The sequence below is a fragment of the Anabrus simplex genome, chromosome 1 (genome assembly GCF_040414725.1).
Source record: "Anabrus simplex isolate iqAnaSimp1 chromosome 1, ASM4041472v1, whole genome shotgun sequence".
NCBI lineage: Eukaryota > Metazoa > Arthropoda > Insecta > Orthoptera > Tettigoniidae > Anabrus > Anabrus simplex.
The window spans coordinates 72230809-72302897 of record NC_090265.1 but is presented as its reverse complement, the minus strand read 5'-3'; positions in this window follow the sequence as shown (position 1 = coordinate 72302897).

Below are 72089 nucleotides of genomic sequence, written 5' to 3'. Positions count from 1 at the left end.
TTTCCGTGGTTTTCCAGATAAATGCTGGGGTTGTACTTTAATTAAGGTCACGGTCGCTTCCTTCCAACTCCTAGTTCTGTCCTGTCCCACCGTCGCCATATGACCTGGCTGTGTTTGTGCGACGTGAATTGTTTGTTGCACGAGGAAGCCAAATTCATGACTTCATTCTGTGCTGTTACACAAAATAACGTATTCATCATGATAATTGGCGATATTTGGGTGTGAAATGAGACAAATCTTACGCATAAAGCTTACAAAAGTGACGCCTGTAAACGTAGAACGCTATGTCGGATCTCTCTTTTCCAAGTGTCGTGATGCAATAAGAAACTCATTAGTGGGGTAGCAACACACGTTCCGACAGCCAGACGGTAGACGCTAATTATTTTTAAATGCACTTCGCAGCCGTTAATACCCTAGTCTTGAAGTAAATCATCAGACGGGGACAAAAAACAAGTGAGGGAACAAATTTCTGCTAACGAGTGCAGCGACTGCTTGCATGCACTGGCTGGTAGCTCTTTCCATTCATACTGCGCAGTGGAGTATTCCTCGCTGGAATTGCTCACAGACAGACTCGTAAAAATGTAAATATTCTATAGCACCGTTGATGTGTTACTGCGATATTATGCTGCGATATTATATTGTGATGGCCGAGCGGCATTGCCACTGGTTCCTAAGCAAGGCAGCTACGGTTCATTACCCAGCTAAACACGTTGGATTCCTAAAATTAATCAAGTCCAAGTGTATTGGATTCATGTAAAACTGAATGAACTATGGTTATGATCACGATAACATATCACTTATATTCCAATTTTACTTTATTCACACAGCATTGTATATGAACTGTACATGCAATCATTATCGTCTATAATAAATATACACTAGTGTTGATTCTACTTATGCCAGGCTCCTCACTTTCATATTGGGTAGGAAACCCCCAGAAAGTCTTTCACCTTTCACGTCTTTTTGAGCCGGTTTTTTTTTTTGTTGCCGCTCTATGTATTTTCCTAGGACTCAGGCCTCTTCCTCTTTAATAATAATAATAATAATAATAATAATAATAATAATAATAATAATAATAATAATAATAATAATAATAATAATAATAATGAAATGGCGTATGGGTTTTTGTGCCGGCAGTGTCCAAGGACATGTTCGGCTTGCCAGGTGCAGGTCTTTTCATTTGACTCCCGTAGGAGACCTGCGTGTCTTGATAAGGTGGAAATGATGATGAAGACAACACATACACCCAGCCCCCGTGCCAGCAAAATTAACTACTGATGGGTTAAAATTCCCGACGCTGCCAGGAATCGAACCCAGGACCCCGGTGACCAAAGGTCAGCACGCTAACCAATTAGCCATGGAGCCGGACATAATAATAATAATTAATAATAAAGATGGAATTGGCAGAAATGAGAATGTTAAGATTGATAAGTGGAGTTACAAGAAAGGATAGAGTAAGGAATGATTACATCAGAGGATCAGTGAAAGTGGGACCATAGGAAAGAAGGTTCAAAAATGTAAGCTAAGATGGTATGGAGATGTGCAGAGAAGAGGGGAGGACTACGTAGGGGAAAAGAAATGGAAACCTGGGAATTGAAGGGTCAAGGGAGAGAGAAAGAGACGAAAAATAAGATGAAAAGACAAGGTAGAATGGGATCTAAGAGGAAAAGTTTGGAAGAGGGAAGAAGCATTGGATAGACATTTATGGAAGAGAAGAATCCACCAAAGCAACGCTGACCCTACGTGATGTGGGAAAAGCCTGAGATAAGGGAGAAGAACAACACCAAGAAGAAGAAGAATTTATAATAATAATAATAATAATAATAATAATAATAATAATAATAATAATATATTTCTACCTATTAGCCTCATTTCTTCATACGGAGAGGACGATGAGGTGAGATTAATTTATATGGCACGATTTTCTATGACCGGATGTGCTTCCTGATACCAAACTCAGTTCAGGAGCCAATGAAGATGAAATGAATGATGGTGATGAATTACAATGGGTAAGGAGATAGAAGGAATCGGCTGTGGCCTATGAATAGAAACTTTCCCGACATTTGCCTGGAAGTGAACATTGGAAACCACGGAAAACCATTCTCAGAACAGCCGATGGTGGTGTTCGAACCCAGTAGTCCCCCGAATGCGTTAACACACGCGTCCCCACCTCTGGGTAATAATAATAATAATAATAATAATAATAATAATAATAATAATAATAATAATAATAATAATAATAATAATAATAATAATTTGGTACCTATCCATGTCTTAGGTGTTTAGATGTTTGTCCTTCACCAATGCTTCCAGGGACCAAATTCCCTGGACTGTGGAAATTATAGTGAACAGTAAACAGCCGCCTCAATATTATACGCTGATTTTATCCAGTGAACGCTTTGTAACAATTTGTTTATTATCGTCCCAATGGAAACAGTTAAGCCGGCTCACAACTACGAGATCATCGTTATCTGATCTCGCATCATTTTAAAATCAGGTTAAGTAAAGTAGAATTTCTTTTTCCGCCGCTTTCCACATCCTGGTGGAGTCGTGGGAGCGACCTCTGTCGCACACGTGGCCGGATGCCCTTCCTGAAACCAAGTCCATGTGGAGGGATGTACTGAACTTTCACATGTTACTGTGGCGGTTGTCAGTGTAGTGTGAGTAAGTTGTGTAAATAAAGTGAGGAACGTATTACAAAACATACAAAAAACGCGTGATCGAGCGATAAGAAATCCCCGGCTCAGGTAGGATCAGAACCTAGGACTCTGAACCGAAGGCCAAACCCCCGGCAGGTGGGGGACGCACATGTAGAATACACCCACGGTATCCCCTGACTGTCGTAAGAGACGACTAAAAGGGGCGACCAAGGGATAATTGAATTAGAACCATGAAACTACTCTTGATTCTTACCATCATGCGGGGAACACCATGGGTTGCATGTACTTGCGAGTAGTATCACTAAATTGGTACGAAATAGGTTTGTGATTAGTTGCAGTAAAAAGCCTGGCCTGGTGGATTCCAGTACCCGTGCGTTGTACCCATGTGGGCAACACCGTTGGTCTGGGCGTAGCCTGTGAGTTGTACCGCTATATGAGCGGCACCGTGGGTCAGCGTTGCCTGTGATTGGTACCCACTATGTGAGGAACACCACGGGAATACCGGCGCCCGTGACTAGTACACCTAGGTGAGGAACCTTACCGGTTTGCGTTGGCTATGAGTGGCGCCATTGTGTGAGAAACACCATAGGTCTGCGTTCCCTGTACGAATTGCAATACTTGTGAGTAGTACCATCTTGTGTGGACCACCGTGAGTCTTCGCTACTTTTGATCAGTACTCCAAAATGACAAATACCATGATTCTACTTTACTCGCGACATGTATTATTCTGTAGGGCCTTAGACGTGAATTTAGCACCCCTTCAGACATCAAGCATCATTGTGCTTTATAAATGTTCCCTTGGTCAGTAATACTCTAATTAACTACCTTCTTTTTGAGTCTGATCCACTGTTTTTTTTTTTTTTTTTTTTGTAGGGTTCATGTCTATCCATTCGTTCTTCATGACATTTTTATTTTATTTTGGTCAGTGGATGAATTTGAATTTTTTGTTATTTCATTTCGTACCATCAGGGGCCGATGACCTCGATGTTAGGCCCCTTTAAACAACAAGCATCATCATCATCATCATCATCATCGAAGGAAAATACGCTGGCCATAGAGCCATGGAGCCGTATTAGATAGTATATAACATTCCCTCTCAACATTTATTAACAGGTTTTTGCAAATTTGTTAAGGGACACTAAAATTAAATTAATATATAATATATAGTATTATATATAGACTTTATTTAGTTCTTCTTCCGGGTTGAAACACGTCGTCGTTTTCTGTACATCCCTTATAGTTTGCCAGCGTTTCGAATACATTGCAGTATTCTTTGTCGAAGCAACAGGAACACCCTGCTCCCAGGCAGCAATCATACTAGAAGAAGGTCTAAATAATTCTACACACACTGGAAGCTTCACTTCTAAAATTTATAGACATTATTTCCACAAAATAATGTTTAAGATTCCTGATCGAGTTGGTGAATTTCTCGTTATAAAACTCGTTTCAGAATCTTGATTTTGTCTTTTATTGATAAACATATTAACTTGACTTCCCTCCCACTACATTAACGGTTTTCCGAAATGTACCGGAATTTTGTCGTGCAGGAGTTCTTTGAAGTAGTGAAAAATCCACTGACACGTGACTGACATATCTGAGTTCTTTCTAATACCACCGGACTGAGTCAAGATCGAAGCTGCTACATGGATTCAGGTCAGCCCTTCTACCTCCAGAGATACTCAGGTGGGTGGGATGTTTCTCGTTCGTATACCTATGTCTTGGTCCCATTTCTTGATAATCTAACGGAGGATGAGGCGAGACGAATTTATATGCCATGTTTTTACGGCCGGGTGCTCTTCCTGACGCGATATTCAGTTGAGGAGCAAACGAAGATAAAATGATCATGGAGAAGGAAACTGGGTGAAGAAATCGCCTGTGGCCTATGAGTAGGAATGGTCCCTACATTTGCCTGGAAGGGAAAATGGAAAACCAGATAAAACGTTTTTTACGTCGCACCGCACAAATAGGTCTTACGGTGACGATGGGATAGGAAAGGGCCAGGAGTAAGAAGGAAAATACCGTGGCCTTAATTAAGGTACACGCATTTGCTTGGTGTGAAAGTGGGAAACCGCAAAAACTATCTTCAGGCAACCGGGAGTGGGGATAAAAAATTCTCAGGACATTTGACGGTGGGGTTCGAACCAGTACGTCTCCCGAATACAGAGCTTGGCTCCATAGCACTACCGCACTAACAAGCACGGCCAAAATTTCTCTTTTATCAAAATTATCCCACTTTTGACGTATGGAACCTCAACAGATCCACAATCAGCTATCACAAGTAGTCCAATTTTCAACTGCCCATTCCTTCCCACTCCTAGCCCTTTCCTACCCATTTTCGCCATAAGACCTATCTGTGACTATGCGACGTAAAGCAGACTGTAAAAATGTTTACGCATCATTTAGAGTAAAATACTCGTAAAAATCAACTCAATGTTGAAAACATCCTAGGGATATGAGCTACGATTTTTTTTTTTTTTTTTTTTTTTGCAATTTGCTTTACGTCGCACTGACAGAGATAGGACTTATGTGGCGACGATGGGACAGGAGAGGGCTAGGAGTGGGAAGGAAGTGGCCGTGGTCTTAATTAAGGTACAGCCCCAGCATTTTCCTGGTGTGAAAATGGGAAACCACGAAAAACCGTCTTCAGGGCTGCCGACAGTGGGGTTCGAACCTACTATCTCCCGAATACTGCTACGAATTTTTGGTAAATAAAATATAATAAAGTATGATAATATTATATTCCTTATTTATTCCTTTTCTTAACCATCGTTATAAGGTCAATTGGATTACAAATGTCCCTTTTCCTGTCACTAGGAGCGCTAATGTGAGTCAATGCATTGTTTCGCTTAAGCCTTTATAACTACATTCGGCGTGGACATTTTTTCTAAATTCACAAAGCATCTGAGGATATTGAACAAAGGAACATTTACAGAAAAGGTTATGTAAATAACCTAATTTGGCTTAGATTTGAATCAAAAGGAAAACAAGTAAAGGAACAAGCGATGTTAGGCTGTTTCTCCGGAACTGCATTTAGGCCGGGTATGATTTTCCAAATTTGGTTTTTAGTTTGATAGAACAATTCAAGACTCACAATTTGAAATATTCCCGGGCCCTTTAACTCTTCAACTTTTGGCTCAATTGAACAAAATGCTTAATTTTACGTTTTTGTAGTATGGGGACTTTGTCGGCTAAGAAACGTTTTCAACAATAGAAATACAACTTTAACCTTACATAAGCAAACGGGTGATTTAGAAGGCTGTGCAGAAACTGAAGCAACCCCATAGAGACGAGCAATGACTTCTGAAAATCAGAAACGGCATTTCAAACAGATTTTTTAAACAGTATTCCATTCTCACTCTCTACATTCACTTTGTGTAAAAATTCCTACCATTTCCTTGATCGTTAGTTTTGATTGTTAAAAAATGTAGAGCATTTTGGAAAAACTATATAAAATGAATTGCCCATTCAATTCCTTGACAGATTAATCAGCGTCGAAGACTTCGATTCAAATGTTCGATTCCCAGCGAGTTTGAAAAATTCAGTAGCGTTTGGTTAATCCCTGTGACTCGCGGACTGGGCGATTGTGTTTGTTACAACACACGCCTCTTCTATACGCATAACGTACCACACTAACAAACTTCACAGAAACACGCAATAGTGAACACAATTCTCCACATAGCTTAGTTGTCAGGAAGGTTGTATGTATGTTCAGTCTTCAGCCCTAAGGCTGGTTGGATCCTCAACAGCTCTGCCATCAGCTGTCATAGATGGCCTAGGCATCACTGAAGAGGCTTACTAGGGAAATGAGGAGTGAGGAAGGATATAAAACAGGGCCACGTTCACATATAGGACACTGCTCGAACCCGCGATCCCATCAATGTGTGGGAAAAGCGGTGGAAGAATACGAAGTATAACAAACATAATAAATTGTCGATCACGTAATTTCAGACATTCTAAGACTTCACCTGACAGAGGTTTTCGTTCTTGACACACGTTCCTGTTATAAAGTTATGTTTCAACTATATGTTAATGCTTCTAAAACCAAAAAGATGATGTTTTCTTAACAGTCAATACGAGCAAATATTACAATGAAAGGTCATATAGTAGAGCAAGTGTCTTCCTTCAAATACTTGGACACCATTCTGAACGACCAATGTGATTCCAAACGAGAAATAAAATATAAAATTGTGCAGGCCAGGAAACAATTCACTACCATGAAGAAATTCTTTGTAAGGCCAGATCTCAGTCTGCACCTAATATACACATGATGCGGTGCTACGATATTCCCTATTCTCCTACATGGATGAGAAAGCTGGACCCTGGATCCAAGCACTGAAATATACTGCTCTCTCTTGCGCATATCTTGGATATTGAAAATCTAAAATGTCGAAGTCCTTCATCGGATTAAAAAAGTTACTTTTTATAAAACAAAGGAAAACACAGTACTTAGGGCATGTTATAAGGGGCGAGCGGTATCAATGATTATAGCTAATTAAGCCTATTGAAGGAAAGATACAAGGGAAACATTTTGTTGGCAGGCGGAGAAATTCATGACTAAATGACGTTCGAAGATGGCAAAGATGTACATCAGAAGAAGCTTTCCATGTTGCGTTGTCAAGATCGTCAACCTCCGCATGGAGACGGCGTCTTAAGAAGAAGGTGGGTTACTTCAACTCCTTCGAGTTGCGCGGCGGAATTTAGCAAAACTCTAGTTCAGTACATTAAAACAAACACCGAATTAGGCCGAATAATTTAAAAATTTTAGTTGTCACAACTTCAGGAATACAGGGATATGATTTTGAAAATTTAACATTGGTGGTACGTGACGTTCGAATTTCCCTTAACCTAATTCAGCAGAACACCTGCCCTGAAAAGACAGACACACCTCCCCCATTGGTCGAAGTACAAAACACAGTACCTAACAACAGTTTAAAAGCACGAGCGAAAATCGCTCCTACATTTCTTGTACGAATTTGTCTGCAAATATTTTGTAGTTTATTCGTGTTGACATACAAATTCTAAAAATCAACCTTTGAAATACTGAAGGAAGTTTAATAGACAATATTTCAAACATTTTGTGAACCTATAAAAATATATACCTGCTGTAGTTTAGTGAACAGGATCGCCTTTACAACCAAAAGTGTGTGTGATTGTAGTTTCTCAAAATGTTTGAAAAAATTATAATTCGAATATTATACTATATTAACGGCTATTTTTATTTGTATATTGTCACAAATAACCCTCAAAATATTTGCATACCTATTCGTACAATAAATATAAGACCAGGAGTTCATCGACTGAGTTTCGCTAGTGGTCCTAAACTGTTGTTAGCCGCGCTCAGTGGCTCAGACGGTCGAGGCGCTGGTCTTCTGACCCCAACTTGCCAGGTTCGATCCTGGCTCAGTCCGGTGGTATTTGATGGTGCTCACATACGTCATCCTCGTGTAGGTAGATTTGCTGGAACGTAAAAGAACTCCCATGGGACTAAATCCCGGCACCTCGGCGTCTCCAACAACCGTAAAAGTAGTTACCGGGACGTGAAGCCAATAACATTCTTATTATTAAACTTTTGTTATGTACTATAAGACACAAATTTTCCGAGTACAAAACAGAGCACCTGACCTCGAGTTTCAGAAGCCAACAATAAGTAGACTAAGAGTTTCCAATGGGCGTTTCCGGTACTTCTCCGTGGAATAATACATAACTTGTGTGTACATCATCTCTTGGATAATAGATTCAGTCATTATCTACGTGAACATAACACAGGAATGTAGCACCAGTCACCCACCACCTACTTCTTCTAAGCTCTCTTTCTGCATTAGCTACAAAGTAGTTTCCTGACGTGGAATACATTTCATATTATTATTATTATTATTTTGTCCAACTCGTTGGCTGAATGGTCAGCGTACTGGTCTTCGGTTCAGCAGGTCCCGGGTTAGATTCCCGGCCGGGTCGGGGATTTTAGCCTTAATTGGTTAATTCCAATGGCTCGGGGGCTGGGGCCGTGTGGCGTATTCAACATTAGAAATCATCCTAGGTAGGGCCCTAATCTTCACAGACATGCAGGTCGCCTAATAGGCCGTCTACTAAAAAAAGTCCTGCACCAAGCCTTATCGGAGGCCATACGTCATTGTTATTATTATTATTATTATTATTATTATTATTATTATTATTATTATTATTATTATTATTATTATTATTATTATTATTATTATTTATTTCTGTTTCTTCTGTTCCAGGCTCTTCCCTTTCTCGCAGTTCTTTCGACTTGCAATCTTTCCAAATTTTGAATCATGGTCCGAAATGTTTTCCTGTCCAGCATCTCAACTTCCTGGATGTTGGAATTCTCTAGATCTTTATGAACTTCCTTAGTTCATGCCGTCGTTGTCTTTTTGTTTCACAGGTAGTCGAATAACTTTTTGGTTAGTCTGGTTTTTCATTCTGTACAACTGCCCGAGAAATGATAACCTCCTCTTTTTTCATGGTCTCTGAAATGTTCTCCTTATTTTTTATAGAATTCATAGTTATTCAGAAGTTTCCAGCAGATTTCAGTCTGGATTGGGCCCAAGATTTTCCGCAGTATTCTCCTTTCTAGGATCTCCAGCTTCTCCAACTTGTAATTCATTGAGAGACATCCGCTGGCATACAGTCGTTCTGTGTTTACTACAGTGCTTTAATGCCTATTTTGGAATTCCATGACAGGCAATTCTTGTTGTAAGTGTTTTCAGTTAGTCTATAAGCTCTCTCCGTATTTTAGATACGATCACCTGCAGCAACTTTCTCTAGTCCATTCTCTTTTATGATTTTACCGAGGCACTTGAATTTTTAACCGTTTGAATCCGTCCAATCTCTGTTTGAAGTAATTGTGGTCCATGTTTGTCCTTCATCATGAACTTGTTATTTTCTTTCGAGATTCTAAATCCCGTCTTACTAGCGATCAATTCTAGGAGGTTTATCTGTATGGCCGCTTCCTCTAGGTTTTCTGAAAGCATCGCAAAATCATCAGCGAAAGCCAAGCAGTTGATTTTGATTCCTCCGGATTTTCTTCCTAAGCAGATCGGGGTTATCCCTTGACTTTCAAGTTCGTAATTCTTCTCCAGGACATAATTGAATAGTTGTGGTGATAATCCATCACCCTGTCTAACACCTGTCATAATTTCAAATGATTGAGGTAATTCTCCCATGAATTTCACCTTAGAAGTTGTTCCTGTTCAAGGTTCTCTGTTAATGTTTGCCAGTTTGGTTTTGATCCGAAATTCTCTCATGATCTTATCTAGGATCTCTCCATCCAACGAGTTAAAGGCTTAAAGGCTTTTATGAATAAATGAATGAATCCGCTGTATTATTATTATTATTATTATTATTATTATTATTATTATTATTATTATTTTAATATTACTATTATTTTCTTTCCCTAAAATCAGGTTCATTATATTGAAATTTACTGATCGTAAATTCAGTAGTTATTTGCCTTCTGGATCTCAAACTATTGTTATTTATTCCTTTACCCAATTGTATTTTTCACATTCGGATGTTGAGAAAGTGTCTGGTAGGCTTATTTCTCTCTCTCTCTCTCTCTCTCTCTCTCTCTCTCTCTCTCTCTCTCTCGCTATTCCACGTACTTGCCATTGTTAACGCATGATAATTTTTTTTCCAGAATACGTAAATAAATATTTAGAAAATCCTTAACGACTGGGTATGTACTGTGCAATTGCTTTTCAAACAGGAATAAAGCAAATACTTAAATGTTTACGACACTCGTAAATAGGATGAGTTATGATGCAGAAGGAAGAGAAAGGTATTCCAGCGTGAACATCTAATATGCTTCTGTCCTTGCTAACCACGAAGGCAACGTAAATCACGCTATATCCGAGAATCTTACGAAGATTTTTCTTTACCAACAAGAAGTAGATTTTAATAGCGAAAACAAGTGTTTAAGGGTATAATGAACTTGATAGTTCAGAAGCAGGCTTCCTCTAGGGATGACCGTTCGAATCCTGATCGATGCCCGGGTTAACTGAAGTGCCATCAAGAAGGGCATCCGGTCCTATTGCCTCGGCCACAACCTGTATTGAGTCAGAGGGACTCCAAAGAATGTGCAAATACCAGCGATAAGCTGAAGAAAATGTATGTGCTTCCTCTTATTATTATTATTATTGTTACGGGGTTCCCGTGGTTCGCATGGGGATAAGAAGCACGTGGGTTGCTTTTGACAGGTACAATATTTTACAAGAGTACGATTTGCTCCAAGGTGGTATACTACTCAGGAGTCTGAGCTCCGATAAACCATAGTCTAGACTGCAAGGGGCAGCCAGTTTCGTTTGATACACATGAATTACACTAGGAAACAGTTACCGAATAAACAGGGGGCATAACTACCCATACTACATGGCCTTAATGGAAAAAGAAAATGGCTGCACATAATCAGCCATAAACGAAATGCAAGGAGTCGAAACACGTGCACTCCTTAAATAAATTATATAGAATGGCCCAAAAATACAGAGTCTAATCCTGCACTATAAGCTGTGACTAAAGGAGGAACATTTAAGGCCGGGACAAGTTTTACGATATTTTGAAGTTTTAGAAACTTTAGTCACCCAATGCAAGGTTGAATGGGAAACAACAGAGAGTAAACACTATTTGTTCCCTTACATTACATATTACCCAGTAGGGAACAGAACCAGAGACCTCAGACTTGCCGAAAATTCTACACTAAAACCACAAGTTTACAACAATTACATCAAAAGCAAAGATGTTGAAAACTTCCCCTCAAATTACCCTCAGGAGCTACCTCATGTCCAGGTAAATTCTGCCTTTACTTTGTGCCGCTGGATCTTCCTCACACAGGCTTCGCCGCTGCCTCCTAGGTCATGTTGCACTCCCAAGCACTGGAGCAATTCAGAGAAGGCGGCCCTAAAATGCCCTGCTTTTATAGTTCCATAAGGGAAAGCTTCCTGAATTCTTTGCTGATAGGCTAGATTCCTGTACACATCCCCGGTTTTAGTTGTCTAGAGAACATATTTCCGAGTATCTGAAAGGCAGATAACAATTAAGGAGGAACCAGCTGAAGTGTTGACAACTTCGGCAAATTAAAACAAAATCCTCGGAACCAGGTTTATCAACTACAACACAAACATTACTCTATCAAGAAGTTACAGATCGATGGTCTAGCCATCAACGGTAGAAGACAAAATCTTTGGAAGTTTACAAGTTCATGTGCGGTTTCAATGGCCGTGGAATGCATACCACTAGTACAATTATTATTATTATTATTATTATTATTATTATTATTATTATTATTATTATTATTATTATTATAAAATACGAAAGGAAAACTTTACATATGAGATTGCTCAGCATTTCCCATTGTTCGGAAGTAATTGGCACCACAGTAGCAGAGGTATTCTGTAATTAGTTGTAATGTACACAGTAAAATATTTCCTCCTTCTTACGCATTGTATTTCAAACTAGAAATTTCTGTTAATATTCAACACGTTTTTTCGCCTGGTTATTCACGTCCTCATTCCTGTCTGAAACCAATCAACCCGGATTCGAATATCGGCCGTTCTGATGGAGAGCAAGGATGTAAGCGTCGCGGAAAATAATGCTCACTATAATAATAATAATAATAATAATAATAATAATAATAATAATAATAATAATAATAACATATATTTTTGATTAACGTCCCTTCAGTTGACAAGGATTTTGAGAGGCGCCAAAGTGTCAAATTTTTATCTCGCTTGAGATCTTTTACATGTTGGAACCTAGAGATAACGACAGTGGTAGATTTTAATCACCCTTAAATCCTTCTCAGAGGGGATCTTGGTAACTAAAGGAAAACTACTGAGGGACTGACCCATTGAGGTCAATAAGATTGACTGTGGGTTTCGTGTAATATTCGAATGATTCCAGTATAAAACGTGCGAAGGTAATTGTTTGTAGCTCTCCATACTCTTATATGAACTCATATATGACCTATGTGTTGTCTTGACAGTTTCGGGTAAACACTAAAAGTTTTTTCATGATCAGCAATGGTCCACACTCGTGATGGTTCATTAAGCATAACTTGGCACGAACAGGCAAGAGACTCATGGCTCATTCCTGTCGCCACCGTGCACAATCACAGCCCACCTTCCTATTGTCATCAGCAGGTTATTCTGGACATCTTGGTGCCGCACCTCATGCCCCATTTCGATACAGTTGTAAATTGCTTGGAGATAAGTGAAATATCTTTTCATACCATACATTTTGACAGCCCTACCACCAAGAGTAGTTTCTTTACACAGCAAGCAATAGTTTCTAGTTTAACGAGGAAAGTTCAATAAGTTCCCCGGCTGAATGAGACGTTAAGTTCAGCAGTAAACATTGCTTATTGTATTAATTTTCTCTGCTTATAACGGTAATTAGAAATTTATATGAGTATGTTGCCCGCCTCTGTGATGTAGTGGTTAGTGTGATTACCTGCCACTCCCGGAGGATCGGGTTCAATTCCAGGCTCTGCCACGAAATATGAAACGTGGTATGAGAGCTGGAACGGAGTCATCCGAGTAGAGGAGGGTTCAATTCCCAACTGAACCATCCTCGAAGTGGTCTTCCGTGATTTCCCAATTCTCCTCCGCGCAAATGCCGGGATGGTGCCTATTTTAAAGCCATAGACCGCTTCCTGCCCTCTTCCTTGCCTATCCCTCCCATTCTTCCCATCTGTGCACAAGGCCCTTGTTAAACATAGCGCCTGAGGCCACCTACGCGAAGTACTGGTCCTCCTCAAAAATTGTATCCCAACCCAAAAATCTCACACACCAGGACACTATCCTTGAGGCGATAGAGGTGGGATCCCTCGCTGCGTCCTGGAGAAAAACCAACCCTGGAAGTTAAAAGGATGATGAAATAAAAAAATAATTCGCGTAAGCACAAATAAATACGGCAATAAAGGTACTGAATGTACGGCTCCATGGCTAAATGGTTAGCGTGCTGGCCTTTGGTCTCAGGTGTCTCCGATTCGATTTCTGGCTATTTACTGAATTTTTACCATAATTGATTCTATCGTGGATCACTCTGATTGAATGTGAAGGTGCTCACATACGCCCGCCTCGCATCGGTAGATTTACTGGCACGTAAATGAACTCCTGCAGGACAAAATAAAGTCACCTCGGCATCTCCGATTACTGTTAAAATCAATAACATTATTATATGTTCCGTGGTTTCCCATTTCACAGGAAGATGCTGGCAGCTGTACCATAATAAAGGCCGTGGTTATACCTAAAATGTTTTTCACTTTATAATTCAAATGGGGGGTAGATTATCTAAACGACAGGAAGAACAAAATGTTTTTGCGTCTAGCATTGTACCTTCCATATATTCAGACATATCATTTTCTTACTTCGACCCACTATGCATTCTTTCTTGGTTTGTATTTTGAATGCAAACAATGTAATAATATCCCCTTTGAGTGATTTTTAATTTCATCCCTGGAATTTACTTCAATCCTAGGCTAAAATATCATGCTTAACGAATATCCATTAGCGACCTCGTCCTAACTAAGCATTTTGAAGATTCTTGACAATTTTAGTACTGACGGTATGTAGTCGTGATCTTCATAGCTATTTCTGTCTTCAGCCGTTTTTACGCCATAGTGCAAAGGCAGTGGCGCCAGAAACGTCTAGCTAATAGAACAAGTTCCAGCAACATTAAGCCATGTCACACAGTTGACATGTTTCTTCTGCTATGTAGACAGACAAATAAACTAGCGGTGCCGTCAAAGACTTCTGTGTTTACAAACTTTCAGCAGAGGTTTAGAAGAGAAACATGGCATGAGAAATTTTTACCAAACACAGATTTTACATAAAAATGAGTAAGATCCTGTTTGCCCCCGATGAACTCATAAGCCTTTACGAGAAGACAGAACAAGTTCTTGCTACTTCTCACGTGCCATTCCAGTACCTTTACAGTGCATACCAATTCTGATCACCTTATATTGTACTGGCTGCAGTCGTTGACGGGACAGCATGTGCAAAGTTATCTAACTCCCCAGCTACATTCCGCCAATATTGAGACATGTTGATTTATACGAGACGCAGTAGTCATCCCATTGGGGATAAGTGACAAGCCAAATCACATCACAAAAATGGTCAATGTAACGTTATTCTTGATCAGTTTTATGACCTCTCGATATTGTAGGCATTCATATTTAGTTTACTTCCAACTCTGGGGTATTAAGTAGAGCATCTAGTGCAGGGCCTCTCAGGGTGCATGCACTGTGCACAGTGCAAAAGACGACTTCGCTTGGTTGACCAGAGTGCATACCCCCCCAACTCGATTTGGAGCAATAGTTACTTCTCTCTCTATCCCCATGCCTGTCTCGCTAGCTGAGCCTGTCTCCCTCTTCTTCACTTGCTCCATAGCGCTCCAAATCCGAGCCGAATTGAGCCGAGCTTTGCCGAGTAGCCCAGAGACGAAGCGTTAGTCCGAGCCGAGCCGAGTGGGACCGATGCACTGTGCACAGGAACTCTGCACCTCAGTTTTCACGCATGAGATGTTGTGCGTTTGAGAGTCCCTCATCTAGTGTAAGGATTCCTTCTTTTACGAGTCCCTCTTGTTTTATTCTTTAAGCGGTCGACCTTTTACGATATTTCTCATTTCGTTACATAATCATCTTAACAATTCTCCCTGTCGATACGGGCAGATGACCTTACACCTTAAGACAATCATGACAAAAACCATCGCCAGTTAATACAATTAAGCAATACTTCCATGTTAGCAATACTCGGCATTTGTATGGATTAAGATACAAAAGTCTAAATTTATGAATTTTATTATCATTGCCGGTACGGTAAAACTGTATAAGACATAAATGATCGTAAATTTAATTCTGTATAACTTCAGTTATGTAGTACTTATCGATAGGACCTCTAATAACATAAATATTTGAGAATTAAATTTTAGGCCTTCCTCTCTAAACTTCCATTTTACTCGGCGTGAATAAAATTTTTAATAGCCTAAATTGTAGTGACTCATTCCCCGAGTTTACATACCAAATTTCATTACATTCTCTTAAGCCATTTTCTCATGATGCTCGCATATACATACACACTGCACCCGATCTGATGGGCGCAATACATACAGCCAGACAGACAGAGATGACGGAAATTTAAACGTTGCTTTCCTTGTTACTGCGGACAATTATTTTTCAACTCTGAACATTGTACAGAAGAAACTGTTATTTCATATGTAGATGACTGGCAATGTGGGCCTACTATGCTTGGGATTTGTCCATTGCAGTTATTAGCATATTATACACAAACAAAGCAAGCTAGGAATTTTACGCGACTATTAAGTTGGAGAATCCGTGGCTAAGGCGGCAGCACGCCGGCCTCTCACAGCTCGGTTCCGTGGTTCAAATCCCGGTCACTCCATGTGAGACTTGTGCTGGAAAAAGCGGAGGCGGGACAGGTTTTTCTCCGGATACTCCGGTTTTCTCTGTCATCTTTCATTCCAGCAACACTCTCCAATATCATTTCATTTCAATTATCATTCATTGATCATTGCCCCAGAGGAGTGCGACAGCCTTCTACAGCCGGCACAATTCCTATCCTCGTCGCTAGATAGGGCTTCATTTATTCCATTCCTGACCCGGTCAAATGACAGGAAACAGGCTGTGGATTTTAATTCATTAATATTAAGTTACACACAACGGGACCTGTAGTCCTGGGTAGAAAAGAAATCAATACGACGTTGCTTAACTCTCACTCTATCCCCGCCATTCGGGAACAACCCAAGCATTTCCCAATCCCACCTTGAGACAGCACTAGGTAGAGTGCCGGTATGTACTAGACGTTGAATTATTTTTTCCATTGATCCAAACCAAATCAAAATGCAGCATTGCCTGATGCGTTCGTGTACTGAAAAATTACATTCAAGACATAGCCAATATCCGTGGATACTATGAACGGAGTAATTCCCAAAAACTACTAGGGCTGTAACAGCACTTTGTCGATCAGTAGTAAGAGCAGTAATGAACAACTCACACCCTACCTTTTATAGTATACCGCATTAAATTGATAAATCACATTTTTAATTATTTATTCTTTTGCTTATTTCTAGCCTGGCGCAACCCTTGTAAGGCAAACCCTCCGATGAGGGTGGGCGTTACCTGTCGTGTACAGCAAACAGCGCGTTATTGTGGAGGAGGGTTGTGTTGTACGTGGAGTGTGAGTTGCAGGGATGTTTTGGACAGCACACAGGCCCAGTGACAATGAAATTAGCTATTTAAGGTTAAAATCTCTGACCCAGCCGAGAATCTAAGTCGGGTCCCTGTGAACGGAAGAGCATTACCCTGACCATTCAGCTATCGGACCGGCCATACATCCGATAACCTGTTAGTATATAACTATTAATGTTAAATTTTTATTACGCTTTCTCTGGACCTGTCCAAGGTATTAAAACGAAATTTTAATAGGATATAGATTCATATCTAATGCATGTACTGATCTATGTTTTGTTTGTACCTTTATTAGGAATCCAGATAGAGATTTATAAATAATATTCTTAATAACCTATTTTAATTTATTTATTTTAAAACGTATTTAGTCCGTCTTTGTGGTGCAGTGGCTAGTGTGATTTGCTGCCACCCCCGGAGAGCCGGGCTCGAGTCCCTATTCTGCCACTAAATTTTAAAAGAGGTACGAGGGCTGGAACTCAGTACACTCAGCCTCTGGAGGTCAGCTGAGTAGAAAGGATTTAGATTCCAACCTCAGCCATCCTCGAAGTCGTTTTCCGTGGTTTCCCACTTCTCCTCCAGGCAAATACCGGGATGGTACCTCATTTAAGGCCACGGCCGCTTCCTTCCCTCTCCCTTCTCTATCCATTCCAAACTTTCCATCCCCTCACAACTCCCCTGTTCTGCATAGCAGGTGAGGCCACCTAGGCGAAGTACTTGTCCTTCTACGTTGTATCCCCCGACTCAAAGTCTCACGCTACACGACACTGCCATTGAAGTGGTAGAGGTGGGATCCCTCGCTGAGTCCGGGGGAAAATCCAACCCCGGTTGGTAAAATGATTAAGAAGAGAAGAAAGGAAAAAAAAGAAAATATTTATGATCATACTCTGCGTGCTATCTTTACCAATGTAGATCCATATACATAAATACATAAATGCTGTTAATGAGAGGAAAAATGTGAGAGGTCTGGCTTAAGTAGTTCCTGAGAAAATGGAAAACATTCGCAAAATAATGCAGTTTCTCAGAAATCACACTATGATTCTTACCACATAAACACCGGATATGAAGCGATATCACGGCAAATAATGTAGCCAAATCATGCAACACTATGTTTACTATAAATTAGTCCCTTCTGGAGCAAATAGTTCCCGAGATATCTTGTCTTAACTGAACAAGTGCTAACGAAGTCTGGAGAAATGGCCTATGCAGTAACATACTTTTTAAAATTTATAAATACTTGCAGTCATGCAAAATCAATTCAACATGCGTCAAATTAAAGCGGAAATTCCAAATAATAATTTTCATAAGAAAACTAATGATCGGATTTTTATGCTCTCCTTAGGGTATATTGGCAACACAGTTTTGGGTCAGGTAATGAGAGCTTGCATTCGGGAGATAGCGGGATTGAATCCCATTGTCAGCAGTCCTGAAGGTGATTTTCCCTGTTTCGCCATTTTTTTCCTTTTTTGCTATTTACTTTACGTCGCACCGACACAGATAGGTCTTATGGCGACGATGGATTAGAAAATGCCTAGGAATGGGAAGGAAACGGCCGTGGCCTTAATTAAGGCACAGCCCCAGCATTTGCCTGGTGTGAAAATGGGAAACCACGGAAAACCATCTTCAGGGCTGCCGACAGTGGGGTTCGAACCCACTATCTCCCGATTACTGGATAATGTCCGCACTTATGCGACTGCAGCTATCTCAATTTAAAACCAGTCAAACGCTGGGGCTATTCCTTAATTAAGCCACGTCACTTCCTTCCCATCCTAGCCCTGCCCTATCCCATCGTCGCTATAAGACGTATACCAGCCAACGAGAAGTAGTAAGAAAGCTGGCGCTAACTGGCGTTTTCTCAGTGAGAGCGGAAAACACGGACATTGGAAGGGTCAAGACTGTGTTGATGTGTGAGGATGCTTACTGAATTAAAGATATTTTGCGCCGATTGAACCAGGAGATAGGCTACTCACATGACGCATATCAACAGATCTACAACGGAATCTGCATGCACTCTGCGAGTGCAGGAATTGAAGTTAACGAGCCAGAGGTGGAAGCAGTAGCTCTAAAGAAACTTCCACAGTTACTCTGGAATTGAGAACAGACTGTACACGGTTGATATTATTGGTTCAAATGTTATTAGTACACACCGGATTTTTATGCATTAATTGGTTATCCTGCAAAGTAACAGAAGCAAGTAACGAGTATACTCTACCTTGACAACGATTATGCTATGGGGTTTGCATAAACATTAGGGGTACGGCCTATCAGAAATCCTATAATTCATGTTACTCTTGCTGCATAATGGAAGAGCAGGTGGCCGACACTTCCTACTAACCAAATTATTTTACACTCGAGCCTGTTACTGCATAAAAATTCGGGCTTTAGTTATAAGTATAGGATAATTCATACTCTATATTTCTACACATTCTCCAGCATTTCTCTGAGCTATAATCTCTATGCAAAGTCTCATGTGTTAGTTCATTTCTTCACACTGGTGTTAGAAAAACAGGGAAATGGCAAGTCGAGGCGGTAGTGGCGTTCTCGGTTCACCGGGAGGGACATGGGTTCAACTCCAGTCTGGAAGTCAACTAATTTAAAAACGAGACTGCCACTTCTGGAGAGGTTCATGGCCATATGAGGATCACTCAGCCTACAACAGAAATTAATTTCTGGGGAAATGGACGTATGGAGGTATAGCTAACCACTCTGTCTCACTTAGTGTCGAGGTTACGAATACTGGAAAGCTTGACCTTCCACTACACCATAATCCTTTTAGGACTGCATGAAGATGCTTTGGTTTTCGGTGCAAGATCAGCACAAACTTCTTCACGCATCACTTGGATGTGCCAAGTTTAAGTGGATTATACTTTTCTCGTGGTTACAGGATTCAAATTAAGTCGTATTTATACCAGGCCTTTCTGGTATTGAAATGTTACTTTTGGTAGTGTACAGTATCAATATTCTTTAAAAATATTTTCTTACTTTCATGGACACTTTTTTTTTGACCTTTTATAAATTTCGTTTATGGATTCAATCCAGTTATACGACTGAATGCTATCCCTCACTCTAACCCTGGGTGGAGTCCGGCTCCACGGCTAAACGGTAGCGCGCTGGCCTTTGGTCGCAGGGGTCCTGGGTTCGATTTCCGGAAGGGTGGGGAATTTTAACCATCATTGGTTAATTTCGCTGGTGCGGGCTCTGGATGTATATGTCGTCTTCATCATCAATTCATCCTCATCACGGCTCGCAGGTCGCTACGGGAGTCAAATCAAAAGACCTGCACCTGGCGAGCCGAACTTGTCCTCGGACACTCCCGGAATTAAAAGCCATATGCCATTTCATTTTTACCCTCTGTGGAAGGAAGTATTCACTGTTGCTTGTTTCTATGGTTGTATGTAAGTAAAGATATATATCTGAATACGAACACCCCAGGCTCCGAGAAATCCTCAATCCGGCCGGGAAACGAACCCGGTCCCTGTGAACCGAACGCTACAGTGCTTGACCACTCAGCCAAGAAGCCGGAAAATACTTTTACGTGCATGCTCATGTAAAATTAAGCATTATAAACACAGTTTTACAGTAGAAATTCCACGGCTTTCAACATATCCTTCCAGCAAATTTCAGGTGATTATTCTTAAACATAACACATTTCCTATCAAAAGAATAACATCTCTGCTACGTTTATGGTGTTATTTTTAAATTACTACTAATACGTGTGCATGTGCTGCCATTAAAGTCTATTTTGGCATAGTTTCTCCCTATCCCTTTGACCCAAGTTCGATTGGGTTGCTACCATTTCGGTTTGAGGGCCTCATTCTGGGGAGAGATTTTTTTTTTTTAAGAAAAACCCACTCCCGGCCATTTTAGTTGTAGATATTGTCCCTGCCTTCACAAATACATGAAGTACTGCAACTTATTCAGGTTTACATTCAAGTAAGGGGACTTTTATCTCGGTTCCAAACATGTAACCGAGCGAGTTGGCCGTTCGGTTAGTGGGTTCGAACCCCATTGTCGGCAACCCTGAAGATGGTTTTCGTTGGTTTTCAAGTTTCCGTACCAGACAAATGATGGAGCTGTATCTTAATTAATACCACAATCGCTTTCTTCCCAACCCTATCCATTTCCTATCCTATCGTCACCGTAAGAGCTATCTGTGTCGGTGCGACATAAAAGCAAATCGTAGCATTCCAACCATGTATGAGTTGTTCGTTACTAGCATTCTCCTCGGAGGTCACAATTCTATTCCTGACCTTGTCAGAGATTTATGATTGCCAGACGTGATTACGACTAGTCCAGTGAAATAGCCTCAATGAATTACAACTACACTCACCAGTCACGTCAGTCATACAGGTCATCGGACCGACTTCACACTCACTAAGTACCGGAACATGGGTCAGTCGATAATGATCTCCTAAGCCTTAAAAAGTATTCAACAACAAAATTCACCAGACTGAATGGGATTCATTATGTAGCAACACGTATTATTATTATTATTATTATTATTATTATTATTATTATTATTATTATTATTATTATTATTATTATTATTATTATTATTATTATTATTATTATGCTGCTATTTCAAACACCCAGTTGTGGTCATAGGCTCGAATTTCGTCACGCGTGTGGATTCGGCACTGTTTTACGGCCAGGTAATCTACCGAAGCACAGCTCCATTGAGAAGGTTACATTTCATTATTCCGCGTTGTTTTTGATGTTTGCTACTTCGGTGTGTTTTGCGTATGTGAGGAGGTGTGTGTGTGTGTGTGTGTGTGTGTGTGTGTGTGTGTGTGTGTGTGTGTGTGTGTGTGTGTGTGTGTGTGTGTGTGTGTGTGTGTGTGCTCAAACTAGAGGAATTAATCAGCTGCAGGTAAAATCCTCGGCCGTGTCAGGAATCAAACCCGGGTTCCTCAAGACCGAAGGTCAGGACACTGGACATTCAGATGAAGAATTGAGCAGCTAGAAAGATGTATTCTGAGAGAAATGCATTGGAGAAAATAAAATTCACGCGAAAAAATTCAGACTAATAAAAACTAGAATTACTTGCCATTGCCATTAAGGAGAAGACCATTTGCAAACCCACAAAGCACAATAAAGCATCTGGACTACTACTACTAAGAACCATTACTTAATAATTGAATTGACAGGCCGTGAATTCAAATCAGCGACACACGTGCTATTTGCTATCGATTAGGTCCAGTTATCGATACCCGATTGTTGGTCCCTGGTCGGCTATTATCGAGATCAATTGGGTTTAATTGTTACCAATAAATATAACATGGGTGGTCGTTGAATGGATTCTGGACCCCCGCCAGATGTTTCGGCTATTCCTTGGACAGAACGCTGTACTGCTAATGCCAAACACTGACAAGTTCGCTACAACACATTCAGAGGACTTCAGTTAATAATAGTAATAATCAGGTTTGGTTGACAGATGAGGTAGGGGTGATATGATTAACCGGGAAGGACAAGGATCAATTTTCTATCAGAAGGGGAAGGGGGTATTTATAAACGGGTCTTTGATTTATGAACTGATACTTATGATCCTGGCGTTCACTCATGGTACAACACGAATAATTCATGTTAACTCTCAGGTCCTTCAGTCTATCTAAACTAATTCAGTAACATTTATTAAATGTTTATATCTGAAAAAGATACATTAAATAAAAAGATAATTTTGCAGTAATCCCATTATTTTCTTAGAGAAGAAGCCAGGCTGAGTGGCTCAGTCGGTTGAGGCGCTGGCCTTCTGACACCAATTTGGCAAGTTTCTTCCTAGCTCAGTCAGGTAGTATTTAAACGTGGACAAATACGTCAGCCTCATGTCAGTAGATTTACTGGCACGAAAAAGAACTCCTGCGGGACAAAATTTGGACACCTCGGCTTCTCCGAAAACCGTGAAAGTAGTTAGTGTAACGTAAAAGCCAATAACATTCTTATTTCTCAGACAAGGTCAGTTTATTTACACATAATGTCCTCTCTTACTTTTCTCGGTTAATGCTATAAAGCGTTCTCTTACAGTGAACCAAGTTTAAATACTACACAAAATGCTATGATCCTAAATTACTGTACAAATATATATAAATACGTAATTAAATATCACTAATCTTTAATAATAATAATAATAATAATAATAATAATAATAATAATAATAATAATTCCAGTTTACACAGCCACTAATTATCGCAAGAATAATTACATAATGACTAACAATAACAATATCAAAATAATAATAACAGTCATTTTAATGTTTAATATTATTCTACATTACGCAAATGTTTCTTATAGGCCTAGTGCATCTTGAATGACGCGCCTAAGGTAAGTTGGCATATTTCTTCAGGTAATGTGTCCCATTGCTCTTCAGCGGCAACGAGAAAGGAATTTGCATAGCATGACTTTGAATGTTGAGAAATTGGTAGGGTAGTGTTACTCTGAGAACGAATATTATGGTTATGAAGGAGGATAACTTGGTAAATCTCGTGATCAGCTATGTAAAATTGTGTTAAGTACGCACTGAGTGTGAAATAGTATTCTATTCTTCAGATTTACCTATGATACAGATAGAGGAAGTCTTCACTTTTCATGGACTGTACGGAGATGACTTTGTTTTAACTTTGCTTTGACAAAGCTCAAATGTCCTATACCACAAAGATTGTTTAAAATACACAGTGAACGTTTCCGTCTATCATGGTAGCGTTTATGAAGTTATTTAGATAATGCCATTTAACTCCCAATCAATGGGTAATAATGCAAATCTGACAGTAGAGGCACATCTGCCTTGTAATATTTTACTGCGCATACTGTTCTTTCATGAGGTTGACGTGATCCAAAGTATTTACTAGTAGAGGTAAGGTCACAGGCCACCAACAGCTGCCTCTACAACAAGGGCGTCGCCAACGTACTTCCGACATGGACCATGTCTTGGTCCTGTCCAAAGGCACAGAGTCTTGATAACAGTGACCGAACATAGGTAGGGCGTTGCCGGGAATTGTACTTAGACAGTAACCACGCCATGTTACTGTCTTTGAAGACTGTGCTGAACATATTCCTTACTGCTATCTCGTGTTAAAATGCAATCTTTGCGGTGTCCGGATCTCTTGTACGTAATATACACAGCCTGGAACTTGTGAGGTATGTACAGATGTTATCAAACATCACACTTATATGCTCCATTCCCAAACACCGAACAGTGTGAGCGCAGTAAGGTATGGCTGTCCAGCATCATTCTGTAGTGTTAAATGTCTCCGAACGAACCGGTCTACAGATCCATTTTACTGGGGAGTGCTGGCGACTTTACTCCGAACAAACCGTATAACACACACTTTAGATTGTAACGACGTAGGTTCACTACCAATCTCTCACTATCTCACATACACACAAGATAAATTCTCGGACGTCATGTTGGTATAAACGAAAATATCCATTGTTTCCTAGTTCCCAACCTACATGGGTCATATTTTGAATACATGGCAACAATGCAAGAAAGTAACTGCAAAGAGCATGTTACAAATCAGTATAACATGATGAAGCTGTGTATTATTATGGCTGAAGGGTTAACGTGCCTGATTCTGAAAGTGCCGTATTCAATAAGGGACACTGTATTTCTTTGCCTTTTGATAATATGCATATAAAGAAAAACATTCTTTGTATTTTGTATTAAATATTAAATACACGGCACAGAAACAGGTGTTAAATTACACTCCTCCACAAAGGGAAAGTATCCTGATGGGGCAAGTTTACTTGAGGGACACAATTCGCGCCCAGAAGTCCTGTTGTTCTTCAGGGCACTCTTAGCAATACCACTACTACTACTACTACTACCACTACTACTACTACTACTAATAATAATAATAATAATAATAATGACATTAGAAGACGCAGGCACAGGGCGAGTTGGCCGTGTGGTTAGGGGCGCGCGGCTGTGAGCTTGCATCCGGTAGACAGTGGATTCGAACCACACTCTCAGCAGCCCTGACGATGGTTTTCCGTGGTTTTCCCAATTTCACAACAGGAAAATCCTGGGATTGTACCTTAATTAAGGCCATGGCCGCTTCCTTACAACTCCTAGGCCTTTCCTATCCCATCGTCGCCATATGACCTATCTATGTCAGTGCGACGTAAAACAAATTGTAAAAAGAAGAGAACGCAGGTTAAGATTCTATGGACATATCAAAATATTAATGCATCGAGACTGACTTACGAGGTAAATAGTCGAATATTACGAAAATAAGGGTAAAAGTGAATCAAACAATATGAAATGGATTGGCGAAATCAAAATCGATTAGAAACAGGCAAGAATTACACCAGCAGATGTCCAAAACAGGTAATCTTCAGATCCAAAATTCACAAATGGGAAGTTGACAAAGAGGGCAGACCAAAGAACAAGACTGGAACAATCTTGTCTGAAGACAGAAAGGAAGCCCACAGTAAAAGAATGGAAGAAATATGCGTAGAAAGTAAGGCAAGTGTACGCCTCCAAGTACGTTGCTTAGTCATAATGGACTTAATCGGAAGGAAGAACTATGAAGATCGAAGAACCTCAGCAGAAAAACAACGGAAGCAAGTCAGCGAAAGCGTGGAGGAATACTGGACACAGACGAAACTCCACACAAAGAGAATGAAATGACGTTGTAACGTGATCCTGAGTTGTCAGTTTTCGAGTAACATACTAATAATAATAATAATAATAATAATAATAATAATAATAATAATAATAATAATAATAATAATCCCGATTGGTTGTCATGATCTTTAAGGCATCAAGACTATATGGTCTTACACTGTGGCTACACGGTTCGTGTCTCGTTGGAGGTAAAGCATTCCACCAGCACAATGTTCGCTGGCATGGTAGAAGATGGAGATGTGGTTGGAATATAATTTATAATCACTAGACTGTGCATCAAAAGCCTGGATTACATCCCAATCCTCTTTTCATTGTTCACATGAAGTAAGGGCGTATGATGCTTTTGATGGTGATGTGTCCGTCTGATGGAGACGTTAACCTTTGTGTAAACACCTTGGTGTTATCCGACAGAAATAAGCTACGTGGTGACACAAGGTTTCAACCTCTCACATACAAAACGCAGGTCACCCGCGGGAGTCAAATAAAAATGGCCTGCACCAGGTCATCCGATCATGTCCTCGGGAACTCTTGACACTTAAAGCCATAAGCTAAGTATGTATGTATGTTCAGTCGTCAGCCCTAAGGCTGGTTGGATCCTCAACAGCTCCGCCATCAGCTGTCATAGATTGCCTAGGCATCACTGATGAGGCGTACTAGGGAAATGAAGAGTGAGGTAGTTTCCCGTTGCTTTACTCAAGAGCCGGAAGTTGCTATTACATATCAGTCTGCCAAGCCCACTGAAATGCATGCATCAACCGACCCCATGAGCAACATTTTCACACCATTCATAGCAGGGACTGACTGCATAAGGAATGGCATTGCTAGCATGGCAAAGCCAAGGATAAGACAGACACGTCAATGAAAGTAACAAAATTGCTCTAGCCTATACGAGAAGACTGAGTGCACTGTAAACACTAGGTCCCGCCAGGAAAGGCACAAGCTAAGTAATTAATCAATAAATAAACAAATAATGATAATGACGTATTTTAAAGTAACTTAAGTCTAGGTTATCGTCCCACTAATTAAATAAATAAATAAATAAATACATAATATGCTTAATATGCCTCCAAGTACTACCAGTCTGAAGATTCTTTAGAATGGGCCGATCTGAGGGGCTCAGACAATTAGGACACTGACTTCCTGACCTTGGCTATGTCCAGCGGTATTTCAAGATGTTAAAATACGCCGGCTGATTTATTGGCACGCAATCTATCCCTTGCGATAAAAAAATACGTCACCTTGGCGTCTCCCGAAACCATAAAAGTCGTTAGTGGGATCTGAAATCAATAACATCGTTGGACGTAAAATCTTTCTTCAGCTTACCCCCAGATACTTATCCAGTCACTGGAGCCACCCAGGCACATTATAGATGTTTTTATTTTTACTAGTGGTGATGGTGGTGGTTATTACTATTTTAATGAGAAGTACTACTGGGCATCCTTTCTCTACTAACACTAATCGGAGGGAAAAAGTGGAAGGGGTCCGAAAATACTAAAAATGAAGGAATCAGCCAAGGTAAGACAAGGGCCACGAAGGTCTCGAAAATGAATTACTCCCTAGGCCTCGGAGATATATTACCATCAGCAAAGAACAAGTGCTTACGAAGGGAAGTCGGATAGGATAGATGAAATTGAGTTGCCTGGCACAACTAAGTGTAAGCAATGCCAGGACACAGCTGACGGTTCCATGATCGCCCACCCACGGGGATACCGTAGATGATATTATAACATCCCCAAACATGGGAGAACATATCGAAGGTTTTCGGCGATGCGAGGATGTGAAAGGGCAAGGATTGGGAATGTTGTGGCCTTGGCCTTAACTGACTGTTGTGAAAAAGGAAGAAACATGAAAAACCACCTCCAGGGCAGTCGTAGGATTCGAACCCATCATCTCTCGAATGCAAGCTCACAGCCGTGCGCTTCCAAGACGCCGAGATGCCGAAATTTAGTCGCACAAGAGTTCTTTTACGTGCCAGCAAATCTACCGACACGAGGCACCTTCAAATACCACCGGACTGAGCCAGGATCGAACCTGCCAAGTTGGGGTCAGAAATCCAGCACCTCAACAGTCTGAGCCACTCAGCCCGGCAATTTTGGTTTTTGACTTGGGGTTTAAGCTCGGATGCACTTCCCGACAGCACGTGACTGTTGAGAAGTTTTGTTAACTTTTTTTGTTACAATTTGCTTTACGTCGCACCGACACATTTAAGTCTTACAACGACAATGAAATAGCAAAGGGATATGAGTGGGAATGTTGTGGGCTTGGCCTTAATTAAGGTACAGACCCTGTATTTGCCTGGTGTGAAATTGGGAAACCACGGTAAACCATCTCCAGAACTGCCGACAGTGGGGTTCGAAACCACTATCTCCCGAATGCAATCTCACAGATGCGCGCCCCTAATCGCACTGCTAAGTCACTCGGTGCGAGTAAATTCCCTTAAATTAATACAGAATACGTTAAACTTTTACTACTTACAAAACTTACAGTGACAAGTTCTTATTATACAGTATGCTGCAAAACGTAGTATTGGCGTATGAACATTTCCTGATAAATCTATTTTAATAGGTCATAATCATAACAGTTCCTAAACCTGTAATACTCTTTTCCAAATAATCACTCCCACACTCAGTGGGCATCTGTAGAGGAAATATGAAAATATGAGCAGTATAAATAGGATTAATATCTTAATCTTGTTGAGGATTATCATAGAATAGCTCAATATTGCTATAGGAAATACTGTTCAGCAATTGAACTTGGAGCGAAAAGGTTTTCTTTTTCAAATGATCAGATATACAGTATACTGTGTATATATGATGTATGATGGTAAATCTGTTACAACTCTGTTATGCAGTATTGTTGTACGGAAAGCTATTGATGATCTTTTTTAGTTCTTCTGCGGGTACAGAGAAACCTGCTTATGTTTTGTTACTCCTGTCCTTTTCATTCACCCATTAATAAGGGAGAGAATAGATGGAATACTATCAACTGCAATTTATTGGGTGTATATTTGAGGTCAATGATGGCCTCCATCAAGTATCAGTCTTATCCCTATGGTTCTTCATATCCTGCATGAACGCCGTCACCAATGACATCCAGACAAGGCATCCGTGGACGTTATTATACGCAGATGATCTGATGCTAGCTAACGAGACGCGCAAGGGCCTTGAACGGCCAGTAGAAGAGTGGAAGACGAGTGTAAAAGAATTAGGTATGAAATTAAATCTGAAGAAAGTAGAGTAATTGGAATGATATGATCAAACAGATGGCACAATCTTTATATGTGGGGTTCAACTTAATAATGTGGCCCAACTGAAGATCCTTGGGTCACGCATCATGTATCAAGTTCCTTTTAGCTCTCACAACGCCTAACAGCACACGGTCAGCCCTCTACGGACTTACTACATCCAATGTTATATAAGGTAGGATGTTACAGAGAATCTAGTGTCATATGAAAACACTCGACGTTGGCTATTTGAAAACTGTTATGACAACGATTGTGTGTTCTGTCAAGTTAACTAGGAGTTCTGTAACAGCAGCTTGCCATTCGCCTTAACATAAATCAGATTCGCAATACTTCTTACAGTCAAGCTTAGCGGGTGGCCTATACTCCAGTAACATACTTCATGTTGCAAATTTCTCTTACATGAGCTTGGACTAAAAATCGCCAGGACTGAAATTCCCTGCTATGAAATCAGATCTTCAACTGAAAGCAAATTTGTTACCGTGATATCGCACACGGATAGAACGGATGACATTATGCCCCTTAATGTCATCTTAATCACTCCTTTTACATTTCTCATCTCTACATCTTCAATCAATCAATCAATCAATCAATCAATCAATCAATCAATCAATCAATCAATCAATCAATCAATCAATCAATCAATCAATCAATCAATCAATCAATCATCTGCATTTAGTCAGTCACTCAGGAGGCAGATCTGATGTTTAGCTAGTCTTTTCTTAAAATAATTGCAAAGAATTTGGAAATTTATTGAACATCTCCCTTCGTATATTATTCCAATCCCTAACTCCTCCTTTTATAGACGAAAATTTTCTCCAGTTTGCTCTCCTGACTTCCAAATTTATCTTCATATTGCGGTCTTTCCTACTTTTTGAAACGTCTCTCTTACGCATTCATCTACTAATGCCATTCCACACCATCTCTCCACTGACAGCTCGGAACATGCCACTTAGTCGAGCAGCTGGTCTCCTTTCTCACAAGTCACCCCAGCCCAAACTGTGCAACATTTTCATAACGGTAATCTTTCGTTGGAAATCGCTCAGAACAAGCCCGACTCGCTGGCTGAAGGGTCAGCGTACTGGCCTTCGTTTCAGAATGCCCGGGGTCCGATTCCCGATCGGGTCAGGGGATTTTAACCTTCATTGGTGAATTCCAGTGGCCCCGGGGCTGGGCATTTGTGCTGTTTCCAACATCCCTGCAACTCACACACCACACATACCATCCTCCATCACAATAACACGAAGTAACCTCACATGGCGGATGCCGCCATCCTCATCGGAGGGTCTGTCTTACGAGGGCTGCACATGTTTAGAATTAGCCGCAAGAAACTACTATATGCCCAGAACAAATCGAGTTGCTTTGATTTGGATTTCTGAACTTGTATTCATCATTAATCATATTAATAGCGTTTCGTTGCCCGAATGGTGAACTATTATAATGACAAATATTCAAATATTGTAGCTTCTAATATAAGGTTTTATAAGATTTAGCATCGTTGTAAAATTTGCTTGGACTAAGATAACTTATTCACAATTTAGAAGTAACATGCATGGATGTAGCAGAGAGATTGCTAGCACAAACAGGCGGAAACAATGACAGAAGGGTATTTGAAATTAGGGGATAAAGCCCAAGAAAAAAAAATAAAATAAATTCGTGTCCTCATCCCGAGGTGGTGCAGTTCTTTCCTGGCACACCCGCACTGGAGGTGAGCTGCATGTACCTTTTTAACTACATGCTAGCACTCCTGCCATTCTTCAATTCCTGACAGCATCGGGAATCGAACCCACGCCTCCGAGGACAGCAGCTGATAATACTAACCATTAGGTCACGGAGGCCGACAGGGTATGAATAAAATCCATGGATGAAACTGTTCGTAACCTATAAACCGGCTTTGATTGTAGGGCTCCTTTAGGCGAATTGAAAAGGATAGGTGTCCTATGAGAAAAAATGGACTCTTCCGCAGGGAGCAAGGAAGGTAGAGGAAGACCAACGTGACGATGATCAGACACAGTTTTAATTTGGTTATAGGAAGTGTGGAATTAAATGAGGTCACAGAGCTAGCTGCAAGTAGAGAATTGTAGACGCACTTAGATAATTGAAATAGAACTGTAGACCGAACGTTGAAAGGCATAGCAGGCTATAATGAAGTTAGTTCGTTAGTTATATCCTAGACCCCGAATTTGCATACCGTTTTTAGCAATAGTAACATAAATTTCAAGGTTTCTGATATACCCTACCCCAAATGTTTATGCACATCTCACCGCAAAACCGTTCTGCAAGTACAGTATACTTGATACTCGCTTCAGTAACTTGCATTCCTAGTACTGCCTAACATTCCGGACTCTCGTTATATGTATACGAGGTGAGTTTCTCCTGTATGGAAAAGAGCAGAGAGATGACTGTAGTCGATGGTAAAGATGATAGTGGACCATGAGGTATGATCCAGTACATTACTACTGCTTGTTAATAACAGTTTACCAAAGTTGGAGAAGAACGCGCATCGTGATTCATTGCCTATAGCGTGCCGATGGAAATTCTTCCGAGCTACTGCTGCGACCTTGTTTCTTGCCCGGCCCAGTGTCTATCTACCCTGTTACACGGGACGCAGTCGTCAACAGTCTCCCCGTAGATTGCGGTAGGAAATAGTTGTTTACTCAACAGTGTTACGAGCGGGATATTCCGAAACTAGTAACGTAAAGTCATCACTTCATTGGCTGTTGCCTACAATATTGTATTTCATACTACGGTGAATTTTTTAAAAAATTAAATTTATTTAATTTTAAATAACTTTGAATCTTTACGACGTCAAATCGCCCTTGATTGATCCATACATTGACGATTTCATGTTTAGTTGTTCTTGTTATGAACGATACTCCAGGTGTGTATATTGAGTTATGTTGTAATGAAACGTAACAATTAAGGCGACACTCCGAAGATGAGGAGATATTTTTACCTAATGCATGGATTTTCACTAAACTTTGTGGGAATGCCACCTACATAAAAGTAGAGAAATCAGGAACATTTCTTTCATATACAATTAATAGTTTTTCCAAAATAATGTTTTTCTTTTGACTTTTTTAATTCCAATTTCTCATTAAATTTAATTAACATGTTAATGTAAATTCGTGATTAAGTAGATAATAGGCCTACTTCTTTTAAAAGCACTACGTATCGATTTTTCTGTACATAATTTTATAAGGAGACGTACTATGTGTAATTTTTAAGTTCTAAATATTTGGGCTTAAAATCCGTACTACTTGAAAAAATTCTGCAATCAAAACTTTCGTACGTAGGTTTCTTAATATAGCTGTGATACATATACCATACAAATTTTGTTACATTTGGCAGAAACTTATGGGAGAAAAATGGAATTTAAATGTAAAATTACAATTGGCAAACAAAGCATTATTACAGTGATAAATTGTTTTAATTCAGCGGAATAACTTCGTGATAAGAAAAATGAAACCCAATCCTTTCAATTTCAGTTATAAAATAATTTCACTAAAATGAACAAAATATCGACTTTTATATCCGGAGTGTCGCCTTAATGTGCTATCGACGTCGTAAACATAATCCACTGGTTCTGGATTAATGAAGGTAATACGAATTTTATAATGTACTGTAACATATGCGACATTTATCTCTTGGAAATGGATTAACCTATATTGTGATGGCGGCAGATTACATGTGCAGGGAAACAATTCAACAAGTTTAAATTTCGTGTTCTTTGATTCATGATCTCTATGACTATCCGTATTTACGTTACTCTGAACCGAATTTCAACCAATCAGAGATGATGTGTAATAAAACAATGAATAAAGAGGTTAGGGTTCAGTAAAGTAGTACTCTTTTGAGTACGGGAAGAAAGAAATCATGTCATAGTATGAAATAAATGTCTCTTACACACACATCAACTATTCACACTTACGCATAAACTCCGTATGTTATGAGCAAGGCCAGGATTTTTATGATCAAAAAATAAATCGAAAATGACGGCAAAATTCCAGTAAAATGATCCCAAACCCCTTAGAAAGACATATAAATTTTAAATGAACTATTACAATCAGTTTACTAATCGAGTTGGTGTCCGGCTCCATGGCCACAGGGGTCCCTGGTTCGATTCCCGGCAGGGTCGGGAATTTTAACCATAATTGGTTAATTCCGCTGGTCCGGGGGCTGGGTGTATGTGTTGTCTTCATCATCATTTCATCCTCATCACGACGCGCAGGTCACCTACGGGTGTCAGATCAAAAGACCTGCATCTGGCGAGCCGAACTTGTCCTTGGACACTCCCGGCGCTAAAAGCAATACGCCATTTCCATTTCATCGAGTTGGTATAGCCTATACTTGTGTTGTTGACACACTTTTAACACTCAAACAAGTATAAACAGACCACGTCTTTCTATGTCCAACTCGTTGGCTGAATGATCAGCGTACTGGCCTTCGGTTCAGAGGGTCCCGGGTTCGATTCCCCGCCGGGTCGGGGGTTTTAACCTCAATTGGTTAATTCCAATGGCCCGGGGGCTGGGTGTTTGTGCTGTCCCCAACATTCATGCAATTCACACACCACACTTAACACTATCCTCCACCACAACAACACGCAGTTACCTACACATGGCAGATGCCGCCCACCCTCATCGGAGGGTCTGCCTTACAAGGGCTGCACTCGGCTAGAAATAGCCACACAAAATTATTATTATACGTCTTTCTATACTAAAATTTAATGTATACCTAATCTAATTTCATACTTTGATGAAGATACACATAGACACTGGTTAATATTTCAGAGCATTGTTTAATACTGCAACTTCAGTTTTTCTTTCAAGAATGTCTTTTCTGTCACGTGTTCCGGTAAGTCGGGAACAGCTGAAGAACGAAACAAAAAAAAAAAATAAGTTGCGATAATATCTAATACCACACGATAAATGCTTCAAAATCCTCAATCATGTAAGAAAATGACTTAAAAGTAGAAGTTAGTCTAATAAATTCCATAAAATGACCAAATAATGACCTATAAATTTAGAAAAATGACCTGAAAATACACAATGACAAAAAAGGATACAACGAATTAGCTTTTCTACAATGTCGGAACTATGATCAGGATTTCTGTACAAGTTAGCAATGTCTGTTGTGAACTAATTAAATGTTGGCATGTCATCAAAATCCTTTCCCTGGTTATGAACATTACTGAGTACTAACATATGGTCCAGTGCCATGGGATGCAGGGAGGCCTGTTTGTGCAATTCTTGTTTGCAGTCTTAGCAGCATATAGTTGTAGTACAACAATTATTGGAGTGAATTGGATTATGCATCTTACTTTCAGAATAACATCCTTGCGTACCTCGGCAGCATAATAACAGGGAGTATGGATCCAGATAAGGAAATCAGATGCAGAATTGAGAACGCTAGAGCTGCATTTCGCAGGATGAGCTCTTTGTTCTGTAATAATAATCTAAATCTGAAGCTCAGACAGAGATTAATGAAGTGCTACATCTGGTCAGTACTGTTATATGGAGCAGAAACATGGACCATAAAAGCCGCAAGTATCAAACGACTTGCCGCCTTTGAAATGTGGTTGCACAGAAGAATGCTTAGAATACCCTGGACATATATGATAACAAACGATGAAGTCCTAAGGAGAGAGGGAGAGCTAGGACAAAGCAAGAACTAATAACAACTATAAAAGTTCACAAAACAGCTTATCTAGGCCACATATTAAGAGGAAACAAATTTGGCCTCATAAAACTCATTCTCCAAGGTAAAATAGAGGGCAAACGGCGAGTTGGCAGACCAGAGATAACATGGTTACACAACATCAAGCAGTGGACCGGTATTGAGACAACTGAGAGACTCTTCCGACTAGCAGAAGGCAGAAAAACTTCCTCCAGAGTAATCGCTGACGTCTGGGCAACCGGATATGGCACTTGAAGAAGAAGTATACTCTTTTGTCAAAGAGAGGAGAATCACCCTTTATACATATTTAGTGAAGTGTGTCTTATAAAACTAAGCAAGTTGGCCACGTCGTTAGGGACACTTTCCTGTTAGCTTCCATTTGAGAGCGGGTGGGTTCAAATCCTACAATCGGCAGCCCTGAAGATGGTCTTCCGATGCTTTCCCATTTTCACACCAGGGAAGTGATGGGGGTTGTGCCCTAATTGAGGCGTGTTTGTTCAAAAGGCGCTATTTCTACTCTAAGAAAATTGTGGAAAACGGAGGGAAACGTATAAGAAAGGCACACGAAAAATACCCATGATCGGGTATGGTACAAATTTTAAGGAATTACATCTCCTAGTCTGGATTGCTCATAGCATTCGATAGTATTCAACTACTGTAATGCATGTGGGCGAAATGCTAAACATTCTTTTGAAGTGAAAATAATACCATTCGAACAGACACTCCTCAATTAATGCCACGGCCGTTACCTTCCCAATCTGCGTGCGTCGCCAGAAACCTTCGATGTGTTACTGTGACGTTGAAATGAAATGACCTATGGCTTTTAGTGCCGGGAGTGTCCGAGGACATGTTCGGTTCGCCAGATGCAGGTCTTTTGAACTTATGCCCGTAGGCGACCTGCGCTTCGTTATGAGGATGAAATGATGATGAAGACGACACATACACCTAGCCCCAGTGTCAGCGAAATTAACCAATGATGGTTAAAATTGCCGACCCTGCCGTGAATCGATCCAAGGACCCCTGTAACCAAAGGTCAGCATGCTAACCGTTTAGCCATTGAGACGGACACAGTGCCGTTAAACCACCAACAAAACAAATTACAAACATTTATGATTACAGTGTTTTTCCAGTGGAACTTTGCGGTGGCAGGAATGAAGAAATTAAGTTCATTAAAATATATTTTAACGTATAAGAGGACAACAAAATCAGTCAATGTGAATATCTGTAGATCATCCAGAAGCCCATATTCGATGTTCATGCATCAAGCCTGTGTAAGCTACTGTCCTGAACATGGTGTAATTCCGGTTAATGAAGTCAATGTACTAAAATTCCTTCATTCTGTAGTTGTGATAGATATCTTGAAAGGTGGCTCTGACGAAGGAGCCAAGGGCGAGGGCCAGCCCTAACAGGCTCATTACCCGCAGTGCTCAGGCTATCGCGACTATCAAGAGATCAGCCTGTCAACTGTCACATTAGTGGGCGGCCGGACGACCAGGGGTGTAGCGACATCACTTCCCGATTAAATGAAGCTCACTTGCGGAACTCGTCGGACAATACACGTTGTGGTCACCTTACATAATAGTACGTTTGTATCCAGTGATAAGAATTATTCTGGTTTACATTTGACAATACCATATTATCAGCACTCCCAGTGAGTACGTCTGTGTATTTTCGTTGAACACACCCCAAGAAAATATTGTGATTAAACCAAGTTTAAAGTTTGACCCTCCTTGTCAAATATTTTATGATCACGAGAGTGTACAAAATGAGAAATGTGTCCTGAATAGATACGAACCGAATGATTACGTAACGTTTTCATTAATCACTGACTTAGTTTGTTCATTATTGCGAGAATAATTCTTGGCGCAGTTGTTGGGTAATTGGGTGTGCTTAAATATGAGAAGTCCTGGTCAGTATAATCATCAGCACGTCAAATGATCACTCTCCGAGGTGCATTAAGAGTAGAATTACATTATTAGACGAATAAGCTTCAATGGTCTTTATGAAATTTAGACGATAAAGTTGGAATTCAAGAGGACAAATTGAGGCAAATATTCATTTATAGGAAAAGGAATTAGAGGATGGAATAAATTATCAAAGTAGATGTTCTATAAATGTTCAGCTTCTTTGAAATAATATAAATAAATGCTAAGTAAACAACCGACAGGGAACCTGCTACCTAGGTGACAGTCTTAAATGCAGGTTGATTGAATGATTAATTTATTAATTGAATGATTGATTAATTGAACACGAATAGTAGGCTGAGGCGATACTAAAACAATACCATATTATCAGCACTCCCAGTGAGTACGTCTGTGTCAAACTTTAAACTTGGTTTAATCACAATATTTTCTTGGGGTGTGTTCAACGAAAATACACAGACGTACTCACTGGGAGTGCTGATAATATGGTATTGTTTTAGTATCGCCTCAGCCTACTATTCGTGTTCAATTAATCAATCATTCAATTAATAAATTAATCATTCAATCAACCTGCATTTAAGACTGTCACCTAGGTAGCAGGTTCCCTGTCGGTTGTTTACTTAGCATTTATTTATATTATTTCAAAGAAGCTGAACATTTATAGAACATCTACTTTGATAATTTATTCCATCCTCTAATTCCTTTTCCTATAAATGAATATTTGCCTCAATTTGTCCTCTTGAATTCCAACTTTATCGTCTAAATTTCATAAAGACCATTGAAGCTTATTCGTCTAATAATGTAATTCTACTCTTAATGCACCTCGGAGAGTGATCATTTGACGTGCTGATGATTATACTGACCAGGACTTCTCATATTTAAGCACACCCAATTACCCAACAACTGCGCCAAGAATTATTCTCGCAATAATGAACAAACTAAGTCAGTGATTAATGAAAACGTTACGTAATCATTCGGTTCGTATCTATTCAGGACACATTTCTCATTTTGTACACTCTCGTGATCATAAAATAGTAAATAGTAAGTGTTTCCATTTTGAAACAACTTCAGAAAAATTTTGAGTAATTCTTAAGGTTTTTCAGTCGCACCCCATGCAAGTTTGGACAATTCACAACCTAAATCGTGATTCTCAGTCCATTTCTCATTTGGAGCGCTACAAGTAATGAAACAGATCTCTACGTGGATTGGCTAAAATTCGAGAGGCATGATTTTTCTCGACGAGCGCTTAATACAGTACAGTTTGTACAAACGTTCGAGAAGGAAATGTGCAGATGGTATTGTATAAGCCTTCCGCAGGTAATTTTTTCTCAGAAAGAGTTGAAAATTACGTAAAATCTTTGTTAAGGATATCAAGGCTTTTTTTAATCTAGATGGGATGTGAATTATGTTTCGATAACGATTAAAATTAAGTCTGATAAATGTTAAATGCAAGGATCATACAATACCATGCGCTTATGGTTTTTTTGAACGACCACACATCAGACAGAGTTCCTTTATGCAAAAGCATGGACGACGTGAACTATAGATTTTACAAAAACATATCGAACCTGAGATCATCGACAGTCTTCTCGGCAGTTTAGACATCCACAATTCTAAATCTGTCATGTTATACTTTGACCGGAAATGCTCATTGTTGAATGTTAAGTCCTAATGGAAAAAGAAACTAATACTCAACCGTATTGATTAATTAATCACAGATAAAGGGTAATGTTCTTACATCCAATTAACGCTATCCTTTTTCTATAAAAGTTAAGTTCACCATTCAACATGTAGCAGTTAAATTTCACTGCACAGGACCACAACATAGCAAGGGGACCTTTAGGAACAATAGTTGCACATCTCGTAAAATAAATAAATAAATAAACAAATAAATAAATAAATAAATAAATAAATAAATAAATAAATAAATAAATAAATAAATAAATAAATAAATAAGAACGTCAGCAATAATAAATAATCGAAACTTCTGTGTTCTGCTGCTCATACGATGTATAACCTGTTCTGAAAGTAATGCATGGTACGTTTTCGCTGTGATCTTTGTTTTATATGCAGTTCACTTTGTGATGGCTTATAATAGTGTAGTGCAAGCTTCGATAGTCAGTAGCTTGGAAGTTTCCTAATTCTATACCAAGCATCTGCTAGACTGTACCGCAATTAAAACAACCTCCCTATTCCTAGCTTTTTCCTATAACAGCGTCGCCAAGAACCTATTTTCTTTATTGCAATATTTAAGAGAGTGTAAAAGGATCGCTAAAAACGGGGAGTTTAAGTGACTTTTTTCCGGCTCCTTGGTTTAATGGTCAGCGTAATCACCTTCGGCTCAGTGTGCTCCGGGTTCGATTTTCAGCCAGGTCGGAGATTTTAACCTTAAATGGTTAATTCCCCTGACTCAGTGACTTGGTAGTTTTACTCTCCACAACGTCCCTGAAACTCACACACCACTCACAACAATAGTATCCACTACAATCACACACACTTTCCTACACATTGCGGATGCCAACCATCCTCGCCGGAGGGTCTGCCTTACCAGGGCTACACCACGCTAGCGATAGCCACGCGAAATTTATTTATTTAACTTTGATACCGAAATCAAAATAACTTGGAACTAGACGGCGCAACAATCCATGGAGAAGCTTAGCCTCCTTAGTGAACCTTCTCCATACCGTACACATCGATCTTTGGTTTATCTTCAGCCTTCTTCTTCACCTTGCCAGGTAGTCCCCAAATTATCCACACTCATTGGAGACAACCTTGCATTCGCAACAACTTCTTTCATAAGTGCCGGGCTGAGTAGTTCAGATGATAGAGCGTAGTCATTCTGACTCCAGGATGGCAGGTTGGATCCTGGCTCAGTCCGGTGGTATTTGAAGGTTTTCAAACTCGCCAGCCGCGTGCCGGTAAATCTACTTCTAGTACTTCTTCGGGGAAAATAGGCACCTCGGAGTCTACGGAAAATTAAAGGCAGTTAGTAGGAAGTAAAAATATTATTATTATTATTATTATTATTATTATTATTATTATTATTATTATTATTATTATTATTATTATTATTATTATTATTATTATTATTATTATTATTATTATTATAAGTAGGTAAGTTAACCCCTCATTAACCTCCAAACTCAAGGACCACGGAATAAGAACGTTATTTGGTTTACGCCTCACTAACTACTTTTACAATTTTGGGAGACGCCGAGGTGTCGGAATTTAGTCCCGCAGGAGTTCTTTTACGTGCCAGTAAATCTACCGACAGGAGTCAGACGTAATTGAGCACCATCAAATACCATTGGAATGAGTCAGTATCGAACTTGCCAAGTTGGGGTCAGAAGGCCTCAGGACCATGTACTTTTCTGTCAGAATAACCATACCTTAGCCGAAATTGCCCCACTTAAAGACACCGGACACATTAATTTCATCCTTCCCATTAGGGGTTTGTCTACACACTCGAGCATTTCCCAATATTTAACCTTTATCCGCCAATAGTGTCTCCACCACGAGCAATTCGCTGTGCGGTTTGGCTCGCGTAGCTGTCAACTTGCATTCGGCAAATAGTGGGTTCGAACTCAACTGTCGCTAGCAATGAAGTTAGTTTCCCGTAGTTTCCCATTTTCACACCTGGCAAATGCTCAGGCTGTAACTTAATTACTGCAAGGCTACGGTCGCTTCCTTTCCCTTCCAAGACATTTCCTATCCCACCTCTCTGTGTCGATGCGACGTAAAGCAGACTGAAAAAAAATGTCTCTCCACTAATAATGGCGTATGGCCTCCGGAGAGGCCTGGTGCAGGTCTTTTTCTAGTAGACCGCCTATTAGGCGACCTGCATGTCTGTGAAGATGAGGGCCCTACCTAGGATGACTTTTGATGTTGAGTACGCCACACGCACCCAGCCCCCGAGCAATTGGAATTAACCAATTAAGGTTAAAATCCCCGATTTGGCCGGGAATCGAACCCGAGACCCTCTGAACCGAAGGCCAGTACGCTGACCATTCAGCCAACGAGTCGGACGGTGTCCCCACTGAGACTCATTAACCAAATACAGCTTTATAATTCCAAAATCTCCTAAACATTAACCGGCATTTAATCCACAGCTACCTTGATGAGAAACAAGTGATGATGTCACTAAGCCGTCACGCCCATTTGGAATTATTCTGTTTTTTAAGTTTTTTAGGTGCAGGTAGATCGTCTTGGACAAAAGTTCATCCACGCAGCGTTACATATTCAGACGTATTCCCCCTAGATGGATCGGTGAGATAGAAGGACACGCTCATAAGTACATGAGTGAAGGGCCCGTTGTGTCCCGTATGTTACAGGTTGCCCATCCTCTCGTCAGCTGGGGCGGCGGGTCCTTTGAGACCACATATCTGCATAATACGGTCTCGGCTCCACAGTCCTGCCCCTCCCATTGTTTGTTCAGTCTGCCGCGTGCGCCACACTATACTGCTTTCAAACTTCGATGACATAAACATTGCGGAAATATAAATTTCTGTTACCTCAACAGAACGTTTCACAATATGAATTCTACTCTATTTTTGTTTAGATTATACTTAGTAAACAATAAAATGGTGCCTGATTATCCCTTGGGAAAATCGAATGATCATAAATTTGTCCTTCAATAAATGAAGCTCAAATTGATGAACGATTAATTTATTTCGAATCGTTTTCTAGAGACATCTGTATGGAATTTGGAGTCAACGAGTGTGGGATTCGGTGATTCGAAAGGGGAAAAATGTTTCAGAGCCTATGAAACTAACACAAATGAAATAATCAGTTCTTTGGAATATGATGAGACTGGGCCTCTTTGATGAAACAGCCTTCTGTATGTCTCTCAGTCATGGCCATCCAACAATACTACACATCACAGCCTGCACGGTAACTAGGTAACATCACCTCACACATTTTATACCACCAATTTTGTGATGCAGAATTATTATTATTATTATTATTATTATTATTATTATTATTATTGGCTTTACATCGCACCGCCAGAAGTAGGTCTTTTGGTGACGATGGGATAGGAAACGGCTAGGAGGGAGAAGGAAGCGGCCGTGGCCCCAATTAAGGTACAGTCCCATCATTTGCCCGGTGTGAAAATGGGAAAAAAACGAAAAAAAAACATTTTCAGAGCTGCTTATAGTGGGGTTAGAATCCACTGTCTCCCGAATGCAAACTCACAGCTGTGCGCCCCTAACCGCACGGCCAACTCGCTCGGTGTCAAGAATGTTAAATAGTGGCATTCTGTGCATGCACGGATAGTGGGCCATAAGCACTGATATCACTGTGAAACTTATGATCAATGTTCACTTCCGATGTGCTACAGCTATACCTTACAGCATCTACCACCACTTTCCCCACACCCTCGTGGGGTCACGGGTAAGAACTATGTCGCACATGTGAATCTGGCCCTGTTTTACGACCAGATGCCTTCCCCAACGCCAATCCAGTGATGAAGGATGTATTCACTATTGCGTGTTTGTGTGGTGGTTGGGAGTGTAGTGTGTTTATATGAAAAGGAGTGTCTTGAGCTATACACTCAGTACCTGAGACAGAGGAATTAATCATATGCAGTTAATATCTCCGATCCGGCCGGGAACTGAACCCTGGGCCCTCTGAACTAAAGGCATCAATGCTGACCACTTATAGAAGGATCAAATCGCTTTACTTGACATATCGTATTTGCCCTCTAAAAACCGCTAAATGACAATATTTCAGCTTAGAACTTTGACCAGAAATGTTCTGTCATCTAAGGTTCCGTATGGCATGAACTATATCAACGAATGTTCGTCGTGATACATGTGCTGCGGGTCAGTATTTATCCCCTCACCATTGTCGAATAGCGGTATTTCGGGGGCCAAGGACGATATACGCCTTTATAAAATCTTCAGCCTTCCAGTGATGGATGGAATGTTTCTGGCTCATTTTGATTCAGCGAGGATACTCTTCTTAACGTTTCTAGGTGTAAATTCCAACACAGATCGACAGCCATCTAGGTGGAAAGCTGATAGCTATGCACACCCTCCTGCCATTGCTCCCACCTGTTTGTACCTGCAATCATTCTCGCTACTTTCATGTCTTTTACTTCTAACTTATGAATAAGATATAATGAGTCGACATAGTTTTCACTCTCGTAAAGCAAAGATGGTCTGAAAACAGACCGATGTAAAGATAGTTTCGTCCGGGAGATGACTTCCTTCTTACAGAATAATGTTCATCGCAACTGCGAGCGTTCCAGCTTTGTATCACCAACCTGACCTTAAAATTATTATTATTATTATTATTATTATTATTATTATTATTATTATTATTATTATTATTATTATTATTATTATTATTATTATTATTATTATTATTATTATTGGCTTTACATCGTACCGACACAGGTAAGTCTTATGGTGACACACACTCCCAACCCTGTTCTAGTTCTGCCAATATAGTCTAACGCAATTGGAAGTACGCACATCAGTAGAGACTACACAGCAAATCTGGTTATCAGTCTGACTTCTCACACTTGGGTGCTGGGTTGATTAGTTCAGACGCTAGAGCACTGGATTTCTTAACCCAAGTTGGCGGGATCGATCTTAGATCAGCTCAGGAAAGTGTTCAAGTACGTCAGCCACATGTCGGTATATTTACTGGAACAAAGAAGAATCCAGCAGAAGAAAGTTCTGGCACCATCTCTGAAAAACACAAAATTAATTCTCCTCCATTCTTTGACCCTGACAGGGCATGGAAGCGTTCATGACATCCTGTTCTAATTTGCTTGGTCCAAGTCTGGTGGTCTGTCGCTATTAGAGTAGCATGAAGGAAAAGGTTTCCCCACCAGCGAGTGCAGCTGGTTCACCCCGTCTGACTGGGTGTCTCCGTCAGGATATCTTACCATTAATCTTTCCCTCCACCACAAGTTTCTCCAGGGTATTTATCCCTCTAGCCCAGGGATGGCGAACCTCTTCCAACTGGCGTGTCAATTAAGGTATTATTTTTTACTGCCTAGGGTGCCACCGGTGATTTTTCTTTAAAATCATCATGAAACCCCCTCGTCTCACTTTACTTAGGTTTTAGATTGCATTACATATAAATCAATTTGATTGAAAGTTTCATGATTTTATTTCGCAAACATCTCTAAAAATTACATTTCAAAAAGCAGGTTAGTCTTAAGAAGAAGAAGGTATATTTTGCTTTAACCTAATAAAATTTGTAAAAAAAATATTGCCATAAATTTAATTGCCACATTGTCCCTACTTCTTTATTATAGCGTAATGTTAAAATATGCGATGTTGATTTTCGACCGATTTATTACATTTTAAAACATTAAAATGTATGTATTTTAGTCTGACGTGCCATAGAAGTCGGGTTTACGTGTCATCTGGTGGCACGCGTGTAATAGATTCGCCAGCCCTGCGTCTAGAGACTGGCCTGGCTGAACCGCTAGAGAAGTCTTCTTTTTGTTTAGAATTGGCTTTACGCCGCACCGACACAGATAGGTCTGACGGCGACTGTAGGATAGTAATGGGAAGGAAGCGGCCGTGGCCTTAATGAAGGTACAGCCCCAGCATTAGCCTGATATGAAAATGGGAAAACACGGAAAACCGTCTTCAGGGCTGCCGACAGTGAGGCTCGAACCCACTATCTCTCGGATGCAAGTTTACTGCTGCGCGCCCCTAACCGCACGGCCAACTCACCCGGTGAGAAGTCTGGCCTGATCTTTAAAAATAGTTGATGAGACGAGAAACCAATAACGTTATGACATATCTTGATGAACTTATCCAATATTGCAAGAGAAATTAACAATGGCAAACCATTCATTATATATTAATTTCATTTGACAAAATCTCTACTTAAATCCTGAGAGAAAATAATGCAGTATCCTATTCAGCATGCTGTCGTTTCTTCTTTTTTCGTCTTGTACCCTATCCTCATTGGACGTCGGCTGTCATCAGGGCGATTTGGTACCTGTTCTCAGCAACAGGGAAAAGAGTGGAGGTATTTATCCCATACCATTCTCGAGATTACGTACCCAAGATATTCTCCTTCTTCTCCTACTTTTCCTTCCTTCAATTCTACTTTGTAGCTGTCGTTTGTAGGAAGAGAAATGCCACACTCACGTTGTGTACGCTGTCTCAAAGTTTGGCGACTTGGCTGCCCGTGAAACTTTGCATCTGGTCTTCCCCTCTAATGATACCTTGCGTAGTCTGGAGCATATTCTAATGGAAGATACAGCCAATCGCTTTTGCCAGTAGAATTCCATAATTATCTAACTCATTAACACTTCATTAATATATCTGAATACTAGATTCCACTGCTACCTCAAGAAACAACTTCATAAATCATTTCCTATTTAATTATGAATCACCCTCCTTAGAGTTACAAATGTAGTTTAACAAGTTATAATTACATTTTGAGCTCACTGGGTCTCCAAGTTGCGTTTCCAGCCCGAACACTTCAAATGAGCATCTGAAGAGAACGTTTTAGCTGTTGCAGGTTTTATGTTCCGCCAGACTAAGATGTAATTCTTATTTTAAACTTAATACTACTCAAGCTGTACCATAAGACTTCCACCATGGTCGGTTACTTGGTTGTGTCGTGATTGCGGACATTAGATTAGTGTTGACGTGAGATATTTAAAACAGATACAATTTTCAAAACAGTCTCATATGTAAATTTTGTTCTATCAGTATTAACATTAACTAGCACATTGGGATGCTTTAAATATCCTAACCATTTTTTAAAATATATTTTTCTCATTGAAAATATTTAATACTCTAGTTTGAGATAATGTTACAATTTAGAAGATTACCTTTTTTATTGTATAACATAACTAGAGGGGTAGTTGTTTATGGTGGATTAGTGAGAGTTGTATTATTATTATTATTATTATTATTATTATTATTATTATTATTATTATTTTCCATTTTGCTACTGGCTTTACGTCGCACCGACACAGATAGATTTTATAGCGACGATGGGATAGGAAAGGCCTCAGAGTTGGAACGAAGCGGCCGTGGCCTTAATTAAGGCACAGACCCAGCATTTGCTGGTGTGAAAATGGGAAACCCTGGAAAACCATCTTCAGGACTACCGGCAATGAGTTTCGAACCCACTATCTCCCGCATGCAAGCTCACAGCCGCGCGTCCCTAACCACACGGCCAACTCGGCCGGTATTATTATTATGCCAATGAAAGAAGTGGGTGGTTGAATCGACAAAGCATTAACCTTTAGAATATTGATTATTATTAATATTATTATTATTATTATTATTATTATTATTATTATTATTCAAAATAATACATAAGAAGTGGAATTGTCAGTTTATTTGGAAACAAGTGGGTTTTTCTTACATGCTTTTAAATTTTTTGTGTAATACCCAGTATTCCAATTTTTTGTACCAGAACTTGGTGTACCAACTTAGGGTTTAACTTTTCTGCAGCCCGTCAGATTACAATTTTGTTCATATCCCAGTCAACATTTCCAGTCATGTGGGTTGCGCAACTTGGTATTTCCCACTTGTTCGCAATCTGGACTCATTAATGTGTGTCAAACCCAAATCATCCCCTTCAGGTACACACTTGTTTGCAATCTGGACGACACCGGTTACTCTCTGTTTGCAAGCGACACAAGTAGTCGTGAGGATAAAATGACTCGGATACTTCACAGAATTCCAATGCAAATTAAAATTCCTTAAAATGCTAATAGAACGATGGAATTGTACTATACAAAGTGTTAAAATCTCGACGTCCTACTTTTTTCGGTAATACAAGGTTCAAATGTAGAATAGAATAAAAATGTATTGGTATTAAACAACATACAGTTGTAATTGAAAAAGTTGATCACACACTAGAGATGATTGACCGCGTGTTTTGGCCGTGTGGTTAGGGGCGTTCAGCAGAAGATGGTTTTCCGTGGTTTCTCATGTTGACACCAGACAAATGCTGGGGCTCTACCTTAATTAAGGCCACGGTAGCTTCCTTCCCACTCCTAGCCCTTCTCTGTTCCATCGTCGCCATAAGACCTATCTGTGTCGGTGCGACGTAAAGCAACTAGCAAAAAAAAAAAAAAAAAAAAGTTCCTACACATTTTTTATTCTTATTGCTATGACATACAAATTATTGAATTTCTAATTTTAAATATATGGTCTCCATTATTGTTTATGTCCGGCTCCATGGCTAAATGGTTAGCGTGCTGACCTTTGATCACAGGGGTCCCGGGTTCGATTCCCGGTAGAGTCGGGAATTTTAACCATAATTGGTTAATTCCGCCGGCTCGAGGGCTGGGCGTATGTGTCATCTTCATCATTATTTCATACTCATCAGGACACGTAGGTCGCCTATGGGAGAGCCGAACTTGTCCTCGAACACTCCCGGCAATAAAAGCCATACGCCATTACACTTCATTACTGTTTATGATTGTGGTCAGTGATATAATTTTTATTTTAAATACCCATGGTGAATACGAGTATCTCCTCAATCAGTCATCAATGATCTGCATTTAGTGGTGTCAACCACCTGGCAGATTCACTATTAATTGTTTACCTAGGATTTTCTTAAACGTTTTGAAAAAACTGGGAAATTTATCGAACATGTTCGTTGATAATTTATTCAATCCCTTACACCTCGTCATCTAAATTAATGTTTGCCTCAGTTTGTGCTCTTGAACGCCAAGTTAATCTTCGTACTTTTAGAAGGTCTGCTCAAGCTTATTTAACTTGGCTCAGTCCGGTGGTATTCCAAGGTGCTCAAATACATCAGTTTCGTTTCGGTAGAATAACTGACACGTAAAAGAACCCCTGCAGGACTACATTTTGGCACCTCGGCGTCTCCGAAAAGCATCAAAATTAATTAGTGGGACGTAAAACCAATGTATTCGTCTACTAATGCCATTCCACTCCATCTCTCCGCACTGGCAGCTCGAAACATACCACATAGTCGAGCATCTCGTCTCCTTACTCCCAAGTCTTCCGGAACAAATCGTGCTGTTTTCCTTTGGATATTCTCCAATTCTCGTATCAAGTAGTCCTAGTGTTGATCCAATACGCCGGAACCATACTCTAACTGGGGTCTTAGCAGAGACTTACACGCCCTCTCCTTTACATTCTTACTACAATGCCATACTACATAACCATAAGCAGATATCTGTAATCTTTCTTTACAACCTCGTTAATGTGATTACCCCAGTGAAGATCATTCCGTATACCTAGGTAACTACAGTGATCCACATTAACTATCACCCCGCCAACACAGTAATTACGACTGAGAGAACATTTTCTCTTCGTAAAACGTCTTGATGGATATGCTTTTGGGCTATAGTCTCTCTGGAATTAGCGTCATCAGCTTCCTGACACCACTCTACGCCTAACCATAGCTATCAATGTTCATCGTCTACGTATACTACAGTCATCATCATCATCATCATCATCTGTTTACCCTCCAGGTTCGGCTTTTCCCTCGGACTCAGCGAGGGATCCCACCTCTACCGCCTCAAGGGCAGTGTCCTGGAGCTTCAGACTCTTGGTCGGGGGATACAACTGGGGAGAATGACCAGTACCTCGCCCAGGCGGCCTCACCTGCTATGCTGAACAGGGGCCTTGCGGGGGATGGGGAAGATTGGAAGGGATAGACAAGGAGGAGGGATGGAAGCGGCCGTGGCCTTAAGGTAGGTACCATCCCGGCATTTGCCTGGAGGAGAAGTGGGAAACCACGGAAAACCACTTCCAGGATGGCTGAGGTGGGAATCGAACCCACCTCTACTCAGTTGACCTCCCGAGGCTGAGTGGACCCCGTTCCAGACCTCGTACCACTTTTCAAATTTCGTGGCAGAGCCGGGAATCGAACCCGGACCTCCGGGGGTGGCAGCTAATCACGCTAACCACTACACCACAGAGGCGGCACGTATACTACAGTACCGCTCAAAAGTTTAGGACCGCATAAAGAAATCAGGAAATGTCATCTGGAACCTAAAATTGCGCCACTAGTCCTATTTAATTTTCCCTCTGCGCTGTTACGTTGAACAGGATATATGTCATCTGATTCACAGAGTTTGGCCAAGTATTTTAGAAGTTATGAATTGCTAACCATTGGAAGGTCTTCTTCTTCTTCTTCTTCTTCTTCTTCTTCTTCTTCTTCTCCTTTATCCGTTTACCCTCCAGGATCGCTTCCTCCCTCGGACTCAGCGAGGGATCACACCTCTACCGTCTCAAGGGCAGTGTCCTGCAGCTTCAGACTCTGAGCCGGGGGATAGAACTGGGGAGCTTGACCAGTACCTCGCCTCACCTGCTATGCTGAACAGGGGCCTTGCGGGGGGATGGGAAGTTTGGAAGTGATAGACAAGGAAGAGGGAAGTGGCTTTAAGTTAGGTACCATCCCGGCATTTTCCTGGGAATGCACGGAAAACCACTTTCAGGATGGCTGAGGTGGGAATCGACCCCACCTCTACTCATTTAACCTCCAGAGGCTGATTGGACCCCGTTCCAGCCCTAGTACCACTTGTCAAATTTCGTTGCAGAGCCGGAAATCGAACCCGGGCCTCTGGGGGTTGCAGCTAATCACACTAATCACTACGCCACATAGGCGGACTTGTCACACAAGAAAAATTTAAAAATTTGGTAATATTACGTACTGTATACTCTAGTTGATTGTAAGTATACCAATATTTTTTGTAGACTTAGCAATATGTGCAGGCCATTTTAGTATAAATATAAAAAAAAAATCGAAAATAAACGGCCCCCTATTCTTCGTGTTTATTTTTTGTTCAAAGCAGCGCCAAAAGGGTCCATTTTTCTTCTTGTAATACTTCTCAGGATTAGCTGTCGGCGTCAGACTTACCTGCCTTTACAGTTTCACTTGCACTCTACAAATGGCATCCGAAAACACCTTTCTGACGCCGATAGCTTGCCCTGAGACCCATGATAAGAACAAGGAAAATCGACCCCCCGGCGCTGGTTCGAAAAAACATACACAAGAAATGGAGTCATTTTTTTCGGAACGTTTATATTTTTACTAAAACGACACCTACCTATTGCTACGTATATCAAAAAGTCTTGGTGGTAATACTTAAAATTATCTAAGGTATACAGCACATTAAATTAGTATGTTTTTAAATTTTTATTTTTTTAATGTGATCTAACATTTAAAAATGTATAACTTCTACAACACTTGGCCTAACTCGATGAAATCAGGCGACATGTACCACGTTAGATATAAGAGGTATGTTATTTATTCACTGATATTAGAATGCAGACTCTTAGTTACATGTTGTTTATTCACTGATATTAGAATGCAGGCTCTTAGTCACATGTTGTTTATTCACTGATACTAGAACGCAACCTCTTAGTCACATGTTGTTTATTCACTGATACTAGAACGCAACCTCTTAGTTACATGTTGTTTATTTACTGCTATTAAAACCCAACCTCTTAGCTACATGTTGTTTATTCACTGATGTTAGAACACAAGCACTTAGTTACATGTTGTTTATTCACTGATACTAGAACGCAAGCTCCTAGTCACATGTTGTTTATTCATTGATACTAGAACGCAACCTCTTAGTCACATGTTGTTTATTCACTGATACTAGAACGCAACCTCTTAGTTACATGTTGTTTATTTACTGCTATTAAAACCCAACCTCTTAGCTACATGTTGTTTATTCACTGATGTTAGAACACAAGCACTTAGTTACATGTTGTTTATTCACTGATACTAGAACGCAAGCTCCTAGTCACATGTTGTTTATTCATTGATACTAGAACGCAACCTCTTAGTTACATGTTGTTTATTTACTGTTATTAAAACCCAACCTCTTAGCTACATGTTGTTTATTCACTGATGTTAGAACACAAGCACTTAGTTACATGTTGTTTATTCACTGATACTAGAACGCAAGCTCATAGTCACATGTTGTTTATTCACTGATACTAGAACGCAACCTCTTAGTTACATGTTGTTTATTTACTGCTATTAAAACCCAACCTCTTAGCTACATGTTGTTTATTCACTGATGTTAGAACACAAGCACTTAGTTACATGTTGTTTATTCACTGATACTAGAACGCAAGCTCCTAGTCACATGTTGTTTATTCACTGATACTAGAACGCAGGCTCTTAGCTCAATTACAGATGATATCGAATTTCTACACGAATTGCTTCTTGTTAAGCAAAACGCACTAGAGTGGCCGGAGGAAAAGTATTTACATCTCGCACCGAGCATGGTACAGAAACCGATCAGTTTTTTGTACGATGAACACGCCGAAGGGTTTTCGTTCCCAGGCATCTACTTCGGTGAATGGCGTACATTCAAGATCGAGTACGTTACTCCGTTTGTGATGGTTACGAGTAAAAGTCATGGACGATACAGACGTGGAGTGAAGCTTGAGCATGTCCTCTACATCGCGATGATACTAATGCCTATCCGTTCGACCGTAGGTTTGTTCACCACTTTTAAAACCACCGGTGATACAGAAAACCTTACTTACGCTGACGTAGAAGTTTATAGAGGGCTGCGTCGAACGGAATCTCTCGTGCTCAAGAAAATGCTAGGAAATCAACAGATGGGGATTCTGCCGCCTGGGCGACTGTCCTAAATGAATATCAGGATGGATTGATTGATTGATTGATTGATTGATTGATTGATTGATTGATTGATTGATTGATTGATTGATTGATTGATTGATTGATTGATTGATTGATTGATTGATTGATTGATTGATTGATTGATTGATTGATTGATTGATTGATTGATTGATTGATTGATTGATTGATTGATTGATTGATTGATTGATTGATTGATTGATTGATTGATTGATTGATTGATTGGTTTGATTCGTATATTTTAATTCATATACATATTTAAGTGGTTAATGAAAATAAGAGAAGCATAGAGGGATGTATGTCACAGTTCGATTCCTGGCCGGGTCGTGGATTTTAATCGCGTTTGATTAATTCTTCTTGCTCGGGGACGGGTTTTTTGAGTTTGTCCCAACACCTTCCCCTTCGAATTCATACAACACACCACACTAATAATCTTTTCAGAAATAGTGATTACATCCCTCCACATAAGAATGGCGTCAGGAAGGGCATACTGTCGTAAAACAGGGCCAACCATATTTGCAACACAGTCCACACGCGCGAAAACATAGGTGTGGGAAAAGCGGTATTAGAAGAAGAAGAATGTAGAGAGATGTATGCATGTATACATGCGTCCTTTTCTTTACATGCGTTGATTTCGAAGCTTGTGAGTAAAGCCGCAGACTGAGAATTGATTGAGAGTGCTATTTATTTGTTTACCGAAATTTCATATCATAGAAAACAGTAAAAGATTATTAAATTTGTTGAACGTTAAATCAATTGCTATCAACTTTGAGCAACGCCAGCATGTCTGAATTTTCCCTACGTGACTTACACTATTTAGTTTGACGCTGGCCCCAAATCCTACCGACCTCAACCGGGGTCGAACACCCAATCTTAGGAACAGACTAACAACGACTAATCGACTGTGTAAATAGAGTAGGCTTAAGAGTACAAATCTCTTTACGTATTCCTTAATGTTCTGACGTCCAGAATAGTTTGTGACAGTTCTTGTGGGCGTTTCCTCAAAGAAAGAATCATTTTTGGAGATTAGTTTAAGAAATATATACACCCGAATAATGTAAAGAGAAATTATTTGTAAATTCGAATCGTTCAAGGGAGGAAATGCGTGTCATTAATTTTTAAATCACATCGCCTATAAGGATGGAGCGAAAGAGATGTATTGTAGTTGTGGACGATGTCAATTGGCCTGACGGAAGCATCCATCTTGAAACTTGGAGGAAGAGTTGGTAGCAGGAGTTCAATTGCGCGCTATCTATGAGCAACTACAGACGTTACTAGTCCAGGTTATCTGGTTCTCCTGCTAAGATGGCTGCAGTGAACTTACAAGTACATCACTCGCTGGTGAGGCGGTATTGCATATCCACGACTGCACTTACTTAGAGTAGTAATTCAGTTTTTACCGGGCGAGTTGGCCGTGCGGTTACGGTGCACAGCTGCGATCTTGCATCCGGGTGATAATGGGTTCGAACCCCACTGTCGGCAGCCCTGAAGATGGTTTTCCATTTTCACACAAGCCCACAGCCACTTCTTTCCCAATCCTAGGCCTTTCCTATACCATCGTCGCTATAAGGCCTATCTGTGCCGATGCGACGTAAAGTCAACTGTAAAAAAAAAAGAACAGTAAATCATTTGAATCCCATTTTATGAGCAGTAGGTCTACAGGTGTCGAACGACAGCATTTAAGGGATAATGCCCCAGAGAATTTGCATTAAAATGGGTATATGCGAATGAGACGGATTTCCAAACCAGGTCAACGGTTGCAGATTATGCTTCGGCCTACAAGTGACCATGGCTGGTCCGTGGTCCGACAGCTCTGCACTCCAAACGAGCAGAGGAGTGGTAGCCACGGCTCTACCGTGGCTCTGCGCCTCAGTATTCGGGAGACGGAGAGAGACTGGTCCCCACCATTGGCTGTCCTGAAAATGATATTCCGTGGTTTTCTATTCTCCTGCACTAAGGCGCATGCCGGGACAGTTCCTAATATAGGACACGGCTGCCAACCCCGTCACCACCTCCGAGCACCTCGTTCACCTGAGGGACGGCGTCACCGAATAAGAGGCCCATCTCCCACTTCAGGGAGGAATGAAAACATTGAGTAGTAATAGTAGTTTTTAAAATACCGAGTAGAGCAGGCTTTGACTCAACAGTGGCTCTTTGATGCTCTGCATTCGGGAGACGGGGCTCACCGCCGGCTGTCCTGAGAATGGTTTTCCATGGTTTTCCATTCCACTGCACTAAGCCGAATGCTGCAACAGTTTTTAATGCCCACGACTACATCCACCACACCTTCTCCGCAAATCACATCGTCACCACAAATCACCTTGCCCTGAAAGAAGGTGCAACTGTCTAGAACGCCCGTCGTACCCTGTCCTGGTGCGTAATATAAAGTTTTACCCTAACTTTTTTAAATACTTAAAAAGACTCAATCATAGTTTAAAGATCAGTTATTTACTTCCTACCTGATAGTAGCTGGGTCGATTCTCCGTTCTGCCACTTACTGAAGACAGTTTTGACGGTCCTGACTCAGTCTCCAGAATAAGAGTGAGAAAATCAGATAACTGATTCAAATTCTATTCTCGCAGACGCGATTTCCTCACTTCTACTCGGGTTGATTTCAGGAATATTTGTAATGTATAGGCCTAGGTGAAATCTAGTTCTTATAAATTAATATCATAGATATCAGTACAATAATCAACCCTCTACAAAGACGCGCTAAGCGGGTCAGAAGGCATAATGCTGGTTTCCTGAGTGCAAGTTGAAGGGTTCGATCCCAGCTCAGTTCGATCTTGGGTCGAGATTTTCACCTCAAGAATGACGTCGCGTCAAGAAGGGCATCCGGTCTTAAATCCCCAACCAAAACTAAAATGACCCTGGGTGGCTCCATTGACCCGCTATGCTGAGGAAATATTATTATTATTATTATTATTATTATTATTATTATTATTATTATTATTATATCCCTTATTCAGTCACGTCACGACTTCTTCTAATATGATAATTCTGAATTTCATTCAACAATCCACTCGTTCCTTCATGAAAATGAAAACCTACAACCTGTTTTCCAGTCATTGACCGGGTCAGGGATGTAATGAATGAAACATATATAGGTTGTTATTACAATGGGGTCGCCACTCCCAAGGTGATTTATTAATGAGTGATAAATGCTATGAAATGATAATGGAGAGTGTTGCTGGAATGAAAGATGACAGGGAAAACCGGAGTACCCAGAGAAAAACCTGTCCCGCCTCCGCTTTGTCCAGCACAAATCTCACATGGAGTCACCGGGATTTGAACCACGGTATCCAGCGGTGAGAGGCCGACACGCTGCCGTCTGAGCCACGGAGGCTCCTCGTTCCTTCGTATAACCCGAAAAGTAGTGTAATATTACAGGCAGCGGATCCAGTCAACAAACCAAACAATACAGCCGAAAACATCGTCTCGCTGACCACTTGTAGGAAATCCGGCTGGGAAATACTCACCTTGGCTGGTTCTGAAGCTTAACTGGACTGTTTTCATTACTAAATTATATAAGTTGATTATTCTTTCGCATAGCGGAATATGAATATTGATTCATGAAGAGACAGCTTGATTTGTGAATATATTTCACTCTCCCGAATACTTTAGGTTCTAACTAAAATCGCTGATATAGATTTACAGTATACAGATTGAACCTCAGTTTAGGAAGGAATATACAGCTTAACTATTTTTTAAATAGTCTGTTAAATACAACCGTTTTCTTACCCAGCTCTTTAATATGGTCATCACTAAATTTATTAGTACCGAGCTCGATAGCTGCAGTCGCTTAAGTGCGCCCAGTATCCAGTATTCGGGAGATAGTAGGTTCGAACCCCACTGTCGGCAGCCCTGAAAATGGTTTTCCGTGGTTTCCCATTTTCACACCAGGCAAATGCTGGGGCTGTAACTTAATTAAGGCCATGGGCGCTTCCTCCCAACTCCTCGCCCTTCCTTGTCCCATGGTCGCCATAAGACCTATCTGTATCTGTACATTCATGACTTATCATATGACCAAAATATTTGATTTGAATTGATGAAGGTTTTCTTTCATTTCAAGTTTATTGAGCTCATCTTCTATATATGACGGTTCTTGACACGTTTGTCTCACGTGCTAAATATTCCTAGGAAATTATTACGTTGATAAAGTACCCTATTACCTGTGTAAAAGTTGTCTCATTATCCTGTCCAAATTTCATTAATAGTATACGAAGTTCAACGGTATGCAAAGTAATTCCTTTCTGACGGACGGACCATGCACATTCGTTAGGAGTGTTTCCTTGCACACAAGTAAATGAATTATGAAGATGTTAAGAGGCTCGATAAAGTCAGTAATGACGGCCGGCTAGCCAAGTGGAACTAATCCCGGAATGCTATAAGACAATTAGGTCGCTGTCGCGTAATGTGCCTCTAATTGGGGAAGGAATGTGGAGTGTGATATATAGGCGCAACTGTACGACCATCTAGATAGCTCTATTTGTCTTGCCGAGCTGCAACAACATCCGTTCGTTCTACCCCTCACAGTTTGCAATTCACTCTCGCATCTGCTACCTCTTTTTCAGGATTTTCTAGACTTAAAAAAATCCATTTCTTAGCTCTAAGCTTATGGATTTACAGTATAGCAAGTGCAAGAAATTATGGTTTTGGGGAAAGTGTCTGCGGAACATTTATATTGTCTCATACGGGTAGGCCTTGTATCTTTAGCATTGAAGATGTCATGGGAGACAAGGATTATTAAAAATCTGTTCTTGGAATGCATGAAAAGCATATGAGAAATGAGGATAAATGTGCGTAGTTAATAATAATCAGACAAATAAAAAGCAAATGAAATACTGTTCCCTTTGTGGGAAAGAACTGGCTCCAGCTCAAGAGAGGAGATACAAGGAATTATCCAGAGCAATGCAAATGTAATCCAAGTACTATTCATGACAAAGGAATCATATGTGAATCAGTCAACTGGAATCGGGTCACCTGAGAAAAATATGTAGTGCAACATTTCGTACATCAAACGTAGTCACCAGAAATGGCTTCCACAAAAGAGAAATTCTAACATCTCTACTATTTTCTCTCTTTGTAGATGAACTCGCACATGAAATAAAGAGCAGCCTATGTTCCATATTGCTGTACAGAGATCATCTAAAATTTTAAAACATAGTGAACTCCAGTGATGGTGATAGCATTTAAAATGTCGATCTGCCTAAATGAACGAGAGCTTACACACAGGTATGAAATAAACGGCACACCACTGAAGGGTGTTAGTCAGATCAAAGATCTTGGAATAATTCATGATAGAAAACTAAATTTCCATTTTCATATAGACCAAGTTAAATCCCGTGCCACGAGGTCTCTAGAAGTTTTGTTCACACTTACTGAAATTAAACTTATGTTCTTCCTATCATTGATTTCTGCTCCCCATCTGCTCTTAAGCTGTCCCCACAAATGTAAATAAAATGAACTGCGTATTATCCTTCTTTGCGTTCATTGTTAGACCCGTAACCCTGACATAAGACAGTACAGTATTCTCCCTAGGACCTGTTTAATGGGCGCACCGCTCTGCCGTTTTTAGAGACCGTCCGGCTAACATAAAATAGATATGTGCTAGTCACATAATATTAATACATATTTGAGTCATTGAGTTCTCCAAATTAAAACGTAATTACTGTAAAACTGTTTATTTAAATGATAAATCACGTAGTGATGGTGGTATCTGGATTAGCGTTGAATCACATCCGAGCACTCTATTCCGCATAACGTCACAAACTCCAGGCCTAAATCCGCTGTTAAATGATTATGAAGGAGCAGTAGAACAATAGAAATTTAAATTAATTCGATTTTGCTATCAATGTTTACCTGTCTGATATTGTTGTTAATGCCCTGAGAAGAATAAATTGAGATTTTTTTTTAATATTCAATTTTTACGTAGTATTCCCAGCCCGGGTAATTATTCTCGCCACCCAGCTGACGAAAATCTCTGGGGAGAACACCACGGTATAGTACCAACGAAATTCAGTCATATTTAAACATCTTGGACATGAGTAAACGTCTACCGTGCACTGATCTCTGTTTTCTTCACAGAATTGTTAATGGCACTCTTAAATGCACATCATTTCCCCTTACATGCTCATCCACGTAGGATCCGAAATAGACCACTATTCCATATTTTCCGAGTGCGTCTAACACTCCAGCAACGCTCCAGCCCTTAGATCCAGGTAAAAATCCCTGACCTGGCCGGGAATCGGACCCGGAGCCTCCGGGTAAGAGGCAGTCACGCTACCCCTACAACGTGGGACCGCCACAACAGTAAATACCCTGCATGAAATTGAATTCATTCCCTGTCATCTATTTAAAGCAAGCTGACACGTTTACTAAAGGAGTAAGGACCGGGCGAGTTGGCCGTGGGGTTAGAGGCGCGCGGCTGTGAGCTTGCATCCGGGAGATAGTGAGTTCGAATCCCACTGTCGGCAGCCCTGAAGGTGTTTTTCCGTGGTTTCAAATTTTTACACCAGGAAAATGCTGGGGCTGTACCTTAATTAAGGCTACGGCCGCTTCCTTCCAAATCTAGGCCTTTCCTATCCCATCGTCGCCATAAGACCTATCTGTGTCGGTGCGACGTAAAGCCACTAGCAAAAAAAAAAAGAAGAAGGAGTAAGTTCTTGATTCTCTGTTGACAACCTAGCCAAAACATTACTTTACTTTATATCGTCCGTGAAGAAACGAAACCTCGTATGTCACAATGCTCTTCCTATCCATTACCATCCTTAAGACTTTGTCACGTCATCCAGCCACACATGGATATGCAATCCGTCAGAACAATGTTCATTATGTTCATTTTCCTAGGCGTGGGTGTAAAGGAAAATTAACCATAAGTGCAGTATACTGTAGGAGTGCGTAAATACGTCGCGCAAACATACATAGATACATACATACGGTGCGGTAAGGTTCATTTTCCTTTATACTTTCGCAGAAGAAAACGAACAACGAAAATTGCTCTGATGGAATGTATATCAGTACGCGTCTGGGAGGCGTGACTTGTCTTAAGGGAAATGGTGCATAGGAAGAGCATTTTCACATACGAAGTTTTGATTCCTCAACGACGATATTTGTTTATAGTCCCTGATATTTATTTTATTAATGAATTTCTTAATACTAATCCCCTTCTTCGTTAAATGTTATTGTTTTCCTATTTTTAATATTTGTATATTGTTATAAGGTCAGCATAAAATAGAGAACTTCGTACTTGAATCTGATTACTACTAAATTAAACTATTGTGATTATCTGCCAACCCCGGAAGTCCGGATTCAATTCCCGGCTCTGCCAAGAAATTTGAAAAAAGTGGTGCGAGGGCTGGAACGGGGTCTACTCGGTCTGGGGTGGTCAACTGAGTAAAGGTGGGTTTGATCCCCACCTCAGCCATCCTCTAAGTGGTTTTCCGTGGTTTCCCACTTCTCCTCCAGGCAAATGCGGGATGGTCCTAACATAAGGCCACGACCGCTTTCTTCCCTCTTCCTAGTCTATCCCATTCCCTCCTGGGCGATGAGTCCGCCAATTACATTCCTGAAAAATCTGGTGGGCTGCCGACGGAACCACATCTGTACCCAAACACACACGACGCCGTTCGACTCAAACCACCACCACATCGACTGATCTGGCTACGTACTAATAGGCAGGTAAGGCACGTCGGAAAATTCGACAGTCATTCTCTCGAAAACGGTCGAGTGTATACGGATAAGCCGAAATATGTGTTCGCTTATTTCGACCCCTCTTTCACTCAGCGAAGTTTCTGGCAAATCGAGTTGTTGCTGTCGTGTTCCCCTCATTAGTTAATTCACTCAAGATTGATTATTATTATTATTATTATTATTATTATTATTATTATTATTATTGAGGTTGAGAAAGGGCAAGGAGTGGGGAGGTAGCGACCATGGTTTTAATTAATGTACAGCCCCTACTAGCATTTGCCTGGAGTGAAAATTGGAAACTACGGAAATCCATATTCAGGGCTGCCGAGTGTAGGGTTCGAACCCACTATCTCCTGAATGCAAGCCCACAGCTGCACGGCCCTAACCGCACGATCAACTCGTTCGGTTTATAGTGCTCCCTCACAAAATCAGAGGAGGAAAGTGTATTATATGCCAGACTTCAAAGAGGTTCAACTTGTACCTTGTCACTCTTCGCAGTGACTAAGGGTTTTGGCAGTTGTATTCCATGCAGCATTTGCCATTCTTGTTATTCATCTCATGTTTAATTACCGTACTCACGGGGCCATGCTCAGTTCTACTTTTCTTTATTTATAAGTCTTTTTATATCTCGTATGTTTTTTTTTTTTTTTTTTTGCTACTTGCTTTACGTCGCACCGACACAGATAGGTCTTCGGCGACGATGGGATTGGAAAGGCCTAGGATTGTGAAGGAAGCGGCCGTGGCCTTAATTAAGGTACAGCCCCAGCATTTGCCTGGTGTGAAAATGGAAAACCACGGAAAACCATCTTCAGAGCTGCCGACAGTGGGGTTCGAACCCACAATCTCCCGATTACTGGATACTGGCCGCACTTAAGCGACTGCAGGTATCGAGCTCGGTCGTATAACTTTTAGTGCCGGGAGTGTGTTAGGAAATGTTCGGCTCGACTACTCAAATAAAGGAACAGTTATACCAGTTGAACAGGCTCAGTGAACAATTACTGCATCCATTAACAACATGTGTGGGAAGACTGCTCTTAAAATACAGCATGAGCGGCGAGCCCCGCTGATGAGCCGCCGTGGTCGAGTTAAGACAGTTACCAACACGCCTCATAGAGAGCAGCAGCTTCCTGAATGTGCAGGCAGTGGGTAGAACAACCTAATTATTAATGCTGGAGAAATACGCAGGAATATTTGGATACTAGGAGTTGATTGACATTATAATGTATTAAGCCTAGAATAGCCCTCGGTTCTGATCAGCTTTTCTCAACTGGTAAAGTCACCGTTACTTTTCAATATCTACGGTGAATATGCAATGAGAACTGCATTAGAAGGCTGGGACAAAGGGTTTTCCATTGGGGCTTCACAGAATGGCTAGAAAATTCACTAGAAAGCGGACTGGCATACCCTCCCTTCACGGATTACGAGGATTGGCCTACACAGACCTGGATAAAGCAAACGCACTTGCTGACACACTTGAATCCACCTGTATCCCTAACGATGACCCTTCTGATGACGACTTCATCGATCTAGTTGAAGATGAAGTCGAGGACATAGGTGATACCATCCTTCCCCCTAATTTTAAATTTATCACCCCTCGAGAACTCTACTCAAGTATCCTCAGACTCAAAAACAGAAAAACCCCAGGTCTGGATAACATTTCAGCTACTTTTCTGAAAAACCTCCCCAAAAAAGCCCTTACATTCATTACTAAAGTCTTCAACGCCATATTCAGATATGGTCACTTCCCTACACCATGGAAAACAGCCAAGGTCATCATGTTACCAAAACCCCTTGCAGATTCCACCTTCCCTCAAAATTACAGGCCAATCTCTCTTCTATCCATTCTTTCAAAATTATTTGAAACACTCCTTCTTTCCAGCCTAAACACCATCATTGAGAACAATCAACTAATTAACCAAGAACAATTCGGTTTCCGAAGTAAGCACTCTACGGTTCACCAACTCATGAGACTTACAGGAAATTACTAAAAACTACAATGACAGAAGACACACGGGAGTCTGTTTTCTAGACATATCGCGTGCGTTCGACAAGGTATGGCATGAAGGCCTCATATTCAAGCTCAACTCCTTCGGCATTCCCCCACTTATGATTCAAATCATCAAAAGCTACCTTGCAGATAGGAAATTCCAGGTACAAGTGAACAAAACCCTGTCCAGCCCCCGCCCCATACTGGCGGGTGTCCCCCAGGGTGGAGTTCTTTCACCAATTCTATTTAATTTGTACATGGCTGACATACCTAAGCCAACGCACGCGAAGGTCTACATGTATGCTGATGATACGGCAATATCCTCTGTCTCTTGGCAACCACCTAGAGCACAAAATTACATCCAAGATGCCCTCTCCACCCTCGAACCATGGTTTCGGAAGTGGAGAATCAAAATCAATGTCAATAAAAGCAATGCTACATTCTTTTCTAAACGTACTAGGATAAACCCTCTCCCTTAGGATTGATGAAATCAAAACCAGAATAAAGAAGACATCCCGGAAATTCTTTTCTGGTCTGACTACTAAGCCCAACCCCCTCATCTCGACGCTGGGCAACTATGATACCCTTGGTCTCCGCTATAAGCGACCCAAGGTTGTCTTAGATTAGTCGCCCCTAAAAAGGGCGCAGGTCACATTCTGACCAGTACCGATTTCGTTGAACCAGGTCCCCCTACCATACATCAATGCAGTCTCCTTCAACCAGTTAAGAGATAGCACCCAAGACCTACACGGTCGGAGGGCTAGAATCCTCAACGGATCCAAATCTCCTGGATTCCGTCTGAGACTTGGGGCATGGCCATTGGGGGATGCAAGATCAACAATTTGAGATTTGCTGTTGACACCACCTTGATAGCATCATCTGAAGAGGAGTTGACAGAGCTGATCAAGAGAGTAGAGGAAGCAAGCCTAGAAATTGGATTACGCCTAAATCGACAGAAAACCAAAGTCATGATTGTTGATCGTAAGAACAACAACAGTCCACATATCAAACAGATTGGAGGGTGTGAGGTTGTACATCAGTATGTATATCTAGGCTCCTTACTATCCAATTCTGGTGGTTCCAAGGATGAAATAAAGCGCAGAATTGAAATAGCAAAGGTAGCAATGATCCGTCTGCGGAAGATCTGGAAAGATAACAACATCACCATTAAGACAAAAAAGAAGCTCGTTGAATCTCTAGTCTTCTCAGTCTTCTTGATTGGCGCAGAGACGTGGACCATCCTCAAACGTGATCGTGAACGGATAGAAAGCTTTGAAATGTGGTGCTGGAGGAAAATTTTAAGGATTCCTTGGACAGCTCATCGCACGAACACATCAATCCTGAACCAACTTCAGATAAAAGTTCGTCTATCGTGTAAGGTCTCTCAACGAATTGTACGCTACTTTGGACATATAATGCGCCGAGATGGTAGTCTACAAAAGCTGATTGTTGAGGGCAAAGTCCAGGGAACCAGACAACGAGGACGAATACCAACGCGATGGATAGACATGGTGAACGGCCCCCTACAGTGTTCTCTCAGAGTAACCACATTGAAAGCTTTAGATAGGGAAGAATGGCGGAGTATGGATCATCGGCTAGAGGGCTGAATATTATGATAGTCACGACGCCTCAGTCATGAGGCAAAACAAAGAAGAAGAAGAAGAAGAAGAAGAAGAAAGTCGGGATGAGTGGCTCAGACGGTTGAGGCGCTGACATTCTGACCCAGACTTGGCAGTTTAGATCCTGGCTCAGTCCGGTCGTGTTTGAAGGTGCTCAAATAAGTCAATCTCGTGTCGGATGATTTATAGCCACGTAAAAGAACTCCTGTGGGACCAAATTCTGGCAACTCGGCGTCTCCAAAAACCATAAAAGTAGTTAGTGGGACGTAAAAATAAGTGACAATATTATTCAACTGAAAATCTCTTCGAAGGATATGTCTCTGCATTTCCGAATGGACAACAAATTTATCATCGCACCTCTATCGACATGGGCGATAGAATTAATCCACGGTAACCCCTCTCTGTTGAAACAGGAGTTCAGTGTCTCTCAACATAGGAGCGTGGGTTGGCGACCACAATTCTCATAGCTGAGTCTAACAACCCTTCCAATTCCTTGTATGCGGCTCCTCACTGGTTAGGTTATCGGCTAAGAGCTTGCAATCGGGAGATAGTGGGCTCGAACCCCACTTTCGGCAGCCTTGAGGATGGTCTTCCGTGGATTCCCACTTTCACACCAAGCAAATCCCGAGGCTGTATCTTAATTAAAGCCACGACCGCTTCCTTCCAAATCCTAGCCCGTTCCTAACCCATCGTCGCCATACGACCAGTCTGCGTCGGTGCGACGTAAAACAATAGCAAAAAATGGCTTTTTAGTAAATGGTGATTTGAACTCTGCAATGGTACTGTTTCCTGATGAGGCGTGGTTTCATTTGAATGCTCATAATAACCGGTATTAGTCCCTTAAAAACCCTAAAATAATTCATGAAACTCTAATTATTTATTCTTAATCCAGGATTGGCATTTCTCTTGGACTTGGTGAGGGATCCCACCTGTACCGTCTCAAGGTCAGTGTCCTGGAGCGTGAGAATTTTGCCTTTCCAAGGCAGAGTGGACTCCGCCCCTGTCCTCGTGCCACGTTTCAAGTTTCGTGGTAGAGACGGGAAGCGAATGCGGGCCTCCGGTGGTGGCAGCTAATCACACTAACCACTACATCACAGAGGCGGACGAAATTCTAATTAACGATGGAAACTCTGATACTTGTTGCGCCATTAATGCGACGACTTGGGTACTTTCAACAAAATGAGGCTACAGCTCTCACGACACGCAACTAAGTAACTACAGTACGTAACGCCCTATAACTTTTGTTTTGGAGCATTTTACAGGATACAATATATAAAAATAATCCATAGACAACAGAAGAAGTCAAATTCTTAATCCGTAGTGAAATTCTCAAAATACCTGTAGCTGAGTTGGAAAGGGTAAACAGGACTACTATTTCATGCTACACCGCATGTCTGAAGGCAAATGGAAAGCATTTCAAGCATTTGCTGTAATGTGGTAAGTACACAGGCCTACATCATCATTACAGACCGTTATGCCTTTCAGCGTTCAGTCTGCAAGCCTCTGAATTTACTAAAGGTCGCCACAGTCCTCTATTTCCAACTAGTGTGTGGCCTCATTTAGTCATATACCTCTTATCTTTAAATCGTTAGAAAATGAGTCTAACCATCGTCGTCTTGGTCTCCCTTTACCTCTCTTACCCTCCATAATAGAGTCAATTATTTTCTAGGTAACCCGTCCTCCTCCGTTCGTCTCACATGTCCCCACCACCGAAGCCGGTTTATGCGAACAGCCATTTTTTTTTGCTAGTGGCATTACGTCGCACCGACACAGATAGGTGTTATGGTGACGATGGAATAGAAAAGGCCTGGGTGTTGGAAGGAAGCATCTGTGGCCTTAATTAAGGCACAGCCCCAGCATTTGGAGAGATGGCATGGAATGGCATCAGTAGACAAATAAGTTTGAGGGGTGTCTTTAAAAGTGAGAAAGATCACAATATGAAGATAAAGTTGGAATTCAAGAGGACAAATTGGGGCAAATATTCGTTTACAGGAAGGGGAGTTAGGGATTGGAATAACTCACAAAGGGAGATGTTCAATAAATTTCCAATTTCTTTGCAATCATTTAAGAAAAGGTTAGGAAACAACAATATGGAATCTGCCACCTGGGCGACTGCATTAAATGCAGATCAGTATTGATTGATTGATTGATTGATTTGTCTGGTGTGAAAATGGGAAATCACGGAAAACCATATTCAGGGCTGCCGACATTGGGATTCGAACCCACTATCTCTCTGATGCAAGCTCACAGTCGCGCACCCCACGCCGCACGGCCAACTCGCCCGGTGCGAACAGCTTCATCCGTCGAGTTAATTCCTAACTTAGCATTTATCCCCTCATTCCAAGTACCCTCCTGCTGTTGTTCCCATCTGTTTGTACCCGCAATCATTCTCGAAGTGTCCTACTCGTTGGCTGAGTCGTCAGCGTACTGGCCTTCTGTTCAGAGTGTTCCGGGTTCGATTCCCGGCCGGCTCGGGGATTTTGACCTTAACTGGCTAATTCCAATGGCTCGGGGCTGGGTGTGTATGGTGTATTCAACATTAGAAATCATCCTAAGTAGGGCCCTCATCTTCACAGACATACAGGTCGCCTAATAGGCCGTCTACTAGAAAAAGATCTGCACCAGGCCTCTCCTGAGACCATACGCCATTATTATTATTCTCGAAGTAGTTAATTATTTTAAAATAATTTCATTATTCCATAGAAGGTGATGTCGCCGCATACCTTGCGATGTCCGGCGGCGGGTCGTCTCGAAATATCCGAATTGCAGAAGACAGTTTAAGAAGCCAGTTTGCTACCTGGACGACGAGTCTCCAAATATCGGAATTTCCAATTGTTTTACTGTTTCAAAACTCCCTGATTTATACAGTTCTATCATAATAAGCATGAAATTATACGAAATTGTGCGAAACATTCATTGCTAGCACCAGCTGGGGCTGCGTGCCCTCTTACAAAAATGGTACCTCAATATTGAGGTTTCCATTCCGCATAGCCTCACATAAACATACTGTAACTTATACGACAGGGATCGGTAGGCAAATTTATGCCTAGTTCCATTTATTTAAATGCAACTATTGTTTTGTCAGATATGAACAACCTTAATCATTTACAAATTTTATTATGAAAATACAGTATTTGCAATATTATCATCAGAATGTTGCCACCGGCTTCAATTCATTTTGATGACATAACAGATTATTCTGGACAAATCGATGTCTCCAGTTTTTTAAACACCTTGAAGCGGGGATGAGGTCTTTTTATCAGACGGTTGAACTTAGAATACCATCCTTCAACGACATAGTGTGCTCGGTGTTGTTTCTTTCTTTCTTTCTTTCTTTCTTTCTTTCTTAATCCTTTTACCCTCCAGGGTCGGTTTTTCCCTCGGACTCAGCAAGGGATCCCACCTCTACCGCCTCAAGGACAGTGTCCTGGAGCGTGAGATTTTGGGTCGGGGGTGCAACTGGGGAGGGGGACTATTACCTCACCCAGGCTGCCTAACCTGCTATGCTGAACGGGGGTCATGTGCGAGTATGGGAAGATTGGAAGGGATAGACAAGGAAGAGGGAAGGAAGCGGCCGTGGTCTTAAGTTAGGTACCATCCCGGTATTTGCCTGGAGGAGAAGTGGGAAACCACAGAAAACCACTTCCAGGATGGCTGAGGGGGTAATCGAACATCCCTCTACTCAGCTGACCTCCCAAGTCTGAGTGGATCCCGTTCCAGCCCTCGTACCACTTTTCAAATTTCGTGGCGGAGCCGGGAATCGAACCCGGTTCTCCGGGGGTGGCAGCTAATTTCGGTGTTATTTTCCATGACATTTGTAAATTGTCAAGCCACTGGTCGTTGAAATAGTCGGAAAGGTCTTTCAAATAAAATGAATGTTATAATAAAATATTCACCCACAACGTAGCAAAGTACGGGCACCCAGCTATTAAACATAAGAATTGCTTGTTTTTAAAGTCCCTGCCTCCTATACAGCTACCTACACTTCTCGGGTGTTTTGAGACTCATTAGCTTATTCATTTCGGCTACATGCAGTACTTCTTGCGGCTATTTTGATTTTTTTTTTTTTTGCCAATTTCATGTTCGGATATTTTGAGGCTGCACCGCCGACATTCGTGAGCGACACTCGATTACGTTAGCAAATATCACCTGTACATGCAGACCGAATCATGAAAGGAAACCTGAAAGCAAAATAACTTTCTAATATACTTCTAAAGGACTGTGCATCTAAAACCTAATTATAGGATAATAACGCATTTCAAAATAATATTTATGTTACATTTATAGCCACTCGTTCAGGGAATCATGCAGCAGGCAAACATAACACACTCCGACATGCAAACTGTTGTTAGTATATCATTGGCTAATAGCTAAGCAGTTCATCACAATTACGGTGGAGGAATGAACCGAGGTAATCACTTTCTAACGGAGAACGAATTAGACGTAAGTAAACCATCAATTAGAAGTGTAAGAGAATGTCACGAGTTGGCAAAGTACAAGTTACGCTAATCTGGAGGAACCATCAACTAGCCAAGTAATTCGCTACGGCGACAGTCGAGAATAATTGAAGTGCTTGGTACGCGGTAGGTCGAAAGGCCACCCAACAATTCTGAGGAAAGCAACATAATTATAATTCGTTCGTAACATGGTAGTTCATTTTTAATTCTTATTTATAAAGATAATTGTATGTTAATCCAAGTACTCGAAGTGAGTGTGGTCCAGGTTGAGGGCAAAATTATAATTTCAAAATATATTCACGGTCGGGGGAAAACAATTCTCAGTCTCAAACTAATAATTTATTGTTTACCAGCTGTTGTACCCACCGTTGATGGGACAACCACTTGACATGTGCACGATGACACTTTCGTCAATCATTTATTGAGCATTCTACACGGAACTCAGATACAGATATAAATGGCCTACATGATACGAATTTACTTCATCTTACGGTACTTACCAAGTAATTTATAATGGCTGAAGAAGTTAGTTTCTGATATCTTCCAAATGCCTAGTAATCTTTCCACCTGATGACTACAGAACGCCTCACGGCATTAAATCCTCAGTAAGTGTTACACGTCTATTTCGACGACCCGTGGCTGGACAAACTACAAATGACACTTGACCTGAAGAATTGTCATGAAAAAGGACACGACATTCACCTGCCTGATAAAATGACCTCATCCCTGCTTCAAGGAGTTGGTATCTTGGTTGAAAAAAAAGCTGAAAGGTCTGATTTTCAAATAGTCAGGATGGATATGAACTCGAAGGTTCGAAGAGAAGAAAGTAATAACTACGGCCCGGATGTTTATGCAATAATATGTTAGAATGCAATCTTACTGAAGCGAGTAGTAAGTAGTCTACCTGCACGACGGTAATGCTATGGGGTTTGCATAAACATTAGGAGTTCGGCCCTTTAGAACCCCTGGAATTTACGTTACTCCCACTACATTACGTTAGAGCGGGCTAGTCGACATTTCCTACTAACAAAATTATTTAGTAACAAAATTACTTATTAAGAAATGTCGACTAGCCCGCTCTAACGTATTGTAGTGGGAGCAACATAAGTTCTAGGGGTTCTAATGGGCCGAACCCCTAATGTTTATGCAAACCTCATAGCATTACCGTCGTGCGGGTAGACTCTACTTATTACTCGCTTCAGTAAGTTTGCATTTTAACCTATTACTGCATAAACACCCGGGCCCTTGTAATAACACTCTTTGTCCAATTTTTGTGAGATTCGGCGCTAAATATAATGCGGTGAGATTATAAATTGAGACATTAGAGCATTCTGTTCATTTTGTGTTCATGCCTTTGGGTCTGCCCTCCTTTCCTTTCACGCCTATTACAAAATGCCAGTGCAAAATCCAAGTACAAGTTAATTATGGAAAAGTACAGGCAGATGCATAAAGCCTTTAAACTGTTGTCAACTCCCCATATGGATGGTTACCGGTTCCTGGATTGTTATCATGAACAGTCCACCTCCGTAGCACAACGGTTAGCGCTAATAGTTGCCGTCATCGGTGACCCAGGTTTGTTTCCCGGTACTGCCAGAAATTTAAGAATGGCAGAAGGGCTGGTAGGTGATGAAAATAACACACAAGGGAGTACTTAAACTCAGGGAAAGGGCACATGTTTTTCCGGCTCATTGCCTGAATGGTCATAATAGTTACATTTTCCTAACAGAGCACCGGTTTCGATTCCCGGCCGGGTTGAAGTTTTTAACTTTAAATGGTTAATTCCCTTGCTTAGAGGACTGGGTATTCGTAATATCGCCAACATCTCTGCAACTCACACATAACACTATCCTCCACCAAAATAACACGCGGTTTCTTATACACGGCAGATGCCTCCCACCCTCATCCGAAGGTCTGCATTATAAGGGCTGCACCAGACTCGCAACAGCAGCCTCATGAATCTGCAAAGTTTCAGTACGAAATGCATTTTAAAATTTACAGGACATGAAAATACAACATTCAACACTTAATTCAGAAGCCATGAATCGGACTAAACCAATCAACTACTGCTGTATAAGAAGCAATCACGTAGTACGCTGTGCGGAATCTTATCGCAGACTAGCTTAGATAATAACATCATTGCTCGAGCTATATGGGCCAGGCGGCTATTGCATCATCCACTCCCCAAGCCACGTCACAGGGAACAACCGGCAACTCGACTGAACTTTACACATTTTCCATTATGTATTGGTTCGCTAGTGGACACAGAAGAGCAATCTGTTAAATATTTTACTATTTACTTCGCTCACAATCAGTATACAAAATGTATACATATAGACTGCAGTGGTTGCCCACTGTAGGCTATTCACATTTATCTTTCACGTCCGCTTAGACAATACTCAAAAATGTTTTCAGATATTAGGGTGTGTCGAGAACAGTGTACCAAGACTGGTTTTCCCACACTAAATGTAGGGATTTTTTTACTTTTCATCAGTGGGTAAATTTTTACTCAAGATGGGCAGTGGGAAATCAAAAGTGGATATTTTAGTTCTTTTCAGTTAAAGTATTATCCAATATGATAGAGAGTATAATAATGCAATAGTTCTAATTTCAATTCTTGACTGTATCAAAAGCCGAGCCGAGGAAGACGTAAACTGTACATGGAGCTGAGATGTGGGGGATTTTCTTAAAAATAAGGAAGCAAAGAACGCTTCAGAGCCACTGCACTTAAGGTTATTATAGTGTCGCTGATTTTCCCTTCTTGAACCATACAGCCGAACAATGAGGTGAATTTATCGGTTGAAATAACATATTCTTTGTAAATTGGTCTCAAACCGTGGACACCTCAAATTTCTGGTGAAAAGTGACGAATGGTTGGATAAATTTCTAGAAAATAGAACTCAGAGTATTAGAGTAGGTGAAATGTTATTTGATCGTGTAATGATTAAGACGGGGGTCTCACAGGACAGTGTTATTTATGATATGAGTAAAAAACTGGAATCACAGATGAGGTTATTTGCGGATGATGTTATGCTGTATAGAGTAGTAAATGAGTTGCAGGATTATGAACATCTGCAGATGTCCTAAACAATTTGGTGAGATGGACAGCGGATAATGGTATGATGGTAACAGGGATGAAAAGTCAAATTGTAAGTTTCGCCAAGAGGAAAAGTCATCTCAGTTTTAATTATTGTGTTGATGGGGGATAGTTTCTCATTGGGAACACGGTAAGTATCTAGGTGTTCAGATAAGGAATGATCTTCATTGAGGTAGTCATATTGACGAGGTTGTTAAGAAAGCTTACTGATCACCCCACATGGTTAAGGGGGTATTTATGGGTCGTAGTAAGGTTGTAAAGGAGATGAAGTATACGTCTCTCTTAAGAACCCAATTAGAGTATGGTTCCATTGCATGGGACCAACACCAGGACTCCTTGATACGAGAACTCGGAAAAATCTAAAGGAACGTAGCATGAATTATCCTGGGTGATTTCCGACAAAGGGGTAGTGTTACGAAAATTTTGAAACCTTTGCACTGGGAAGACTTGGGCATAAGGGGACGAGATGCTCAATTGTATGGTAGGCTTCAAGCTGTCACTGGAGAGTTGGCGTCAAATGACATAAGTAGACGAATAAGTTTGAGAGGATCTTGTAAAAGTAGGAAAGGTCATGAAGATAAAGTTTGATTTCAAGAGGAAAAATTAGAGAAAATATTCATTTGTAGGACGAGGAATACGGGATTGGAATAAATTATCAAGGGAGATGTTCAATAAATTTCCAAGTTCCTTGCAAATGATTCAGGAAAAGGTAGGTAAAAAAATGGATAGTGAATCTGCCACATGAGCGATAGTAGCAAATGCAGATTGTTAATGATAGATCGATAGATATATATATATAGGTAGGCACGTAGATTGATTGAACGATATACTGCGATGCAATATTTGAACTGCCACGCCTAGTATTTCCAAAGTCAAAATCTGTATTGGAGAGAATTTTCAGTCAGTAAAACATAATTAAAACTGCCGGGCTGAGTGGCTCAGACGGTTAAGGCGCTGGCCTTCTAACCCCAACTTGGTAGGTTCGATCCTGGCTCAGTCCGGTGGTATTGCTCAAATACGACAGCCTCGTATCGGTAGATTTACTGGCACGTAAAAGAGCTCCTGCGGGACTAAATTCCGGCATCTCGGCGTCTCCGAAAACCGTGAACGTAGTTAGTGGGACGTAAATCAAATAACATTAAATTATTATAATTAAAACTAAACTCAAAAATAAAATGAGACCAAACACGATAAATTTGTTCCAATCTTTTCAAAGAGGACTGAGAAAAAACAAATAATGCTGTCTTATGACCAAAAAAACCAAGTATTAGAAGCAGTAGGGACTGTGAAAACATAGCAGACATCACTTTCCTCTATGCCTTTTATCGAAGTGTTCAGAAAATATTTCAATGATCACGGACTATTAGACAAGTTTACCTTGAAACCTATTTCGAAGAGTATTTTAACCTTTGAACACGTGAAAAACTATTTTTTGCTGATGTTGCTAGCGTATTATGCGGGGAATCTAGTGCCAACAAGGATTTAGTTGTATTCAGTACCTAAGTACACTAAATTCCTAACACACGCGTGTCAGATTCCATGCCTTCTGTTTTCATGCATTGCTTTTCGTTTTTCTTCTTCGATGAACTCTTAACATCTGTTTTGTCAGGCTCTTGACGGTATCATGCTTAGGAGTACTGAAGAAGGCTGTGAAGCGTCATTTCCGGATGGACAAGCACAGCGATCACCGCGGAAAGTTTCTTTACAGAAATATATATTTGAGAGATACAGTGCGAGTTTTGGTGTTGTGAAATTCAATTGTCATTTCCTGATCTTCCTTTTTCCCTGGAACTACTAAAGGTACCATTCTGAAAATTGATAGAAAGGGAGTCTAAACACACTCACACATTTTCCTCCAAGGAAATTACAAAATGTGTCGTTTTATGGATTTCAGAATTTAATGCATAGGTATTTTTTGTGAAGTTTTTTTAATTGCAAAGAATTTATTTCTAAAAGAATCTAAATAATCATGAAATTAAAAGCGCCTGCAGGCATTAAGCCAAATGTTCTTAGACAACACTAAAAAATTTCAAGGTCCAGGACCTCGGCGTTGCTGTGAAAAAAGGTAACTTACATCAAAATGACCAACATTCAGATATGAAATATAATTTTTAAACATTTTATCAAAATTAACTAATTAATTTTATATCAAGGCTTTTATCTATCTATCTATCTATCTATCTATCTATCTATCTATCTAAGAATAATATATTTTAAATCACTCTGCAAAGGTTCATGATTCTAACTCAAATAATGCCAAGTTACGGAGAACTTCAAAAATCAATACATTTTAGTACACGTC